This window comes from Lathamus discolor, chromosome 15 (assembly GCF_037157495.1).
Source record: "Lathamus discolor isolate bLatDis1 chromosome 15, bLatDis1.hap1, whole genome shotgun sequence".
In the NCBI taxonomy this organism is placed as follows: Eukaryota; Metazoa; Chordata; class Aves; order Psittaciformes; family Psittacidae; genus Lathamus; species Lathamus discolor.
This window is the reverse complement of record NC_088898.1, coordinates 11533729-11602988: the sequence shown is the minus strand read 5'-3', so window position 1 is coordinate 11602988 and position 69260 is coordinate 11533729. Positions and strand designations below refer to the sequence as shown.

At 48.1% G+C, this 69260-nt stretch overlaps 3 protein-coding genes and 1 long non-coding RNA gene across 7 annotated transcripts; 1 reads left to right on the top strand and 3 right to left on the bottom strand.

The window, feature by feature from the left end:
• Positions 1-1524: 1524 nt before the first annotated feature.
• MAN1B1 (mannosidase alpha class 1B member 1) lies at positions 1525-20037 on the bottom strand. Of its 2 annotated transcripts, none has more exons than XM_065695941.1 (13): positions 19811-20037; positions 17684-17792; positions 16579-16715; positions 15640-15800; positions 13526-13635; positions 12590-12775; positions 10301-10449; positions 9497-9685; positions 8212-8402; positions 6683-6803; positions 5499-5696; positions 5001-5132; positions 1525-4112 (listed from the first exon to the last, which is right to left on the bottom strand). In XM_065695941.1, exons 1-13 carry the CDS (start codon positions 19943-19945, stop codon positions 3909-3911), a joined length of 2022 nt encoding a protein of 673 aa, XP_065552013.1. In that variant the 5' UTR covers positions 19946-20037; the 3' UTR covers positions 1525-3908. The 2 variants fall into 2 exon arrangements, with proteins under 2 accessions (XP_065552013.1, XP_065552014.1); XM_065695942.1 differs by having other exon boundaries at positions 12662-12775.
• Positions 20038-22540: 2503 nt separating this feature from the next.
• On the bottom strand, positions 22541-47982 carry UAP1L1 (UDP-N-acetylglucosamine pyrophosphorylase 1 like 1). Of its 2 annotated transcripts, XM_065695542.1 has the most exons (9): positions 47663-47982; positions 33411-33615; positions 31693-31868; positions 30336-30508; positions 29345-29538; positions 28417-28557; positions 26775-26960; positions 25952-26018; positions 22541-24952 (listed from the first exon to the last, which is right to left on the bottom strand). In XM_065695542.1, exons 1-9 carry the CDS (start codon positions 47937-47939, stop codon positions 24866-24868), a joined length of 1506 nt encoding a protein of 501 aa, XP_065551614.1. In that variant the 5' UTR covers positions 47940-47982; the 3' UTR covers positions 22541-24865. The 2 variants fall into 2 exon arrangements, with proteins under 2 accessions (XP_065551614.1, XP_065551615.1); XM_065695543.1 differs by lacking the exon at positions 28417-28557.
• A 4487-nt stretch (positions 47983-52469) lies between these two features.
• On the top strand, positions 52470-64910 carry SAPCD2 (suppressor APC domain containing 2). 2 transcript variants are annotated; one of them, XM_065695605.1, is made up of 6 exons: positions 52470-52909; positions 57795-57928; positions 61617-61763; positions 61912-62013; positions 62559-62672; positions 63048-64910. In XM_065695605.1, the coding sequence occupies exons 1-6, from the start codon at positions 52510-52512 to the stop codon at positions 63174-63176; spliced, it is 1026 nt and encodes a 341-aa protein (XP_065551677.1). In that variant the 5' UTR covers positions 52470-52509; the 3' UTR covers positions 63177-64910. The 2 variants fall into 2 exon arrangements, with proteins under 2 accessions (XP_065551677.1, XP_065551678.1); XM_065695606.1 differs by lacking the exon at positions 61912-62013.
• Positions 61365-68823, bottom strand: LOC136022402 (uncharacterized). Its single transcript, XR_010616155.1, has 3 exons — positions 68757-68823; positions 68361-68587; positions 61365-61739 (listed from the first exon to the last, which is right to left on the bottom strand). It is a non-coding gene; the product is annotated as an uncharacterized LOC136022402 (long non-coding RNA).
• Between the last annotated feature and the right edge of the window lie 437 nt (positions 68824-69260).

Below are 69260 nucleotides of genomic sequence, written 5' to 3'. Positions count from 1 at the left end.
AACTGGCTGCCTCAGTTGATCCATTTGCAATGATTTTATGACTTAGTGGAGGAGCCTCCCAGATCCCCAGAGGTTTACATTACTTACACTGGCACTCACAGCATTGCCTCAGCTTCTGTTCCACTGCTCAAACACAAGGCTTTGTGTGCAGGATTTGCACTGTTGGGTCCTCTCGGCCATCACAGTGTGACTGTTCTGAGCTACAGTGACAGTCACCGGTATTTCACAATATTTGGGTGCTAACAAAATGCCTTTTTGCGTACAACCTGTTTATCTCTTCCCTCTTCTTACAAAAGACCAAAGGTTCTGCTCCCATCAGCACTGCGGAGTGCACGGGGAGGGAAGAGCAGGAATGGATGAAGTCCATTTATCAGATCTTTCAGACATGTACAAATGAAAGACAATGTAGGGACGACTTAAGTTAGTCAAACTCCGGTCCCCAAAGGAAAACGCTTTGTTAGTGGAACCACATCCTCACTAATCAGAATCCCAGACTGGCTTGTGTTGAAGACACCTTAAAGCTCACCCAGTTCCAACCCCCTGCCATAGGCAGGGACACCTTCCACTAGAGCAGGAGGTTGCTCCAAGCCCCTGTGTCCAACCTGGCCGTGGCTCTGCCAGGTTATGGTTAAGATAAAGCCACATGTAACACAGAAGGGTTCACATCAGCCAGTGCCATGGACCTTGCAAAACTGCCAGTTTCTAAAACCTGCAGTAAGACTTCAGTCCTCAGAAAGTGCATAGATCAGATGCTAACTGTGGCCCCATCCATCTACTGGATTTTCTTTGCGCAAGGTCTGTATTGTTTCCTGAGCTGTGCCTTAAAGCCCAGAACGTGAGTTCTCAGAGTCCCACAGCTGTGCAGCACAACATGGCTGTGCTTGTACCCATTTCTGTTTCTCAGTGAAAGCATAAGTGAACAGTATAGCTGGGTGGAGCAGGGTTATTGTGTATAGGTTTATTTTAATTAGGAAAGGCACTCAAGCTCTTGAAGAGAAACCACAGCAGCTCGTTGTGCAAAATGACAGAATGACTAGCTGAAGTGATTTCTGCAACATTCACCTTAAGCACAAGGAGCATACCAGCACACTGAAACACCAACAGGGATTACTGAGCCAAAGCCTGAATTGCAGGGGCCGAGAACCACAGAGTCCTCAAAAGAAAATCTTTCAAAGATATGCAAAGCTTCTGTAGTGCTGGGGGAGCAGAGAGTGGAATTGAGATGGGCTGTGAAGCTCAGCAACTAATCTGACACAGAATATTATGTTAAGGAAGTAGAAGTAAATAAGCAATTAAAATTACCTTTGCAAAAGAACAGGAAGAAGCACATGGACTTTTATCAGATTATTTAGGTTTCTGCCATTTCACATGTGATACAGGAGCCTTGAACAATCTTAACTTCAGATTTAAAGGATTTAAAGGACAAGGACAGTAAAGCCACTTTGCAAAGAGGTTCAGTATCCCATGAAGAATAAGGTAGAAAGACAGTAGTTGAACAAACAGGCTCAGCTAAAAGACAAGAAGTGTTTGGGGAAGTGATGATTTATTCTTCTCTCCTTCAACTCATTCAGAATGAATTATTACTCTCAAACCAATCAGAAGGTGAAAAAAACCTAACATATAACACAAACTCACACAGTCCCATTTGCAGAGTTGACTCCATTAAGACTAGTATAAGACTTCAACAACTGAAGGGTTTTGGTGAGCATTTGTACATACTCCACTTTCTAAGACATCTGTTTCCTCAGTAGCGCTGCCCTAAAGGTGAAACACCAAACTCTGCAAGTTTTACAATCCACAGCAACGTCATTGAGTCTTAGTTCAGTACTAGCTCCAATGGAAGGCACAGGCCAAGCAGCACCAGTCAGCAGGGCCTGGACAGTCTCACTGAGCAGGGGGTTTAACTTTACTATTTTTTTAATCTTCAGTTTTGAGGCTCCAGCTTTTAGCCAAAACTCAGCTCAGAACCACAAACCTGCTCCACAAACAGAAACACTGAAGGTGTTCCTCCCATCTTTCAACAGCATTTTCCTTCTTCACTATTACAAAGGAAAACAAAAGTTTTAGGAGCAAATCACTTATGAGAACAAAGGCTACAGCTACTGGATTCCAGTGCACATGTGAGAAATTGATTTCCAGGGTTACTGGTGGCATGTGAACTGGAGCAACATTAACATTCTGCACACACTTGTCATGTCTTGCAAATTCCAAGGTCCCTCTGACAACACAAAAAGGTGCATTTAAATAATTTGTAGCATTTCTTCATTTCCATAAGCCATCATTAGTACATGGAATGATATTCTTTAAAAGACTTAAACAGTGGTCCCAAGAGTAACTTCTGACACCAGCAAACAGAACTGATAAGCATAAAACAAATAAAAATGTGTCTTACTTTACAAATCAAAGGTTACAAATACTACCAAATACACAGAAAACCAACCATTACAGTCAGATTTCATTAGCTTCTGTAGCAGCCCTAGATTTAGAGGGAATGTACCTCACCACCACAACCTGCGTTCCTCATGCTTCTCCCATTAAAGTGAGCAGAAAGGACATTTTGATGACAGCAACCTTGAAAATAAATAAGCATATATCTGAGACCTTATCTGTGAATACAGGACTGTCCAAGTAGCTACAAAACCTACAGGAAAAGCACTACAGAAAGCTGATTTCCAAAGTGTAAAACCTATTTGCACATATAAAAATGAAAGATCCCAGGGCTCCCATAAGATTCTTAAAAAAATGGATCTGCTTTGTCTTCAAGCAACTGAACAGATTTCACGGATTCTATTGGGACCAGGAATTGTTGTAATACACTCGGACTGTCTGCTTTCAATACTACTTCTGAAAAAAACTTCTACCCAAATACTCCCAAGGAAAAAAAAAAAAAACCAACCAAAAAAACCTTGAGAATTTCTCCACAGTCCAAAAATGATGAATAACATGAACTCTGCTGTACACTTGTAAGCTTGTTTTTTGTCAAACACCTTACAATGCAATATCTGAACAGGAAGGGACAGAAGAAAGCTGACTTAGAATTATACCTAATGTGCTCAACAAGCTTTCCCAGTGCCCAACCTCAGAAAGCAGCTTTCAGTCAGAATACCTGAGTCTAACTGATGCAAATAATATATAAAACGCACATGTAGTTTCACTTCTGTTTCACATTATCTCCTTCATTCCTGCAGATAAGTTAAAAAACTGCAATAGCTCTACAAAATTATATACCACTTTGAACCAAAGCAGCAGCAAATTCTCTTCCATCATTCATTTCAGCCAAAGTGCTCTATAAAACTAAGATGCTGTCCAACAGATGCTTTGCTGCTGCTTCCTCCAACATGACGCAGCATAGCTGGGGAGGTTGGAATGAAGATCAGAGTATCAGTAGCAATACTGACAGCTTTGCTCCTGGGACAATGTCACAGTTCTTGGTTTATCCCACTTAGCACCTTAAAAACTGTATATTCGCATGAAGAAACAGTGCTGTAACCGAGTGTTTCAGTGAATCCAGAGCAAACCAGACACATGTAGGCTTATTCCTTCTCTTCAGGAACAAGCCTGTGCTGTCAGACAACTCGCTGTATTCCCAGTATTTAATGAGTATTTAGTAAGACTGATGCAAGTTGAGTTCTGGTTCACTAGAGCCCCATTTCATGGTCCATTATTCTGTGAACCACATCATTAATACCAGGAAAACAAGCTTAGTATGGCACAGCTTATCCATCCAAGAACCAGAGATTACATTTAAGACTGACATGACTTCTTCAAACCAGAGATGCTTTCCTAAAGGTTTTGTTTGTTTGATTTAAGCCAAAAAAGGTGCAATATAGCATCTCTCCTCAAACCCTGAATAGTAAAGTGACTTGAAGATAAAAATGCCACCACTGGAAGGTCTACTGACACCCAGTCTATGCTGGCACCCAGATAGGGAGTGGATGAGCTTCTGTGTTAAATACATATTTGTCAAGGTTAATTAAGTCTATGTCATCTGAAAACAGAAGAAACATGTATTTGAGCGTTTCCCCAAGGAAGAAGCTTTCCATCTTATCTCGTGGCTCTGGATTACTGGGATTCTGGACGTTATTAATGGAAGTATAACCACCTGTAGGAACCTGTGCACAAAAAAAAAAAAAAAAAAAAACAGAAATGTATATTTTGACAATCTAAATTATTTTCATTTCTTAATATCCAGATGCACTTGGAGAATATAAGCGCTAAGAAACAGATCAGCATGTTTTTCATTCAATGCTTGTTTTTCATTTGCATGTAAAACTTCAGTTATGGAAAAAATTCTCTACATTTTAAAAGAAACCACGAGGTTAAAATGAAACAAAATGTCTATTTATGCTTCATTTAAAGAGGCAGCAAAAGGAACATGCCCTTGAAGCTTCTGGACAAATGTACAGGAAGTAACTAGAGCAATTTCTGCATCAGAATTGGCCAAAGTACCATGCGTATTTCTCTTAAGTACAGACCATAGATACCACTGGCATCTAGGCCACACTTTTACAGCATGTAAGAGTGCTTATATCTCCACAAGACTGTAGTCAGAATGAATACAAAAATCCCTCTATTAAGGAATTAATACCATTTTGTGGCAAACTTTTTTTTGGGGGGGGGGGGCGGCAGGGTGGTGGCAATTTCAACCAAATGCTTTTTCAATACAGCCAGGTTCTCCTCAGCTTCTTAATTCCAAAAAAAGATCACAGTAGAGGTTCTAACAGTTTCCAAGAGGACACAGAGACACTTTGGTAGTCTGCATGCAGCTTCTGCATTTTGCTTTTTAATCAATGTAATGCTAGTTCTATCCCTGAATGTACTAAGTAGTGTATCTCAAACAGTAAGGCATTTCATGAACTGAGTTTTTCTGAGTGTTGTTACTAATTTCCCTGCAGGTTTTTAATGACTGTTTAAAGATAACAGGTTACCACAGTTCTTGTTAGAGAGCAAGTGAGCAAACACAGTGCTGACAGAACAAGGTCATTATAAGCTGACCTTACCCGTGTGTATTTATTGAAGTTCTGCAAGATTTCCCAGCCCCAGTCTTGGTATTTCTTATCACCGGTGAATCTGTACATATAAAAAAGGCTTTCCACAGTTTCTGGTCGCAGTAAGTTGTGCCTGTCTGCAGGCTGCCAGAGGAAAGAAAAAAGGCAATAATTCAGACATGGAATTTCCTCAAGGGGGGCTGAACTAGATGACCTCCAGAAGTCCATTCCAACCCTAACAATTCTGTGATTCTGTGATGTATCCAGGAAGAAAAATAGTGATTCCCATATCCATCTACTCCAAAGAGTGTATTATGCATACCTCAGCTTCTAAATATACTACAGGGGTAATTAAAGGCAAAGGCTAGGGTGCATCCAGAAAGCAAGGCAGCAAAAGAACAAGCTGCTCTACACCAAAGCACATCCCCCATACACAGGTGGGAGTTTCAGCCACAGAATAGAGACACAGAAGAACCACTGAAGTACAGTTCCAGCCAGCTATCTGTTCACCTTGATTTCCACATCTTTGTGGCCCTTTTGTGCATGAAGATTGAAGTGTACAATCTCCGGACTGAGGCCTGTCTCCACTTGAGCATACATCTGGTAACAGGTTTCTATAAGGGCTTCAGCCAACTTCATATGATCTGCAGTCAGTCCATTGTGAGCTCCCAATGCCAAAGTACCAGGCAAAAAGCAAACTAAGTGATCCTGCAAGACAAGACAACCTTTACTGAGTAAAAAAAAAAAAAAAAAAAAAAAGAATACACAACAAACAGGTATTTGTGTGTGTCTTTTTTTTTTTACCCCCTTCATTATCTTCTTCAAAACACAACTTCAGGCACCAAGAACGTGAAGGTAACCTTTTAACACACTGACGCAATGTAGCACAAGGCAGGAAGCACTATTCCAAAGACATCAATAATTTGGAAGAAGTACAAGACTGTTTTTATGTTTCTGGACAGAAGGTCTCAGGTCAGCGTAAGGGGGAAGAGAGTGTCTTTTGGTTTATGAGAAGTACATATCTTACACAAACTGATGAAGCAAAATCACCTACAGGTTATTCAGTAGAGACACCTAAAGGGACATTGTGAAGGACAAACTGACCTTTTGCATTTAATTTTAAACTTAGAGATGGGAGTCAGAAAACACAGCTTTGGGGAAGGGCAAGAGGTCAGCTGAAGATTTTCCTCATTCTGAAATAGTCACCTTAGCATTACTGTAAGAGAGACAACACCTCCCAGAAATCATCAGTCAGATCCACTGATAAAACCAGGAAACACTGATAAGCTTTCAAGCATACCTCCATCTGAAAGCTTGCCTCCTTCTTTCAACTTTGTTATTTGGGATAATGAAAAGCTATTACTTCTCACACATTTAGAGCACCAAAGGTGCAAGAGCACCACTGTTCTAGAGAGACTGGAATGCTACTAGCTCCCATCCCCACAACCAGCTCTCCTAGACTCTTTCTTACAGCCAGCTGAATGTCACACATTCCAGGCACCTCGAACAAAACATCTTCATCTCAGTTACTCAGCACTGCCATCACACTGGCTATATATGTGTCTATCTAGGGAGGAGGGAAGGGGGAAAGACAGCACAGAAGCTTTCCGTTTGCCTGTCCCCATGTTGATTTTTTTTTTGGTAGTGGTTTTTGTTTTCTTCTATTGCTTTTCAAATGCAGCTGTACTTCTCACCATCTTGGCACTGAAATGGCCATGAGCAAGTTCTCCTACAAAAGTAAGCTTCTTCGGTTGCGATCTCTGAAGAAGATGCTGTTTCACTCCTTCTATGGCTCTCATATAGTCTTCCAACAGCCTGTGAATTAAAATAATTCACAGTTGGCTCACATATACCCAGTCAGAACATATTTAGTCACAAATAATGTTCAGCACAATCCTTTCAGAGACTCTTATTTCAGTCTAAATAACAATATTTGACCAAATGTGAAAACTGACCTAAAAGACCTTCAAAGTCACCACCAACTGGCTATTAATTAGGTATGACTACCATCTAGCAATATTTGGTTTACTTTTCAAGTAAACCCTAAATTTCAATACCAAAGAAAACAGACCTCCAACTATGTTTCTAGGCAATAACCAAACCTTATTTCATGAAGGCTTAGAAGTACAGTAATTGAAGTAAGAGAAAAATCTCAGCTGGTAAGGAGCTCTTGGAGGCCTCTACTTCAACACTGCTCTGAAGCAGATCCAATTAGATCAGATTGCCTGAGATTTAATCATAGCACTTTGTTAGTTTCTCCATCCAGAAATGCAATAGTATCTCCATCCAAAGGTGGACATTCAATGATTTTGAGCAATCTTTCCCAATATTTGACTACTATCATTGTGAAACATTGTTTCGCAGTATTTCATTAGAATTTCCCTTGTTTCAGGGTACTTTTATGTAGAAAAAAACACCTGCTCAATAATTCCATAACGAGATTCACAAAATGTGATCATTCATGGTCCCATGGTCTGTTTACAGTGAGGTATGGCTCGGGAATAGCAGTGATCAAGTTTTCTTTGTAGAGATGCACCTGTTCAGATATAAAGAAATGCCTCACAGAGACATGATGTCACTGCATGAAATCCATCAATGTGAACAAGCCCAACATAATTAGCTTAGAAGCAAAAAAATCCAAGCAGTTTTTGTCTATCTTGTTTTGGAGGAAACCTCCTTTTCCAATACCTCTAATTCCTCTGCTCCTTGCAAACATTTTCTTTTATTTATCCAGTGCAGATAAAAGAAACGTAAGAGACCTAAAGCAAAGTTTACACAAACATCAAACTTCAGACTTCTCTTTTTCTGAAGGGAAGTTTTTCCTTATGGATTATATCTCCCACCTCAACCATCTTGTAAGACTCACCTTTCCCTGACAGACCAAGGGGAAACACACGGCTGGTGAAATTAAGTACCATCAGTACTTCAGAAGTGTCTGATTATTCTTTGCAAAGACTTAATTCTCCTCCATGTAAAACTCCTCACATCTAATGTGAAGAAAAATTTTCTGAGAAGGAGAAGTTCTGAGACTAAGCCTAACTCTCACCAAGCTACCACAGGTTCCTCTTGATTGCTTAGCTTGCTTTTAAAAACAAGGAAAACAAGGATATTTTCAGTTGACTGTTGGGCACATACATTATTTTTCTTTAAGTAGCAAACTATGACAGAAAGTTTTACAGCTCACACAATTCTCACACCAATATGAGAAGCAGAAAGAACTTACTCATTTTCTTTTTTCCCACCCTGAATCCACTGCTTGAGCAAATACTCATAGTAGCTGTCAGCTCTGGCTCCCAGAGTATAGACATCCAAGTGAGTGAACTGCCCGCTGTTTGTGTTTATGAACATAGGCACTAGTCCATCATTTTTCCCTGAGAGGGTGTGAACATGCTTCATCACCTCATCTACAGCTTTCTAAAAGACAAACAGAAAATCTGAATTACAGGAATAAATGATGCACAAAATTGTGGCTTGTACTTCAGGCCAGTAACAAACCTTTAACTATTCTTCCTCAAATTACCATCAGGGACCTTAAGTTCAGCTTATGCAATATATTACATACAGGATTTTATGCAATATATTATATACAGGATTTAAAACTTTCTGGCTTTCAAATCACGAAGTTCTGGGTACATTTAAGTACTCTGAAATAATTAAACTATTTCCTTTCCATCAAGTAAGCCCACTTGAAAGCCAGTACTATGGCAAAGGACTGTGATGTGACTTACTCGTATTTGCAAAACAGAAGTCCAGATAAAGTAATAACTACATGAAACAAACAATAGCTAAAGTTTCCTTAAATAACTGCAGTCTTCAAAACTTGAGCTGTGGATAGAGTTTAAAACAATAAAACAACTTGACCAAACAAAAGAAGAGTGGAAAATATCATTTTCTCTGGAATTATTTTTATTTCAACTAATTTTTCATCATACTTGACCTGCTGTCAGACCCTTACCTAGTGAAACACATTTGACTTCTTTGGATAGCAACACTACGGTTTTGTTCTTTGTATTTAGATAATGACATCAAGAAATGGCTCACAGGACTCTAACAACTTAAAAAAGGAATTTTCATAGTCCCCTACTCAGGGGAACCTAATTTCTCAAAATCTGACAACCTAGTGTTAAACAAAAATGTCAATGAGAAAAAACTGGGGGGCTGGGAGAGGGGGAGGATGGCATCTGCTCTCATTTTGTTGTGGTCTGAGTTTGCTGTTTGTTTTGCTGTTGTTGTTTCGGGTTTTGTTGTTGGTTGTTGGTTGGTGTTTTGTTGGGTTTTTTTGTAAATCAAAATCTGTTTCTGATGAAAAAAAATTCACCTCCACTACTCCTTTTTTTATATTTAAGACAATAATTGGAAATTCACTGATTCTCTTCCTTCCCTCATCTAGCGTTTCACAGCTCTTTTATCACTTACAGACTACAGAGACCATGTGTATTGATGGAGAGTCAGTGGTGGAGCTATAGAGTGGTGGAAAAACAGAAAAACATCAACTGATTCTTCCATACCTGGAATTTCTGATCACCAGTGAGACGAGAGAGCTCCCTAAACTCCAGCTGAATACTGGTCACCTCTGCCACAGTGCTGTCAGATGTCCAGCGAGGTGGATGTGCAGTGCCCCGGCCAATGTTGACATCAGAATATGGTATCTTGGAGGGGGTCTTGAATGCTGGCATAAGCCTGTTCCCAATGTCTTTCTAAAGAAAACCCAAAAAACCAGGACAAAACAACAAATGAACAAATACACACACACCCCTTTAGATTTGCTTCCACCAAGCAGAGCAAAAAAGAGAGAACAGCAGCTTAGTTTTATATGGTAGAAGAAAGCCAAGAATTAAAAAGGGTTATGGATTTCTTCATAATAATGACTACAGACTTTCTACCTTGTTTCTACCATGCCTCATCTGAGTCTGCAATCCCTATGCAATGTGATGTAATTTTGAAGTCATCGACTTCACCTAGGCAGTCTAAAGACGTGACTGATGCTCTTAAGACACGTAGAAAAGGTGACAAATGACAACTATCACTCTTTGCCATTTATTTCTTTTTGTGTTTTATGAACTTTATTATGCCCAGCTCTTCATCAACAGAAGAACAGGCATATAATAATACCTGATACAGCACAGATCAGAAGTTATCCAGAGAGCAAAAAGAAGCACAGGCTTAAAGGAATAATGGTAAATCCCTTCCCCACCACTTTAAAAATGAAACTGTCAAAAAAGAGCAACATTTAGCTTTTTGATGAATACTCCCTCAACTCTGTCCAATGTGGAATACATAATCCAGTTCCACTTGTAAAACTAGTCACTCACAGCTTTTTCCAGGAAGAGGCTATCTCCGGAGAGATGATAGGTGCTCAGCAAGCCCCCCAGGATACGAATGGTGCTCTCAAAAAGGTTCACATCCACATTTTTATCAAATACTAAATTGTTTGCTACCCATTTTCTTGCTTCTTCAAACTCTGCAAAGTATAAAAGTAGTTCAGTTATGAACCTCTGGCATGTTCCAGAAACTAGACTAGAGGTATTAGTACTCCACATATCCATGACAGTTACTTATATCTATCTAGAGTGATCACCATTTTAGATGGAAAACTAAAATGAAGAGCACATGCTGGAAGGAGTTTGACTACCACTGGCTTAATTCTTACTCAGTATACAAGACAGATGCAAAGACAGAAATACCTAGGAAAATAGAGTTCCTAGTAGTTTAAAAAAAGAAGAAATTGAGGACTTATTAAAATAGTCCAGAAATTGACATCGTCCAAGTCTGTCCATTTGACTTGTCAAGAGAATTCGTTATACTTCCACAACAGCCTTATGAACTTTTTAATTAAATCTTTTTAAACAAAAGCTGTTACCTACCAAGGCAACAGGTAACATTTTCATTTAAGAGCCCTTACTGCCTTTAGTCTAGCCATGTCCTGGAGAGCCTGCCTCCTGCTTCAGCACTTAACCCCTACAATCCCAACAGTCTGCAGAAAGAGAAAGAGTTGTTTACCATGCTACGAATTCAAAAAGGAATGTAAAAAAGACAAAACAACCCATTTTAGACTCAACAGTCAGTTCAGCAGCAGCACCACTCAGTGATTATTGCACTGGGGCTAACTCCATCGTGCAGATGAGTTGGCTCACGCCTTGTAACTGTGAAGACTAAGCTATCTCAAACTCTCACACATTCCAGGAACTCCTACTCGTGAGCAGCTGCAGAAGAATCATCAGCTTCCCAGAAATGGAAAGCATTCCACAGGAGCTTAACTCTAAAGCAAAAAGATGCCTCTGTGTCCCCATGAGAAAAAATGTCTTGGATGTTGGGTAAATACTAGATGTTAGTCCACTGAGAACCACAGCAGAAACTCTGCTGTCAGATGCCAGCACTATCCAGTAGCACAACAGAAAATGTAAGTTCCTCTTTCACAAAAGCATCAGCATTTACCAGCTTGTAAGAAAGATTAACTTTCATCTATATAGCATTTGTTGTTCAGAAGAATCCCAGGAGCTCTCTAAGACAATCAGAAGAACTCATTTTCAACACAGCTAAATTACTAATAATTTATTTTAAAAGCTCTATGCAGTTAATCATTAGCTTTTTATGAGGAAAAACAAATAGCAGCACACTGTCAGCGTGGTGAAACTTTAAGATAGGCTGCTCAGGACTACAGCTGCAGATACATAATACGGAGTTTTCATTTGATTTAATATTTTACACAAACTTCAAAGTTAGGAGAGACAGAACCATGAAAATTTTGTCTTATTATTGCCCCCTTGTGAGCAGCTCTGTTCTTCCTATGCTGACATAAGAAACTGCATTATCAATACAAGCTGACAGAGGTGGCCATCTACCAAGGTTAAATAATGCACTTCCAGAAATTTTTAAATTACCACTAAAAAAAAACCCCTGCACTACATTAAATCAACCAAGCAAAGAAAAAAACCCAACCAACCAACAACAAAACCCCCCTCTGAACTACTGATTAAGCAACTTTTTTGCAAAAGAATTGCAGCACCTTTTACTAAGTTTTTAAAATAGGTTTGAAAGTCTTCTAACACAACCACTTCCAGAATAAGTGTGAAAAAACCACAGAGACGAGAACAGTTCTGGAAGGAGGTACTGAACACTCCCCTTTTCCATCCTTTGATTCCTTACAGAAACAACTTTCTTAAATCCAGGCATGAAATACTGATATTAGGTGTGATAAAACACAACCTAGGAGCTTACAGAGCTACTCAAGACTAAAGGGCACAAGGACAGCACTAGGGTCTTAGCAGAGAAGCAAAAAATCATGAGGCTTATTAGTATGTTCCTCAGTTTCTAGCAGATATACCCACTGTTGAAATGGAACAGTGAAATACTTTCTTTTCTGGCTCAAAATGCTATTCCAAGAAAAATGGTGTCCTATAATATAGTTGTTGGGGGGAGGGAATTTATTTTTATACTTACTGTTTTTCTGTTTATGTGTGTATTTACCCTCACAGAAAAACTGAATTCATTGGCCACACATAATAAATGTTCCCCTCAGAACTCGGAACTGTACTACCTGAACAGAAAATATGGAATTCTTTTGGAGGGAAAAATATGGAGGAGGAAAAAAAAATAGTTACCCTCTTTTAAGCCTAAAATCCACATGGTATCCAAGGCGTCTATTAAGGTAAGCCCAAGTCCAAACCACTCACTGTAGGACTTGGACAAAGGCTTCAGTTCATCATGGCCCCAGGCAAATTCCTTATATCCTTTCCATGCATGGCGGAATGCTTCTATCACAGCCATCTGACGGTCATTTATGGGCACTGCAAAAGGAAAATGGCACCTTGCTCAAGACTTCTGCAGGGGAGTCATGCAGCTATACTGGACACCATTTTGCTGCATTCTACCCAAAATAAACTTTCTTCCAAACTCAATGATCGGTGTAATGGAAAAGCTATCCTCATGTTATTCTTTCCAGTACTGAGTGGGAAACATCAAGCAGTATAACTAACCCTTTACATCTTCTGCTAGCAAGAGTCAAATATATAACAGGCTGCATTTATCATATCAGAACTTCCCTGCCTGAACCCAGAAAGCAGAACAACAGGCTCTTTACTCCATAGGACAGCAAGTGCAAAACCAGCTTCTACAGCCTTGTGTTGAGCACTAAAAATAGTTACAGTTTGATTCAGGGAGGAAGTCACTTTCCCTGTATTTGAAGAAAAAAAAGGAAACCACTGCTGAAAAAGGAAGCTGTCCCCTTCAAGCTCTCTCTCTTCAGAATATCTTTCCCTGGGTAAAAGATGGGAATGTCTGCCTCCTTCCAGAGGCTATGTTTCAAAGATTTGTCACTAAAATTATTTTCAGATTCTGAAGGTGAGTGGGAGTGAAGACTGTAATGGTGGAATGAGGACACTGAAAGGCTTGGCTGTTTGAGGTAAATCACCTCTCCTACACTTTTTGTTTCCTTTAATTAAAATAAATAAATACAGCAGATTTGTGTGGGGAAGAACTGCACAACTTCAACCATAAAAGTGAACAGATATAAAGGTATAATTAACTGTGCTGTTTACCTGGTTCCTTCTGGTCTTCAGGTTCCATAGATGAAGGTTTCTCTGATTCCTTTTTTTTACTAGAAGGAGGTTCAGTGCTTTGGTCAGGTTCTATCACTGCTCCTCTCCAACTGCAAATCCAAGAGATTGTAATTAAGACTTAATCTGATCCCAGAAAAGTCATGCAAATGAATGGGACTTATTTCTGCATTTCCTTTTTCTCACAATACTTTGATAAAATAGGAGTTGGATTTTGTATCATGAATAAAAATAACTATGTTGTCTACTAGAAAAATTTTCAGTTCAAAGAAAGAAATTTGCACCAGAGAAATTTTACTGGATTAAGAAATCTTACAAGCTCTTGGAATTTCATTAAATATCTTGGCAATGAATAAAGTACTTCTAAAAAGAATTAAAACACTTGAGAATGGTGTATTAAAAGCACAAACACTAAATGGTACCACACAAATAATCATCATCAAAAAATCACGAATAAGCACAAAGGACAAGCCACTTAAAACACCTGCTTTACTACCAAGGGGTTCACAGCTGTCCCTACCACCATAGATGCATGTATCAGTTCTTACAGGGTTATATTAAGAATCTCCTGAAGGAAAAGTCTTTCAGAATTGACTTCAAGCCAAGTCAAATTTGTATCAAGATGAAACGATCTCAACCTTGCTGTTTAATATACAGGTGTGTTGCCTTTGAGTTCATAATATGCCTCCTAAGGGAGCCAGGCTTATAGAACCTCTGAAGTCTGTTGCTTACAGTCAGCACACCTTATGACTTACATAAATCATATCATTTCATTTCTCACTTTCATCATTTAAATTTGTAACTAGTCTTCACTATGCTTTCATTGCTCTCCTAAGTTTTCTTGTTGCCTGCCATTTAACTCTATGAGCTTAGCTCATAAGCTTCTGCTTATGCTGTAGGAATAAAGCAAAGTCATTCTGGGAGGTTTCAGATACCAGCAGCCAAAATGCTGATGTAGGCATGGTTCTAATGCTATGATCAGCTCAGCTGTGCCAGTGCTGAAAAGGACACAAATATAATAAAAAACCAAGCCTAGTGTTCCAAATCTTAAGAAATTCTGCTGAACATGTAATAATCTTTTCTATATCCAAGATACATCCCTTCAGTTATTCCCAAATCAAAAGATTTAGAACAATAATATCTTCAGGAATAATTTTGTATAAATATAATATGGCATCATAGACCCTCTGTAAAAGATATTACTGTATATGCATAAGGGGTCTTTGAACTTAATCTTTTGTAAGAAAGGAGTAAGCCTACATGTACAGCTACATGCATACAACTACATACACACACGTACAGCTTCTGCCAGTTGAACTTCGGCTTAAGCCCAAGTGTTTAGTGGCATCATACCCATAAGTAGCACTGGCACTGGTGTAATTGCTTAAGTCTGGCCCAGGACACAGACACCTGTGAGTACTAATGGACTGATAGTGGTTCATTAATATTTACAACAAAACAAATGGCGGAAACCTACAGTCACTGAGAATTCTCCCAAGCATTAGGAATATCCAAGTGCATTAGAAATACAGTCTTGTAGAGCTCCAAATCTTCTGCACCTCTGGGGTTCAAACAGTAAAACCAGAAAAGCTGCATGTTCATCAAAATTACATATATCAGCCTAGCAGTATCAACAGCTGTCAGGCCAGACCTGAGAACAAATATACCATAGAATCACTGACTCACAGACTGGTTTGGGTAGGAAGGGACATTAAAGCTCATCCAGTTCCAACCCCCTGCCACAGGCAGGGACACCTTCCACTACAGCAGCTTGCTCCAAGCCCTGGTCTTGAACACTGACAGTGATGGGGCAGGCACAGCTTCTCAGGGCAGCCACAGCTTCTCTGGGCAGCCTGTGCCAGCACCTCAGCACCCTCACAGGGAAGAACTTCTTACTGAGATCTTATCACAGTCTCCCCTCTTTCAGCCTAAAGCTATTCCCACTTGTCCTGTTACTACCCTTGTAAAAAGGCCCTCTCCAGGAAAGAAATCAACTCCAGGCAACAAAGAGCTCCTACAATTTTCACTCCAATAGCCAATGGATCTGGGTGGGGGTGAGGAGGGAGAGCACTGTAGCCTGCTGGAAACATTTCTACCTGATAACAGATTTCTCTGTTTTCTCTTCTTTATTGGCCTGAATCAGCTCTTCTACAACCCTGCTGCTGCCATGTCGGGTATTCAGCCTCACATCCTTCCATGCTGGCTTGATTTGGAGATTGGAAGGACCACGCCGAACATGGGGAGGTTTTGGCGGCTTCTGACAAAATGGAAAAAAAAAAAATTTTGCTTGTTACGTTACAGAGATGGTGAAATTTCAAACACAAATCAACAGCATTCCAGTGTTAAACATAACTTCAGATAAATCTGATTTTAATATAGTATCAGCATGCACCTGAACAGAAGGTACATTAAAGACCTTGGGGGTTTGTTTGTTCTAAACTTGTGGTAAAATTATCCAGTTAAGTTTACACTGATAATTTATTTTTAAACTACCTCTACTGCTATGCTCTACATTAGCCATGAGTCCTCTACTCCACTAATCCACAGTTAGTTCATGCCTACTTCCCATCGCACCCCCCCCCAAAATGTAACCCTCCAAAACCTGTAACATCTGTTCTATTTGCTGCTATTTTTCAGGCGACCAGAAAAGCTGTCCTAGTTCAGTGTGACACTGTATCCTATGTCTCATATTCAGGCACAACTCTGTTTAGGCTCCTCACTGACATCCAAGTCCAAACAAATTAATCATAGCAGGAAAGAAAAGCCTCAAGTAAGAGGTCACTGTGACCTGAAGTCCTGGCTTTCCTACATATATCAGTGATTAAGAAATAGTATACTGAACACTTAAATATAAAAAGGTAAAGCCAAGAAATACTATACCAAAGGCCTTCCTGAATGGAGAGCATTACACTCAGAACAGACTTTTATTGCAAATTGTAACTTGTTTCTCTTCAACAGCCGTTGGAACCAAGCACTATTTACAGCTTTCACAAACTCTTTGGCAGCTTTATAAAACTCATTTCTTCTCATAGTACCTGTGGTGAAAGCTCTGGGTAGTCTCCAAGGTTGGCATCTGCTTTCTGGGGTGCTGGTAGAACAGCTGGATTTGCCAGCTTTAATCCAGGAATTTCTGGTTCTGAATTCTGATTGTCCGACAATTTGCTTGTTATACCTAAACACACAAAACTGCTCAGCACAAGGAATCGACAGTTTAGGCTCTGGCCAGAAATGCACAACAGCTTTCTGCATTCACATACTACATGCACATCCAAAAAGTCTTTCCATTCACAAAACACTGAATGACACACACTAATTGTTTGGTACAAAGTGTCTGCTGATATTAACACTCTCCCTAACATACAAGGGGGATGCTAAAAGACACATGCTTTTTAGTAACTGCTGTTGGTTTAGCTTCTCAATACAGGCAGTAAGAGAGTATCAAAGGTACTTTGATTGTACCTTTGTATTGTAGAAAAGCTTGGAATTTCTGATCTGACGTACAATCAAAGCCAAGAGAGGATTATCTTGGCCGTACAAAGATGCTGGGGAGGGACTCTTCATTAGGGATTGTAGTGATCAGACACGGGGTAATGAGTTCAAACTTAAACAGGGGAAGTTTAAGTTAGATATAAGGAAGAAGGTCTTTACTGTAAGGGTAGTGAAGGCCTGGAATGGACTGCGCAAGGAAGCTGTGAATGTTCCATCCCTGGCAGTGTTCTAGGACAGGTTGGACAGAGCCTTGGGTGACATGGCGAGGTGTCCCTGCCCATGGCAGGGGGGTTAGAACTAGATGATCTTAAGGTCCTTTCCAACCCAAACCATTCTATGATTCTATGATCTTATTCTACTGTTTAGATTTGGGTTACCAATATCTACACACAAAACATAAAAAAACCCACCCTCATCCTCCAAATCTTCACCAACTAAAACAAGATGTTACTCTAGTCAAGATAAACCATGAAAGGGCAGCTGAAGAGTATTTCTGATTAAGTAGAAACCAGTCATCCAACCATAAAATCCTGCTATTTAATTGATACAGCCAGTCATTGTCAATAAAAATAAAAACTAGTGATAAGAACTACAACAATCTTTTAAATAGAGCACAGCATTCCGTAATTCCAAGCTATACAGGACACCTACTTTTCCATGGTTCCCCCATGCTTGTGTATGAAATGAAGCCACAGACTGCCAAGAAGGCAAACAGGAAGAGGATTACACTCCGCTGCAGTCGAGACAGCTGCTTCCATTTCTTTAGGAGAGAAAATAAGTAAGAGGAAGAATATTTAATATGGCATAAAGATCCTACTCAGTCAAAAATAAACACAAAACTGAGTAGGTTTAATTTCACCCTCTACTTCCAACTGCGGACATCCATTGCTTATTTTCTTTGATGGTAAGAGAAAACAAAAATATAACATGCTAGCATACAGCACAGCAGGTTCAGAGAAACATCAGAGCCACTTGCTGAAAGAACTTCAGAGACTGCCAAACGTTGAGACTCCCAGAGAGCATCACCCAGTCTGCTGAGTTCCACTGCAATCTCCACTGCCTGACCTGTGCATCTGCCCAGGTGTCATGGGAAACAAGCCAAAAGCCTCTTTCCTCCCTCTGGCTGCAGAACACACGTGCAAAATAAGAAACGGGAGAAAGTGGTACAAAACCTAAAAACATTACTGCGGCAAAGAAGAAAGACTCACAACAGGCTAAGTACCAATCGCAGGACAGGCAGACTACCAGGCCTCCTGCCTCTGACAGACACAAAAGGAACTGTCAAAGACGCAACATGAAAATTAAATAAACCAACAGAAAAACTGACAAGACAAAACCACAATGTTTTCAAGTTTAGTCCTGGGCAAAAATGTGTTTTCAAAACTGAAGTATATACAACAAAATCACTAAAAGTCAGACAGCAAATGCTACATTAGCCTAATAGAAAAGTTTCTTCCATTTAGAGAAAGAGAGCAGTCAGAATTAATGGTTAACTGCTAAATTACCATTTTGTTAGTTTTCTAACAGTTTTATCAATGTTCCCCAGAGAAGCATTTTGCCTGTAATTACTGGTTCTGGCATACAGAGAGTGTGATTCAGTCCAACACTACACTTGGGAACAACCTGCAGTTCCCTACAAACCACTGTACACCCCACAGCACTTCCCACAGTCCTCAGTGAAGAACTGTCCATGTACTCACATTGCCAAGCCCCACAACTCACATTTCCTGATGTCCTCCCACAGTGCCAGCAGTACAGTAACCCTGTAAACACTGCCCTAGGCACCCATCAGCAAGATGCTGATCCCACTCCTGCACCTTCATCTCCATCTGCATGGCAAACCATACTATCATCTCCCAGTTGCAGAAGGATGCTTGAAACCCAGCAGCCCTATTTCTTCAGGGCAGGATATGAAAAGAGGCATTGACTGTGGTGTCTTGGGGTGGGTAGGAATGAGGCAAAAATACATGAGGGTATTTACCACCATCTTACTTTTTTTGCCAACAAGGAATAAGGATAAAAGGAAGGGTTCTCTTGTCCTTTTTACTCATATTTTCCCACCCTGCCTCTCCAGCCTAAGACTCCCACTGTGGTAAAGCTGCCTGCCCAACTCTCACCCCCAAGTGGCAAGAAGGTCACTTCCATACAGCTTTGCTGGAGCTTTGCTCCTCACACTCAAGTCTTCTCGCAGAAAGCACAACCCTTCCCTTTATTCTCCCAGGGCAGAGGACAGGGCTTCAAGCCCCAAAACAGGTTGGGGCAAGGGCACCAAGACCACATCTCCCCACTCCGCCCGCGCCCGGAGACTACAGTGTTGCCTCTCAAATGCCCACTAGCAGACGGCAGGGCTCCCCTCAAGCACACACCGTGTCCACCCGCCAGCTCTGTTGCAAAAACTTAAGCTGTGACTTCGAGCACCCTCACTCAACCTGTGCCCCACAAACCCCAGCCAGGCAGGGAGCTGCCACCCAGCACTACCGAGAGCAGGGCCCTCGCCACGGGCCCGCCCTCCCCAAAGACCAGGGCACCCCCATCGTCAAGCGCCCACAGCCCCGGCCCCATAAACAACTCAGAACGGGGAGGGCGGGGCCAAGCCAGGACCCTCCGCACACAGCCCAGCGGCAGGGGCACTCCTGACCGTCCGCCCCGCACCCCCACCAGCCCAACTCGGCTTCCCCATTGCTCCCCCCTGCATCCAGCCGGGGGTGCCCACCACCTCCCTGCGGCCCCCCCCCGCGCCAGGCCGGGCCCCTCTCACGACGCGGGCCCCGCCCTCACCCGCCAGCAGGAGCGCCGCCTCCAGGCCTTGCTGTTGTTGTAGCCGCCGGCCCCCACCGCCGCCTCCGCCGGGCTGAGGGTGACGGAAATGAAGTCCCGGCGAGGCGGAGCGGCGGCGGCAGCAGCCGAGTACATGGCGGCGCCTCAGGGCCCGCAGCCTGCCCGCCCACCGCCCCGCGCGCCGGCCGCCATCGCCGCGCCTCCTCCCGGCCGCTTCCGGGCTCCGCTCTAGGCCGGGAGCACTTCCGGGATTCTATGGCGGCGGCAGGCGTGGGGAAGGGGAAGCTGGAGCCTGGCTGATGCCAGCTCCGATGGAGCCACCGGATACCCTGGCACGGGCACCGCTTTCGGGCGGAGGGCAAGGGCTGTCTGGGGCTGAGTGTCTCTTGCTCTTTCCGCTTGCTGTCCCTCACTTCACCTGTCTCACTGTGAGGGCCCTGCCCAGCAACACTTCAGCTGCCTGGGCAGGAAATGGGATGGAAGGAGAGGCTGGGAGCCGCTCGCTTTTCCTCTGTGTTGTGAGACTATAATGTACAGACCAGTCACAGAAATACTGGCATGAAAGAAACATAAACTGAAATGTGCATGTGGAAGGTCTTCAGGGAAAACATTCTGACCAGAGAAGGGCCTCCACACTCCCCTCATCACAGAATCCCAGAACCGTTAGAGTTGAAGAGACCTCTAGAGATCAGGCAGTGCAACCCCCTGCCAGGGCAGGGCCACCCAGGGCAGGTCACACAGGAACGTGTCCATGGTGGGTTTGGGACGGCTCCAGAGAGGAGGCTCCACAACCCCCCTGGGCAGCCTGTGCCAGGACTCTGACACCCTCAAAGGAAAGTTCTTCCTCATGTCGAGGTGACACTTGTGTATTAGTTTATGGCCATTGCTCCTCATCCTGTCACTGGGCACCACTGGAAAGAGTCTGGCACCATCCTGCTGGCACCCACCTTTGAGACACTGATCTGCACTGATGGGTTCCCCTCAGCCTACTCTTCTCTAGGCTAAACAGCCCCAGCTCCCGCAATCTCTTATCATCGGAGAGATGAGAAGACCCTGATGAGAACTCCTGATCATCCTTGTTGGTCTCTGCTGGACCCTCTCCAGTAGCATCTTAACTGGTCATGCTCAGGAAGGGGTAGCCCCCACCCACCTTGGGGAACCATGCTCAGGTAAGGCCACAGCTCCAGACACTGCACCCTGAGAAGAGGATCAGCTCTGTTCCACAGCATTGCTCCTCCTGCCAGCCTGCCAGGGAAGTGAGCACAGCAAAGGAAAACCCCAAACAACTACTGATTCTGAAAAGACAGAGAAGAGCTGTCTAATGTCATTATCACTCACCAGTGAGAACCCCAGAGACATGCTTTACAGCTGGCATCCCTCATCCCTTGCATCACACACACAGAGTCCTGGGCAGACAACACAGGCCTGAGAGTAGACAGCTGAAATCTGTGAAAGGATGCATGTGAGCGGGTGAAAATCAACTTAAGCAGTTGTGTAAACAACCCTTCCATAAGATCCTGCACTGAATTTTGGTGTTCAGCAGGGTCCCCTTGTCCACGCAACTCCTTCCGTCCCTACAGACCCCCAGCTGTCAATCCCTGTGCAAATAGTTCTCTGCATCTTCACCAGAGAGGAGGAGGGATGTTACCAGTGGGTGTAGAGGAATAGGGAGGAGTACTCTTTAGTGATGTACACATTGAGAGCCACAACATGACTGGTTTTGTAATAATGATTACTTCTAGATCGGGTTTGTAGTCCAACAGGAAAAGTAAAGAACTGAAGCAGTGGCTTTAAGTGCTGTCACTGTATTCACCTTCAGCTGTGTCTCACTATTTAATTAACATGCATCATATAAGCCTTTACATTTGGAATCTACCTCCACAACAGATTTACAGGAAAAATGAAAATTTGGGGTTCTTTTCTGAGCACTTCATGATCCAGAAAAACCCAAGCAAGCAATTCTGACAGATGCAAACACTGCATAGACAAGTAGAGGAACAATTTAACAAAAGCCTGAAGCATGCATTTATTTTTAGTGTTTGTTTTCCTATCACAGGAAACTACTAGTTCATGTAGCTTAAAAACATATTAAAACCCCAGCAGCCTTCACGGGTGTGCCAAGAGAGAAAGATGGAGCAAAATAGGTAAGGAAGACAGAATATCTACTTCTGACTCTTGCTGGGTTCAGCACTAAGCCCCCAAAAGAGGATGATCTGTCATTCGTGAAAAAAATACCAACTTCCACCAAAGATTGTTCTATAAATAAAGCTCAGTTTTAAAAGTGCTGTCACTGGGAAGCCAAGCAAAAGCTGCGTTACAGTGAGTGCTCATAACCTACAGAGCAGCTGTGAAAGCCTGACTCAGATTCAGATTGCTCAATTCTACTTTAAAGAAAGGAAAAGCACAGACCAGCCACAATGAAACTCTCTCTCCTCAGTATTCTGTGTTTAAAAGCTTGAAAAAAAACCCCACCAAACAAACAGCAATGCAGTCAAGAAAAATCTTCTCTTTCCTGATGAAAATAATACATCCACAATGTCAAACCCCATCAGGAGTTACCCTCTGCTGAGTCCCACATCCCCCTGTACCTCTGCAGCAGGGGCACTCCAGCCAGGCCATCAGTGACACGCAGTGTCCTGCAGCCGTGCTGACAGCACCCATGACGTATAGGAACAAAGACAACAAGTGTATTTTCTTCATGGACAAGAAACATAGACAGACACATAGAAATCACAGTAACAACTTTATTACAAAAATGCTTAGGTGTTCAAAAGTTTCTGGAGTACTAAGGGACCTCCCTTTGTTTCCGGTACTTTTTTCATTTCACAATACATACTAGAATTATTTTGCTACATACAGGACAGATACTATTTTTTTTTTTTTAAGTTCTCTCAAAATTTTTTCTATGTTCCAGTTTAAAATGTGAGGAGTTATAGAAGAACACCCCAACAGACAAGGCATTCAGCATTCTTATTCAGCTTCCCCTCAAAAACAACCTCTGAAAGCAGTCAACAGCTCAGTGTACAGATGATTAAAGCCCACAGGAACTGAAGTCTGAAAAGAAAGCACTTTAGAAAGAACAATAGGAATATGCTTTCTTCATAGCACAGTGCACCTTAAAAGGAGCATGTGCCTAAATCAATAAGCAATACTCACAAAGATGCAACACAATTTGTTTGCAGATTGTCCTGGTTTCGGCTGGCATAGAGTCTACTAGGAAGAGAATTAACTCTATCCCAGCCAAAACCAGAGCACAAATATAAAACTTGACTGACAGGAATGGAATGACCCATAGAAACACTGTGAAGAAAAATACAGAATTGAGCATCACAGGCAAATGCTTAATTTATACTAAAAATGGGAATTATGGATGCACGGCAAACAGAGGTAATCAAAACTGTCATGAGCTGGTCTGCACATGCAAAAGGCTCATTACTTCTGTGCATATACAACTTATACCTGAAAACTGCCATTGATATTTAGATGCTTTCTTTGGCTAACATTAGCCTAATTACAAACTGTATTTACTCTCAAAGCCATTTTTATACTTCTCCAACATTCTGAATACAGCTTCATATCAGGAATCACACATAAGTTTTTTAAAAGCCACATAAGTTATTTAAAAGATTTATGCTTAATAAAACAGCATCAGCAATTCCTCAATAGAAGCAGATGCATGAAATAACAACATTCCAAATGAGGCATCTTCCTCCCCACCTTCCTTTAAACCTGATTTAGAGAATAAGTATAAAGTGCTCTTCAAGCAAAGGCCACCCAACAGTACACCTGAAGCACCCTCATGAGGGTGAAACCACTTTGGTGTGTTTTGTGCTTGCCTGGCACAAGCTTGCCAGGGCAGTGCCAAAGGCTGAAGAGGAGCAATCATTTGTGGCTCACAGGCACCCTGGGATCCCTTGGCCAGGACTGAGTTCACATGCTACATGCGTTCTGACTATTAGTGTCCTTAATTAGATGACACTTATCTCTGCATTATGGTTAGTAATGTATTTAAAAGGAAGGCATCTAAAGGATGTCCAGAAACTGTAGAAGGAGAAGCTGGTGTTTTACTGTGTGCAGTGGTCATACAGGGATTGAGTCTTTTTCATTTGTTTGTTTTGGTTGAGCATTAAATTCTACCATCAGGATTTGTGACTCTTGTTACTTTCAGATACTTTAAAAGAGTCCCTTTGAGGGATATGGAACACATTAAACAGAAAAATGGAAAGTAAAATAACCATTTGCTACAGACAGGAAGAGGATTGCTGTTGGAAAAAAAATATCTTTTTTTCTTTTCAATAAAAAAACCTACAGCTGTAAAGAGCAATCAGTCAAAGCTTCATATTTCCACATGTTTTCTTGGAACGGCACCAGCAAACCTAGATATGCATACTTCTTTGATCTACTTTGGAGTCCAAACCTCAAGCAACAGTTATGCGCAGCAGCATCCCTACCACTGCAGACTCTGAGCGACCTGGTTAGAGGATGCAATTGCTCTACTGGATCTTTGAACCAGCACAGCATTAGAGGAAAGATGGATCTTTGGAAAGAAAGGCTTCAGTATGCAAAGTCATTCCATACTTTTCAGTATGGGGCCTCAAACTTATTCTTCACATGTGCACACAAATTAAAGAAAAAAAAGAGTATCAGAAATCACCAACCTCAACCAGCACAAACAAAAAATCCCTAACAAGGCACTGAAGTGATTTAATCTTCTTGAATGCAAAGCTGATTTATTAGACCCTGCCTGTCTCTTTGACATATTTGTATGCACAGCAAATAAAAAATGTGTTTGGTACCCAGAAGATATTAATAATATTCATTCACACCCAAGTCTACAAAACAGACTGAGGTAAAAGGCACAGCCTTTGAAGTTACCAAACAGAACTGGTGAGCACACGTGTGTGCAGACACAATTGCTGTAATGATTTGGCATCAATCAATACTGCAAAGCAATGTTTTTTATAATGCACTTCATAGCTGATATTTTAGTAATGTCAGTTCTTACAATGGATCTGACAGACAGCATCTGATTTGAGAGAAAAGCCTCCCTCCTTTTCAAGAATTTCCTAGCATTTCTGCTTTGTTTTCATCAAGTACAAAGGGAGATTGGAAGTCTCTGTTCTTCATGTACGCCTCCAGACCCTGAGAACATGTGAAAACAGTACTGTTAGGTTGTAAATGCATCAGACTGGTTATCTGCACTAGTTTTAAGTCTCTGTAATATCCTAAAAGAAAAACTGACTAGCCAAAGTGAAAAGAACACTGGAAGGACAAACTACAGCAACAGTTTCCCCCGTGAATGGCAAAATGTTTCAGCCCCATGCCTGGGTTTCATAAAGGAGAGGCACCAATAAGCCGTAAAACAATGGATCTCAAAAACAAGTTTCCTGGGGAGGGGCAGGCAGGGGAAGATGTATCCTTAACTCACATTAGAATAATATTAGCAAAGAAAAGTCAACTTAAATTGCCTTGTTTTCATTTTGTTCTTACAATGCATCAATTGCGACAAGTTCACTACCTGCACACAGAAACCCAGCAAAGATTTAGTTTTATGAATGCCCTTCTTCACAGCGTCCACATATCCTCCTGCAATTCACTATTTCTCAACCTGCCTGTCCAACACAGGGAAGCTCATCTTGCTACTAAATGGAAGCAGCTTTTCCAGGCCAGGTTATTTGCAGAGGGATAACTTGAGAAATCTAAGATGTGGTTTCTCTAAATCAAATGCACATATCACACTTCTCACTCAGTGCTCACTCACTGTGAGAGAGACATAGACCAGCACACACTGAATACAGTGACCCCATGAATTTTGTAATTTGGATATTCTGTGATTTTCATTCAGAAGATCTCAAAGTACTCATAAGTCTGGATGAAATTTTGCAGTCTTGTTGCAAATCTCATTTTACAGATGGCTAAAACTGAGCATGAACAAAGTGCTGAAGAATAAATCACAGTGGAACCAGGAATGTAACACTGTTGTGGTTTAAGTGCTGAACCCAGGACAAGCACAAAGCCCAAAACCTAGTTCCCTTGGTCTTACCATTTCTCAGCAAGCCCAGGCTAAAGAAATCCCCCATGGAATGAAATCAGGTGCATAGCTGCATGCTTAAAAACACCTCCATAGACTATTATTCTCACCTCTCCAAAGTAAGACACTAATGGAGATATCTCACACACAGCCGGAGCATCTTCAGTTCCTGAGAGACTAAAGAAGAGAACACAGGATTAACTTCTTGCTATACTTAGAAACCAGTGCATCTTCTTAGAAAGCTCATCCAGAATAGGATATCCAGAAGGATAAGACATCTATTATATTCACATGCACCAGACATTATCCAAACACAAAGTGTGAAAGTAAAAGGGAATTAGCAGGTCCCAAATATTTCTCACCAAAACAACATCACTTTTATTGGAGTGCTTTTCAAGTAAAACAAACAGCTTGTGGGTTTATTAAACTATGAGCTGATGAAATAATAGCCCCACAGAGCAAAAGCAGCTCCCATTTAGAATGATGCAGGAAGTATCTGAATTGGTAATTGCTGTAATAGCTGATCCTTAAGCCCTCCTGAAAATCTTGCTGGGCTGTATTCAGAAAAGCTGGTGAAGCTACAGATTACAATTCCTTGGCCTGGCTAAACCAGAATGATGAAAAGGTTGCCCCTACCTAAGGAGCTGCTGTAGGAGGAGCCAACTCATGACCCCAGCGGCACGAATCTCTGCCAGACACAAAGCCCTAAGCACTGTGCATTACTGTCTGGAGCACTCACAATCAGTAATGGAGCAGAAGCTGTAATGGACATTACTCTGCATGTTCAGAAACGACAAGCTGAACAAGAATCATGCTGAGTCACCCTGGAGTCAAACCTATGCCTGCCTTTGTAGAGCACAGTACATGCCATTAGCTAGCTGGCATGGCTGAGCAACCACAGGCAGGGAAGCTGCAGATCACAGAGGTTCCTACCTGAGTTTCTCTGGTATCCTGCAACCATTCTCATCCAGAAATCTGGCCCCAGCCTTGAGAGCCCAGAGGTAATGCTGGGCCAGGAGGGCTTGCCGTGCAGTGGTGGGAGTGTCTTTGTCAGCTGTGTCTGCATTTTTTAGTGGTGAGAACTCTTCTTCTCTCAAAACTTCAAATGCCACAAAATTCCTACCAGCAAAGGGGAGAAAACAATGATAATGTAAAAACAAGCTAGCCATCAGCCCTGCCGATGCAACAACTTTCATGGTGAAAGGCTCATACACATTTTAGGAAGCAGCAATGTATGCAGCCTGGGACAGTCAAGCTGAGAAAAGCCCACCTCCCAGTCTGAGCAGCAAAGTTGCATGATGGCAAAATACAAGAAGCAGCTCAGTGTCTGGGAACATAAGAGCAGCCTCACAACAGCTAGGCACAGGTAAGAAATAAAACAACAGTTCTGCAGAGATCCCACAGAAAGCTCTCCAGGCTCTGGGAGGCTCATGGACAAAAATTCTCAGCCAAGAGCACAAGAAGATGGAGAGAGAAATGATGCCTGATGCATAGACGCAGCCCTGGACACTTCAGAGCACCGCACCCCTGCTGCAAGAAATCACCACTCCACTTGTGATCTGTAGGCAAGGATCAACTCAGGACACCAGTTCCCAGGGATGAATGAGCACTGTCAGAGGATTCACACTGAATGTTAAGTGCAGCCATTTACCAGAAATGGGAATGCAAATTAAAGCAATCCTGTGGCAGCATCCATGTGCATTTCATGTGTGAAAAGCAGCTGCCAAGCTTTTTCAGTATTATGACAAAAGCACAAGGAATTGCTTATTACAAGTAAGTCCTTTCAATGCTTAGGACTTGGCACTGCTTCCATCACACTGGTTTTGGCTTTGGTGTGTGACACTTTATTGAACACATGTCAGGAAACAGAGACTGATTCAACCCTTGAGCTCTCTATCCTAAAGTAAATCGTCTGAAGAGAAAAATACTGCCCCCAAAGAAAGGTAATTTAGTTTGCATGAGGTCTTTTTCTACCAGAAAACAGAATCCTTACTGCTGAATTCCAGACCTCTGAAAACAGTTTTTGTAAGAACACTTATGCTAAATTCCTAAATTATTAAAATCCCACATTGTTTAAACACAAAGTACCCCTGACTGCACCAACACCAGGGCAGAGCACTCTCAGCGCGAGGCAAGTCAACACTGACAATTCCACAGCAACAGTAACTTGGCCCCACAGTGCTGAAACGACCTGTTTTCTTTCTGAGCACTAAGGGTGTGAGCACCTAACCAGAGCTGCAGTTGCCATGGAAGCCAGAATCCTAAAAGACCCAATTTTTGCAGTCTCAGCATGGGCTTGTACTAAACGTTGGCTTTGTGCTCAATTTCCTTTTTTATTCTTTCTTTAACAGGGCTAGCAGAGGCTAGACCAGCCTCCACATCCTCAGTGGAATGAACATGGACCCTCTTGGAGCCAGTAGCATGACTGTGGTGCTGGAGCTTGATGTAGATCCAACAGCCTTTCTAAGGAGCCACCCACAAGCATACACTCCCTGGCAACGCCCATTACAACCTACAGTCATTCAAACGAACATTGAGGAGAGAGAAGAAAATTTAAATCATGTCTGCCACTAACTTAGAGAACTGGAACACATCAAATACAAACTTCTCCAGCTTTATCCCGTTCGGTTTTAGTGGTTTTACCAGATTTCCCTCCTCGTCAATGTAGGGCACTTTCTTTATAGCAACATGATGCTTCAGCTGCGGCTCATATTTCCTGCAACAGGAGAAGGAACAAGTTCATTTACTTTGTGCCCACTTAGGAAAAAGTAGTACACATCTGGGAAGGAGCTGCCTTATTAGAGCTCCGGGTCACCTCTCAGCTGCTGTGGGTGTTGCTCTCTCCAAACTGATCCAAGCCACATCCAGGAAATACTAAGCAGACCAGCCCAGCCAACAGGACTCCCTGTACCAGTGGGACATGACAGGGTAAAGCAAGAGGAGAAGGAGGACCTAGCATGGAGCTGAAATTGTTACTTGACCAGAATGACAACAGAGCACAGTAGATCCCACATACAAGGGTGGATCAAGCTTTTCAGGAAGGTCGTACAGCTGCTCACTGAATGCCCAGCATCACATCTCGATCTCCCAACACCAAGAAGCACAGTCCTCCCCCCCAGCTTCACCCTCTCCCCCAACCTCTTGTTATCCCAAGGGAGGGTATGGGTGATATTGTCACTGAAAATCCTCAGTGTAAGGCTTCATCACTGACCATGCTGCAGCCTACATGGCTGCTCAACCTTGCAGGCCCAGGAAGGTCATGCACTGGTATATCTCTGTTGATCTAGCTACAGCAAAGCATGCCACTTCTTCACTGGGTAAGGCCTGAAGAGCATACTGGGGCTGTCAGAAAGGGGATATAGCTATTTTGAACTGTATGGAGAAGAGAGGAGGTGAAGAGCAGAGCAGGAGGCACCCATAACAAAAGTTAGAGTGGGAAATGAGAACACTGCTGGAGGCACTTCTGGGCTGCATAGCTGCCTAGCAGGTCTGCTGGAACTTACTGGGCCACTGTTTCCAGGAACTCAACCGTGAAGAAGTGGTTACAGATATTGCCAGTGTTGTACATCAGTCCCCCACTGGGACTCTGCCGCTGCGCGGTCTCCAAGCTGATCTCACTGTACTCCACCACTTGGTAGACCCCATCCACACAGCACACCACCCCAACAGGCTCTGTGGGGTAGGCCTTCTCCACCACCTGTAGCCACAAGATAGAGGGCTATGACAAGGAAGAAGAAAATCCCAGCACTATTTCAACTCCAAATAACACACAATCCTATAGGACTGTTTTCCACGGATCCTCTGGCACCTCAGGAACAGAGGCACAAAAGTGCTGGTGTTCAGAGTAGCCTGGAGGCACATTTTGCCCAATGACTGGGCGTAAAACCCAGTACTGCTCAGAAGACAACCTAGTTAAAAGAAATTGAGATACTGTGGGACACTTTTTCTTATCAAAGACTGGGAGCTGGCATTAAATGGAAAATATTTGCAGCTATTAGCCTTCAGTGTTAATGATTAAAGTAGTATGTATCTTTCCTCAGGCATCTGCTGCTTTAGGGTGACAAAATTCAGGCTGGTTTGGCTTTTCTGATCTTCCACAGCAGAGCATAAGGAATGCCTTCATTAGTCTTAAAGGTGTATCTATAAATCACAACCCAGTACAATATAGCTTCTAGATAGGACAAGTGCCTTTGCAGAAAGGGCAGGGCATAAGCAGGAAGCAATTCCAGTTTGTAATTCCCTGTGTTACAGTTACAGACCCTGCTCTGCTGGAAGTTTATTTCCCACTGTACTCTGGGAAGAGCAGAGGACACCAACACATAGGGATTCTGAATGCAATGCAGGCAGTGAGCAGCTCCTCTAACAGCTTGGAGCAAGCTGCTGTTAGAGGTGTGAACACCTCAGTTCACCTAAGCGCACCCAGCCAGCAGCTTCCAGGCATAGTTAGACCTTAATTCCCCATGGGACGATGTCCCAGTGTTAGCACCGCTTCACCTTTGCACCGCAATCTGCCCCTTTGGAAACACAGAAGCCTATGAAGACTGGATCTGCCATTTTCACGAGGATATTGTCCACACAGTATACATGGACGTACTGGATTCCACGCTGCTTCATGTCATCCAAAATCTTATTATCCACCAAAGCACGGTATAAGCCACCATTGCCATCTATGACACAAAAGAAAAGAGAAAGACCTGGTTAATTAGTGCCTTTGTAAGGGTTTTGGAGCTAAAAGAGCTATTTAACAGCAGAGCAGGGAATGCTCTCTGGCCAAGAGTGAGTGCTACCAGGTTTTATCACCAGCTTTGCCACACAGTTCAGGCAACTCTCCCCTGCACACCCCAGCTCGCTCACTGGCAGTGGGACCATGGGGACCAGCCTCACAAAGAAGCCTTATTACACTTTATGAAGCCTTATAAGATCCTCAGAGAGAAAACACTAAAAGGCAAAACATTATATGGAGGGTGGGAAAAGCCTGTTACGTTCATTATCTTCCAGTGCATACCATACTATATTTTTAATCATATTAAAAACTCAGATTGAAGAAAAAGACCAGAATAAATCTTATTCTCTTTTTATCTTTCCCCAACAACTTCCCAATGCCTTTTTAAAGGGCTTGAACTGCAGCTGCACAAGATACCTACACATTTGCTCCTCAGAGATCACCCTTTCAAAGTTCTTCCTTTGACACTCCTGTCAGATCTAGAAAACCACTCTGCAGCCACAAAACTCCATCGCTGCAACATGGCCACAGCCAGGCTGTCTCCACTGAGTCTCTTACCATGTCCAGGTTAAGAGGAGAACTTTACTAAGTGAGACACTGCAATTGTTTTGGCAAGTTTATCTTTTTTACCCATTTCCAGCTATCAGCCTTGAACAGGAGCCTGGCTCCCGGCAGCTTCACCGCTGGGAGGCAGCACCTCAGGGACCTCATGCTGGTTGCAACTTGCTCTTGACCTGTAGCTGCACCACTCCTCATCTTGCCAATGCTGCCAGACTTTCAAAAAAAACTGCTGTGGGTGAATCTCTGGGAAGAACAGAACAGAGACTGCTGCACTTTTGATCACCAGCCTGAAACACTGACCTGAGCCCTCCCACACTAATCAGAAGCACTAACACTGACCCAGTTGGAGCTGCTCTAGTGGAAGGTGTCCCTGCCCATGGCACGAGTTGGAACTGGAAAAGCTTTAAGGTCCCTTCCAACCCAAACCATTCTGTGATTCTATGATTCTATGACCTCCAAAGACTGCTCCATGTGCCAAGGCTGGTAGCAATTATCAACATGATGGCTGGTAGCAATTATCAACACATATTACATTACTGTACCATGTAAGAGGAAACAGTGGGGTACCTGGAGCCATGGCAATTTTCCCCTTCTCCTCCAAGATGGCCTTCCCATCAAACGTGACAGCGGGCAACATTCTCTGTTCAAACATGACCACGTTGGATCTATCCAGATTGAAGTAGTTGTGTTCTACAAAGAATTCCTCTGTCGGCCCCAGCGTGAACTCACTTGTCATGATGTACCTGGGCAGAAATGGGTGCTGAGTAATGAGCAAGAAAAGCATAAGCAAAAGACAAAACTACAAATGGAACAGAAAAAGGAGGAAGCCCAAGAGTGTTAAATGAGAGATGCTACACTGTCCTGCGATACACAACTGAGCAGGAGAGCTCTCCTCCAGAACTCATCCCACAGGGACACTGCACCGGGTCTTGTGCATGATTCTACCCACAGGCTTAGCTCCAGCCAGGACAGAATGTTCCCTACATGTGAATAACATCTGGATGAGCTGGAAAACAAGACAAAGGACAGTACAACAACCTCGTTCACCCCAGAATACAGCTGATGTTAAGTGCCTAAAGAAACACTGAACAGCATGAAGCACTCAGAATGAGCTGCAAGTCCTCAGCTGCTCAGCCTGCCAGTGCCTCTTCTGTGCCAAGGCCAACAGCAGCATTTTCAAATGCTGGCTGCAGGAATTGTTTTTTCTTAGCTTTCTTTATTTCCTCCTTTCCTTCCAACTCCATGTTGCTGCTGTTTTTCCCTCCAGTACCTTCCTTTTTCAATAGTAGCTAAGAGCCATCTTCATCATATACCTGTCAAGCACTTCAACTATTGGCAGAGGTATACAGCGTCCTCTGCCAGCAGGCCAGGGGAATCAGTCCCCTGCACAGGAGAGGCTGGACCTCATACACACCCCGATGTACATCTTTGCAGCACAGCATAGCTTCTGGTGTGCTGTTGTAGCCAACTGCCTGCTCAGCCCAGGGAGAGGAACTGTAAACATCAGCAGATGTTGCATCTTGCAAATAATCCATCCTGGGTTCCACCAGCACCAGGGACGGTGCATTTGCAGCTCAGGTCATAAGGGTATCTCTCCAGAACCCAACAAAGATCACCCTGCAGAGAACATTCCTGGAAGCCTGCAGTAGCACCTTCTTCTCTCTTGCCCTCCACATCCTATAGGGAATTCATATTTTGCACCATGCACAGAGCTCGTTTCTTTTGAAGCCTTTTGAAGGTTTTTGAAAGCAACCAGAAGAGACAGATGACAGCCAGCTGTAAACAACAACAGCAGGAGGTGGCCTGGAAATGGAGCATGACAAGTATTTACTACTGTGAGAGGAAGCCTTTTTTGCTGTTGCAGAAATTGCGGGCAAGAAGGTCTTAGAAGGTGAACTCCAGAATCTCTCCCTCCATGCAGTAACCTGAGAAGGCACAGCACAAGTGGATAACAACTGTTGGGAGGCATCCAGAAGAGGCCCTGAAAAGTGCTCTGCAGAGTGTTGTCAGGGACTGTGCTTAAAAAGACAACATGGTACAGCAGTGAGGGTAGTGGTCAGTGGTCCAAGGACAGTGCTCGGCCCCTCAGATCTGCAGACACAGACCTGCTACTTCTCATCCTCGTGCACCCTCCTCCAGCTCCTGGCATCACAAATCTTGCCAACTAAAGGCTCTCCCTTGATAAGTCTCTCTACAGCCCCCAGCAAAATGCTTCTAGAAAACCACACAGGCAGGACTGCAACACAGATGCCTGCAGAGTAGGTCTCTGGTTTCAGGTCACCTACCAGGGTATGGCACATTTGCAGTGGTGTCTCTGGCCAGCAAGCTGTTCCACTTTGTGGATTCTTTCTGCTTGGATCTGATACAAGGTCTTGCCACTGGGCAATCCCACGTTGTACATGCCCTTGGGATAGCTCACTCCCAGGCGAGTTCCTTGTCCTCCAGCCAGAAGGAGCACTGCCACCTTGTTCTGCGAGATCTGATGCAAGCCTGAACAGGAGAAAGAAGCCCAAGGGAACATGAGAATCACAAAAGCAATCAACACCCCACAGTCTTCTGAGCCTTTCTGCAGAGATCAGGCAGCAGCCAGAAGCTGCCAGTCCGATGCCTACTGCTGGTGGTTCAGAGAGAAACAGGATGCTGCACACAATGAAAACATTCATTTCACCTCTCTGATGCAGCAATTGCCTCACCTAAAGCAGCAAATTATGTAACAACTGGAAACAGCCATGAGATACAGCTCAGGAGGTTCAAACTGGAAACTACAATTAAAAACTCTTTTACTAGGAAGGTGATGCTTGATAAAGCTATAGCTGACCTGACTTAGAGCTGGATATGGTCCTGTTCCAAACAGGGGCTGGACTAGCAACCTCCAAAGGTCCCAGATCACCAACATTTTTACATACCAAAGAAGCAAGGTCTTACTTCAATGAAGCATGAGCATTTCTAGAATCTGCCTTGACCAACTCTCTGTACTTGTGCTCCAGCTCCTGTACAGCTGCAGACAGGACCAGTAACACAGCCAAGCCTGCAGAAACCACAACTCCCATGATCTAATGAAAAGACAGTATCACTTCTCCCAACAAACCAGGAAAGTCCAGAATTTGGGGAAGAACCAGAGCATATAATAAACCCACAGCTCATCCACAGTCTTTGTTCCCTGTCTTCTCTCAAGCCAGCAGTCAGTAATGACTGACAACCATGAGAAAGATTTTTCCTTAGGCAACACTCTGTGTTCCTCCAGGAATGCAATGAGCTCTGGGACTGCCTAGATTAAAAGTCCCAAGTTCTGTTGCTGTACAGGAGCTATCGGAGCCTTCCGCAACCTAACACAAGTCCAGCATACATCACTGAGCCTGCCACTGCTCCCTGCAGCCCCAGACAGCCAGTACTTCCCCCCATCCTCTGAGGAGAGGACTAACACCCAGCTTTAAACGCACTGGGGACTAAAAAAATCCTGACTTGGACTGAAGATACTGAATTTCAGAAAAACAGGATTGGTTTTAAGCTCATCTTTAAATAACTGGCTGTTTGAATGAGCAATAGAGGGAAAATATCAACTGTTGTTCTAACAACCTGGCTGGGTTTTAACTCTGTTCAAAATCTAACTTGCGACAATAAAACCGGACATAAGTCATCCATGACACTGCAGGAACACTAATGACCTCTCCATGCTTACAAGTTGCAGTCCCACCACAGGAGCAACATCATGTTTCTGCCGAAACAAACCTCTTCTGACGAGGCTGGAGATGACAGCTTGGGCACACTGAGAAGGGTCTCGACAGCTCTTTGCTGCAGAGCGAGCTTTGACTGCACAGGACCCCGTAAGTGTTTGTTCAAAGCCACCTCTAGAGATCTGCATTCCACCCTCCCACTCCAAGCGGGATCAGATGAGCTCGCTAGAGGGAAACTGTATGAAGGTGGAAGTCTTGGGGTTTCAATGTTTCAGGAGGGCCTTGGGTAAGAGGTGAAGCTTGAATAGGTTTAAACTTAAGATTTACAAGGCACAGACAATGGTACTGGTCAGCCGTGCAGTGAAGCAAATAAAATAAGCCTAATTTTATGCAACAAACCACAAGGAACTAACAGCTCCTTTGCATCTTTATTGAACTTCCTATCACAAAGCCTTAAAACACATAGCAGGGGATCGAAGGTTGTAGTACATCACCACTACCTGCTCCAGGCCCCAGCACATGGTTTGCTATCATGTGCTCAGCAGGCTGTTTGCCAGCACACAGCATGATCCTGGGAGAAGGGAAGGATCCTGGCAAAAGGCCGCAGGTTCAAGGATGGTGACTGTCCCTCCAGTACAAGCTGGCACAGAGGCAGCCAACTTGTGCAGGACACAAGCCCAGCACGGTGCAGCCCAGGGGCACACAAACTTGGGTAAAACCTTCCAACCAGCCTGTCCTCCTCCCCTCCTTTCTCCTCCCCATGCAGACAGATTCAGCAAAGCAGCAGCCAGCTCAGCACCAGACCAGCCAGGGACACTCAGCTCCCAGCTGGCCCTTGAGTCCACATCCCTGCCAGGACATCACCTCGTCTTGTGCCCGTGCCTTGAAGCAACAGCAGTGGGATGGAGCAGGGAGGAACTACAGGCCAGTGGGGGGACAGCAGTGATAACAAAACTACCAATGGGACAGGAAAGGAAAGTCACTGCGGTTAGAAACCACAGCCAAACTCTCAGGTCACTCTGTTGTGGTAGCCACCCCTGTCCTGGGACAGGGCAGGGAGAAGACAGTTGCAGCTATAGCTGAAGCAGTGTTACCACAAGCAAGGATGTGGTTACACAGATCCTGCCCATTCCCTTTCTAGGAAAAGGGGTAACAACTGCCATGGTCCTGCTGAGCTCAAACAGCATGGGGAGCTGGTTCACCACCCCACAAGGCAGTGCCACTCTGTTGACAAACCTATCCCTGAGGAAGCTTAATCTTGGCCTCTCCACAGCGATGATAAGCCTCTCATAAAGCAAGATAAATAGCAGTGTCTGAGCAAAGAAAAGCCCTTAGCTATGAGCACTGGCAAGAGCATACTTGCTGTCATGCCCACAGCCAAGGACAACACTGAGTGAGTCACTCTCCAGTGATTCCCAACCACATTCCAGTTAGGAAGCTCAAAATGTCCGTTCTCAGAAGTCTTCCACAGAGGGCTGAGAGGATGGAATCTGCCCAAGGGTGATTTGACATCTCATACTCGCCTCCCAGAGGAGCTTCTACTGCAGGGACCAAAATCTCAACTTAAGCAGAATGAACTCAAGTCCAAAGCAATATCACTGATAGCGTGAACTGTGTCATTCTCTTTTTCTCTTCCCAAAATCCAGCTGATTGACAGGGCCATATTCCTGGGAGATGCCAGCCCCAGCAAAGAGACTCTCCTTCCCGTAATTTATGACATTTCCAGTATTTATGGTGCATCCCTACAACTACTGGCGAGTTTTTCCTGATTTCAGGCTACCATGAAGATGAATATCCCCCCAAACCTGAGTAAGTAGGTCTGCTCTGACTTCCCAACTGTAAAACTACTAATATTCACATATAAAGTTCATAGCAACTGACACATCTTGCTGCACATCAGTCCTGCAGTAAATGGAAATATTTATCCCTCTTCAAAACCCATCCATTTTATTTTCTGCAGTGCATGAAATACCAACAGCTCAACCAAACAAGAAAGGGAAGATGTTTTGGCTGTTGAGATACCCTCTAATGCTGCAGCAAGTCTTAACTCTGCATAGAAAGTAAAAAACAAAGATAGATTTTGCAGGAAGAACAGACTGAATTCTCCCGCTGAAGAAGCACATCAGCCTGGTTATAGGAGCAGTCAGCAAAAGAATAATAAAGCAAAAATCCCAAAACATTAATTCGGATAACCAGAACAGCTCCTCAAGCCTCTGATAGAATGAGAGCTCCACTGCAGCCCTTGCCTAAGACTTAAGATTCTGTTAATAAAACATTTACAGAACATAAAAGGTCTGTGCTTGATTTACACCATCACCCCTGAGGCTGCCTGGAAAATGTGTTTGCTTAATGTTTGTGTTTAAGGTATGAGCAAATCTGACCACGCTGAGTTTTATTGTCTCAGAGACAAGAACAATGACATCTATTTTTTTTAATGATCAAAAAATATTCTGGTGTTCCCAAGATTGTCACCACAGAAATGTGGTGGAATGATTCACATGATTGGAGTGCTGCAGTGGATGGCTACAGGCCCTTCAAAAGGGACAGGCAAGGAAAAAGAGGTGGTGGGGTTGCACTGTATGTCAGGGAGTGCCTTCAATTCAATGTTGTGAGTGAGAAGGCTGTGTGTTTGGGGGTGAAGATCAGGGGGAAGGCCAACTAAGCTGATATCCTGGTAGAATGTTATAGACCTATATAACTATATAGGTCTACAATAGTTATAGACCACCTAGCCAGGATGAAGCTACAGATGAAATGTTCTACAAACAACTGGGACAAGTTTCATGATTACTTGCCCTTGTTCTCATGGCGGACTTCAACCTACCAGATGTCTGCTGGAATTACAACACAGGAGAGAAGAAACATTCCTGGAGGTTCATGGAGGGTGTGGAAGATAACTCCCTAACTCAGCTGGTGAGTAAGCCAACTAGGGGAGATGCCTGGTTAGATCTGCTGTTGGCAAACAGAGGACTGGTGGGTGATGTGATGGTTGGAGGCTGTCTTGGGCAAAGCAATCAAGAAATGATTGAATTTTCAATCCTTGGAGAAATCAGGAAGAAGGTCAGCAAAACCTGCACCTCAGACTTCCAGAGAGCTGCCTTTGGCCTGTTTAGGATGCTGGTTGGCACAATACCTTGGAAAACATTACTGAAGGATAAAGGGGTCCAAGAAGGCTGGACACTCTTCAAGAACTAAATCCTTAAGGTGCAGGATCAGGCAGTCCCTATGTGCCAAAAATAAAACTGGTGGGGAAGAGACCAGCCTGGCAGAACAGGGAGACAGTGCTGGAACTCAAGAAAAGAAAGAGTTTATCACCTGTAGAAGAAGGGACAGTTACCCCATGAAAAGTACAGGATGTTGTTAGGTTCTGTAGAGAAAAAGGTAGAAAGGCAAAGGCACAGATGGAACTAAAACTGGCCACTGCCATAAAAGATAATAGAAAAATACTTTTACAAATGTATTAGAGTAAAAGGAGGGCCAAGGAGAACCTCCATCCTCTGCTGGATACTAGGAGAAACCTAGGGGCTGAGGACAAGGGAAAGGCTGAGGTACTTAATGCTGCCTCTGCCTCAGTCTTTAACAGTCACACTATCCCCAGGGTAGTCAGTTCCCTGAGCTGGATGGCAGAAATGGGGAGCTAATTGAAGTCCCCATAATCCAGGAAGAAATGGCTAGAGACCTCCTCCTCCACTTAGGCATACACAAGTCTATGGGGCCAGATGGGTTCCATCCAAGAGTGCTGAAGTAGCTGGCGGAGGAGCTCACTAAGCCACTCTCCATCATCTATCCACAGTCCTAGGTTAGTGTAGTGGGCAGGTCCCACAGGACTGGAGGTTGGCCGATATGACACCTCCACAGAAAGTGGTGGCCTTGGCAGTGCTGGGAATGGTTGGACTGGATGAGCTTAAAGGTATTTTCCAATCCAGCTGATTATATGATTCTGTGACTAAATTTTGGGTAGCCTGGTCCTTTTAACCACCACTTTTTATCACAAAAAAGAGGGAACAGGAAAGGAGGAGACATCCTTTCAGCTTTTAAGTCTTTGCAAAGGACACACTGCAGGTGAGAGCTGCTGGGAACGTGGACACCCGTGGACAGAGCTCAGATAAGCTCAGTTCAGGGGTTACCCTGACCTCACACTGGGGGCTGTGTCACTGGTCAGGGCTGCTCACCCTGCTCCCATCCAGCTCCATACCACAGGCAGCTCACTGGGAAAAAAGAGCCTTTAGGGGCCTGCATCCCCACAGAGACCCCCAATCCCCACAAAGCCTGTGCCACTGACGCCAGCTCCAGTAGGAAATGCTATGCCAGGGCACATGGACACTCCGAGATGAGGCCATGTTCAGAGGGACACATGGCACAAAGTCTCAATCCCAAGTGCCTTCCTCTGGGAAATAAAACCAAGGTCTGAATCCCATTGCCAGCATTAAACTGGATCATAAAAATATATCAAAAGGAAACAGAAGGACAGCATGTCCCCTCCTGGTAGAGATTAAGAAATACTGCCTGCAGAGCTGGTGTGGCTCAGGGCCACCAGACCCCAGGGCAAGCTGATTTGTACACATGGCCAAACATCCCAAACACACCAGACCTTCTGGACTCTTGCAAGCATTGCAGTGCTGCAGTTCTGCATCCAGCTCTGGGGCCTCCAACATAAAAGGAATGTGGGGCTGTTGCAGCAAGTCCAGAGGAGGCCACAGAGATGCTGCGAGGGCTGGAGCAGCTCTGCTCTGGAGCCAGGCTGAGAGAGTGTCGTGGTTTAAACCCAACCACAAAGCTCGTTCACTCACTCCCCCCCGCCTTTTTTTTCTCCCCCTTTCTTTCCTTCCCACCCCCTCCCCCCCCCCCCCCCCGACCCTCCCTGCTCCTGGAGGGATGGGGAGGAGAATTGAGAGAATGTAACTCCCACGGGTTGAGATAAGAACAACCCAGTAACTAAGGTATAACACAAATCACTACTGCTACCACCAATGATAATAATGATAAGAGAAAATAACAAGAGAAGAGAATACGATACCACTGCCGAACGAGTTCGACCCCCCCAAAGAGAGACCGTGCCCTTCCGGGTAATTCCCAGTTACCTCCCTGGGCATGACGTGCTGTGGTATGGAATACCTCTTTGGCTAGCGTGGGTCAGGTGTCCTGTCTCTGATTCCTCCCGGCCTCCCCTCGTCCCCAGCAGAGCATGAGACTCACAAAGTCCTTGGCCAGAATAAACATTACTTAGCAACAATTAAAAACAATCGGTATTATCAGCTCTCTGCCCAGGCTGGAAGTCAAAACACAGAGCTTGCACCACCTACTAAGAAGGAGAAAAACGGCTACTGGTAAACCCAGGACAGTATCCACCCCTTATTCCATACCATTCATGTCATGCTCAGATCCCACATTTTCAATATACCATCTCTCTTACACATATATATATATATATACATATATATTCACATACACACACAGACAAAGAAAAAGAAATAATTTCTTAGTGCATGGACCAATCCCTGTAATGCCAACGAGTCCATTCGGTCCATGACGTCAGGTTCCATGCCTTGTAACAGTCTTTCAGGGCAGGAAAGGCTGTGTGCAGTGTTGGATCACTGCCTGCTGATGCTGATTGTTCCTTCACTGCAGAACTCGTCTGGTTCTATCAAAATTCATTCTCTGTTGGGATGATGGTTGGAGGGAAGTCAGGGCCAGTCGCTGGTGACCTGAAGACATCTAATTGATGGGCTATAAAAGTATTACACAGCAGGCAACAGCATACAATTAAGTTCATTGGCTGTTTTCCCCTAAAATCAAATCCCTTTGAGGTATACACTGGACTTCCCCATCTTCCCGCATTACCCATCAAGTATATCCGGGTCCCTGAGGAAAGGCAATCCCACGAGTGGGTTTGCCTTTACCTGAAGCAGGAATAACCCAGACTGTCTTCCCCAGCAAATTCTTCATGTGCACCACAGGAACTTTGTCCCCCTCTACAATATGTAAAGGTTCTGACTGGGCTGGGCCAGCTCTGTTGGCCGATCCTCTGGTGTTGACCAACCAGGTGGCCTTTGGTAAGTGTGTATCCCAATGCTTGAAAGTTCCCCCACCCATTGCTCTCAGTGTGGTTTTTAACAGCCCATTGTACCGTTCGATTTTCCCAGAGGCTGGTGCATGGTAAGGGATGTGATATACCCACTCAATGCCATGCTCTTTGGCACAAGTGTCTATAAGGTTATTCTGGAAATGAGTCCCATTGTCTGACTCAATTCTCTCTGGGGTGCCGGGTCGCCACAAAATCTGTTTCTCAAGGCCCAGGATAGTGTTCCGGGCAGTGGCGTGGGGCACGGTGTATGTTTCCAGCCATCCAGTGGTTGCTTCCACCATAGTAAGCACATGGCGCCTGCCTTGGCAGGTTGGTGGGAGTGTGATATAGTCAATCTGCCAAGCCTCCCCATATTTGTACTTCAGCCATCGTCCTCCATACCAAAGAGGCTTTAACCGTTTGGCTTGTTTAATTGCAGCACATGTTTCACACTCATGAATAACCTGGGCAATAGTGTCCATTGTTAAGTCCACCACTCGGTCACAGGCCCATCTATATGTTGCATCTCTGCCCTGGTGGGCATGTCATGGGCCCACCGGCCCAAAAATAATTCACCTTTATGTTGCCAATCTAAGTCCATCAGAGCCACTTCAATCCTAGCAGCTTTATCCACTTGTTGGTCGTTCTGGTGTTCCTCAGTGGCCCGACTCTTGGGTACATGTGCATCTCCATGGTGTACCTTCACCAGGTTCTGCACCCGGGCAGCAATACCTTGCCACAGTGCAGCAGCCCAGATGGGTTTACCTCTGTGTTGCCAGTTGCTTCGCTTCCATTGCTGCAACCACCCCCACAGGGCATTTGCCACCATCCATGAGTCAGTGTAGAGATAAAGTTCTGGCCACTTTTCTCGTTCAGCAATGTCCAGGGCCAGCTGGATGTCTTTCACCTCAGCAAACTGACTCGATTTGCCCTCTCCTTCAGCAGTTTCTGCAACTTGTCGCCGAGGACTCCATACGGCTGCCTTCCATCTCCAATGCTTTCCCACAATACGGCAGGACCCATCAGTAAACAAGGCATACTGGTTTTCACTTTCTGACAGTTTGTTATATGGTGGAGCCTCTTCAGCACACATCACCTCCTCCTCTGGTGACATTCCAAAATCTTTGCCCTCTGGCCAGTCCATGATGACTTCTAGAACGCCTGGACGACTGGGATTTCCTGTTCGAGCTTGTTGTGTAATTAGTGCAGCTCATTTACTCCATGTAGCATCAGTTGCATGATGTGTAGAGGAGACCCTGCCTTTGAACATCCAGCCCAGTACAGGCAACCAGGGTGCCAGGAGGAGCTGTGCTTCAGTGCCAATCACTTCTGAAGCAGCTCGAACCCCTTCATAGGCTGCCAGTATCTCTTTCTCAGTTGGGGTATAGCTGACCTCAGATCCTTTGTACCCACGACTCCAAAAGCCGAGGGGTCGACCTCGAGTCTCCCCTGGAGCTTTCTGCCAGAGGCTCCAGGTAGGCCCATTCTCCCCAGCTGCGGTGTACAGTACATTTTTTTACATCTGGCCTGGTCCAGACTGGTCCAAGGGCTACTGCATGGACTATCTCACGTTTAATTTGCTCAAAGGCTTGTTGTTGCTCAGGACCCCCTTTAAAATCATTCTTTTTCCGGGTCACATGATAGAGAGGGCTTACAATTGAACTGTAATTTGGGATGTGCATTCTCCAGAACCCCACAGCACCCAAGAAAGCTTGTGTTTCTTTCTTATTAGTTGGTGGAGACATTGCTGTTATCTTGTTGATCACATCTGTGGGGATCTGTCTACGTCCATCTTGCCACTTTATTCCCAAAAATTGATTCTCTTGTGCAAGTCCCTTGACCTTACTCCGTTTTATGGCAAAACCGGCTTTCAGCAGGATTTGGATTATTTTCCTCCCTTTCTCAAAGACTTCTTCTGTTGTATCGCCCCACACAATAATGTCATCAATGTATTGCAGGTATTCTGGAGCTTGCCCCTGTTCCAGTGCAGTCTGGATCAGTCCATGGCAAATGGTAGGGCTGTGTTTCCACCTCTGCGGCAGTCGGTTCCAAGTGAACTGGACACCCCTCCAAAAAAAAGCAAACTGTGTCCTGCACTCTGCTGCCAAAGGAATTGAGAAAAATGCACTGGCAATATCAATCGTGGCATAGCACTTGGCTGCCTTTGACTCTAATTCATACTGAAGTTCTAGCCTGTCCGGTACGGCAGCACTCAATGGCGGTGTGACTTCATTCAGGCCACGATAGTCTACTGTTAGTCTCCAGTCTCTGTTAGACTTTCGCACTGGCCATATGGGGCTGTTAAAGGGTGAGCGGGTCCTGCTGATCACTCCCTGACTCTCCAGTCTATGAATCAGCTGGTGGATAGGAATCAGGGAGTCTCGGTTGGTGCGATGTTGCCGCCGGTGCACTGTTGTGGTTGCGATTGGCACTTGTTGTTCTTCGACTTTCAGCAACCCCACAACAGAAGGAACCTCTGAGAGACCAGGCAAGGTGGATAGCTTCTCAATTTCCTCTGTCTCCAAAGCAGCAATACCAAAAGCCCATCGGTACCCTTTTGGGTCTCTGAAGTACCCTCTCCTGAGGTAGTCTATGCCGAGGATGCATGGAGCCTCTGGACCAGTCACAATGGGGTGCTTTTGCCATTTCTTCCCAGTCAGGCTGATTTCAGCCTCCAGTACAGTCAACTCTTGGGATCCTCCTGTCATTCCAGAAATATAGATGGGTTCCACCCCTTGACAGCTTGACGGCATCAGGGTACACTGTGCACTGGTATCTACTAGAGCCTTATACTTCTGTGGGACTGACGTGCCAGGCCATCTGATCCACACAGTCCAGTAAATCTGATTATCCCCTACCTCCACCTGGCTGGAGGCAGGGCCCCTCTAATAGTCATCACAACTTTGAACACTTAAGTCACATTGAAAGGGATTATTCTTCATTATCGCAGGAGCTGGAGTAAAGTCAGCTCTTCCACTCCATCTGGGGACCTGCTCACCAGAGACTGAAGCCGCAGCTCTCATGGGATGATGAGTCTTGGCCCTTGCTCCCCTCTTCAATTCACTCACTCATTCCTCCAAAGCTGAAGTAGGTTTTCCATCCCACTTCGTCATGTCTTCTCCGTGATCCTGCAGGTAAAACCATAGGGTGGCCCACATGGGTCGTGTACATTCGACTTCATCTGGGTCTACGGGTATATCCCTGTTATTTGTCTTGATGTGATAGATCATCTCTACGATGGCTGATTCCCTCAGAGACTGGATGCCTTTGTCTAAAGTAGTCCACTTGGCCGAACGACTCATAACATCGTCCTTGTATGGAAACCTTTCTTTCACAGCTGCCTCCAAAGACTGAGGGACTTTTTCTCTCTTGCAATTGCTTTGTCAATTCCCCGTTCTCTAGCAAGTGATCCCAGCTGCTTGGCTTCACTACCTTCTAGTTCGTGACCATCGGCCCCATTGTCCCAGCATCGGAGCAACCAGGTGATGATGTGCTCCCCTGGTTGACGGGTAAAATCTTTTCGCATATTCCATAGCTCGGTTGAGGTCCAAGGTCGAGAAGTCGCCTCTTCTTCTTCTTCGTCATGTGACGATGACTCCTGCTCAAATGCTGGACCAGGTGGTGAATACATTGTTTCTTCATCTTGATTCAGCCTTCTTGCCTCTTTATTGCTTTTTCTCTTGCTTACAGGGGCAACCAATATTGGTACGAATTGGTCCTCTGGTTTAGCTGCAGTGATTATCACTGTGGTTTGAGTAGCAGCTGTACTTGTCGCTGGGGGTGGTGTAGCTGCTGTGCTTGGAGCTGGAGTAGCTGCGCTGACTGTTGCTTTGCCCTCAGATGCAGGGGCATTCTTTTCCTTTTGAAGGTGCTGGATAGTGTTGAACAAGGCCCTGTAAGCATAGGCCAAGCCTCAGCACGTTGCCATGATTCGTCCATCTCTGGTATGGCCAGGCTGACCACACACCTCATTTAAGTGTTTTTCTAATTCTTCTGGATTTTGCACTTGTTGGGTGGTGAAATTCCAAAGTACTGGAGGAGCCCACTGACCTAGATACTTGCCCAAGCCACACACTTGAAAAACACCAACACAGCAAATACCGGCTCTACGTAATGTACAGCATTTTGAAACTGCAAGATCAAGAGGAACAGCTTTGAGAGCCAATAAATCAGCATTGTGATGAGTGACTATTAATCCGGTCAGATCTGTCGCTATCTCAACCCTTTGGGCCCCATGTTGGGTGCCAAAAAGAACTGTCGTGGTTTAAACCCAACCACAAAGCTCGTTCACTCAATCCCCCCCCCCCCTTTTTTTTTCTCTTTCTTTCCTTCCCTCCCCTACCTCCCGACCCTCTGCGCTCCTGGAGGGATGGGGAGGAGAATTGAGAGAATGTAACTCCCACGGTTGAGATAAGAACAGCCCAGTAACTAAGGTATAACACAAATCACTGCTGCTACCACCAATGATAATAATGATAAACATAAAATTAATGATAAAATAAAATTAAAAACAATCGGTGTTATCAGCTCTCTGCCCAGGCTGAAAGTCAAAACACAGAGCTTGCACCAGTTACTAAGAAGGAGCAAAACGGCTCCTGGTAAACCCAGGACAGAGAACTGGGCTGGTTCAGCCTGGAGAAGAAAAGGCTCCGGGGAGAGGTTTCCTTTCCCCGATGCAGACAGGCAGAGGGCAGATACGCCGGCTCCTCACTGGCCCAGCAGGCTAGAAGATCAAGGAACCAGTTTGTTAAAACTGTTAATTTAACTGTGCAGCCCTGACCTAGACCCCTGTGCCTCTGGGATTCAGGGGTCCTCTTCCTCCTCACAGCAATACCCTCAAGAGAGAGGCTACAAGCACCATCCCAGCAGGTTCCCTGCCAAATCCCAGTGGTTACAGCTGGGCAGCTGCTGTGGTACCGGCTGGGTGCTGACACCCTCCTCGGCTGGGCTGCAGATGTAAGCATGGCTGGTGGATCCCTGGTTGGACCAACCACAGTGCGGCCCTCAGGTTTCCTCTCACTCTGTCCATCCCTGCTCAGCCCCATCAGTGGAGTCTGACGTGGCAGAGAAGCTCCCTGTGACCCTGCCACTTCTGTTTCTGCTTTTGCTTGGAAATTTTTACTCCCCTGCCCACACAACCCCACATCTTCACTGGAAGTTTTAGGTTAAGGCAGGTGCTTGCCACAATTCAGCAAGAGTCTCTCTGACAACAGCTGTTTTCTTCAGGTTTCCTTTTCTAATGAGGATTATTTTTTAACAGTACTGTTTTACTTCCCAAGGAAGGAGAGGAGACACATCTGAACCTTTGTAAACAAATAAAACTGAACACACACAGGACATCCATGTAAAACATGTGGTCCCCTCTCTGTGGAGGGGAGCACAGCTCACATCAAGCCACCACCTCCCGCATCAAGCCCATCTTTCATATGCCTATGGGGTGACCAGGGAAAGCCACCAGCGTGTACCAGGCTCAAAAAAAACTGGTTGCTGGGCTTTCCAGGCTTCTTCCACACCACCCATCTGCTTTGCTCTCACATTCCATTGCCCTTCTGCACCACACATAGCACAGCCTGAACAAGGCTCCACACTTACATAAGACCTGCCTCTGCATCCATCAGTGGTCTGAAAGATTGTGTGTAGCTCCCTATTCCAGCAGCAACACAGTCCCCATTACAGGGACTTCACTTCTTAAGCCCTGAAGCCCCAAACACAAAAGGGAGGTGGAGCTGTTGGAGAAGTCCAAAGGAGGCCACGGAGATGCTCTGAGGGCTGAAGCAGCTCTGCTCTGGAGCCAGGCTGAGAGAGCTGAGCTGGGTCAACCTGGACAAGAGAAGGCTTCTTAAGGGTCTAAAGGGCCTTAAGCAGCTCCAGTACCTAAAGGGGCTCCAGGAAACCTTGAGAGAGGCTTTGGACAAGGGCCTGTAGGGACAGGCCAAGGGGAATGGCTTTAACCTGCCAGAGGGGAGACTGAGATGAGCTCTTAGGCAGAAGCTCTTCCCTGGGAGGGTGCTGAGGCGCTGGCACAGGGTGCCCAGAGAAGCTGTGGCTGCCCCATCCCTGGCAGTGCTCAAGGCCAGGTTGGACACAGGGGCTTGGAGCAAGCTGCTCCAGTGGAAGGGGTCCCTGCCCGTGGCAGGGGTAGGAGCTGGAGGAGCTTTGAGGTCCCTTCAACCCAAACCATTCCAGGATTTATTCTATGATTACATCCATCCGCGGGGCACGGCGTTACCCCCGCTCCTGCCAACCACGTGCTCTCCAGCCTCAGCCTCTATATTTAACAGCTAACAGCGGAAATTCAATGTCACAGCCCTAAAGTGCCTCCTCAGCCCCAGCCGTGCACCGGGATGCGGCTGCCGGTGCTTGGGGCCCGGTGGCACTGCCATAAGCCCACATCTTCCCCCACCGCCCTCCCCACTGTCACTCTTGGCCCCACTCGCCCCCCCCGCCTGACCCCGGTCCCAGCACAGCGCGGTGCTGAGGCCCCCGGTCTGCGCCCGCGCCAGGCTCTGCCGGACGCGCCAGCACGGAGCCCCCAGCTCCGCGCCAGCGCCGGGTTCGTCCCGTTCGGGCGGGGCCAGGCCGCGCTCTGCTAGGATTTTAGGGCAAAACTCGGTATTTCTGGCACCGCAGGGCGGACGTGCCGCCCTCGGGTACCCTTCGGAGCGGCGCTGGCACAGACGCCCTGTGCCCTTCGCCCCGGCTAAGCTGAAGGGCTTGGACCGGGGGGACGCTCCAAGGGCCCGGGCCCAGGGCCAAGCTTAGGTCCCTCTCCGGGACCGCGGTCCCGCTCCCCGCTCACCTTCCGCTTCCCAACGCTCCAGCACGGCGGGGCCGCTGCGACGGGCGCTGCCCAGCAGCCGGGCGGGGAGCGGCTCCATCCGGCCGTCCAGGCGCTCCGGGGGCCCCCGCTGGCGGGCCCCGGCCGCCGCCGCCATCCGGCAGTGCTCTCCCAGCCCCGGCGGCACCGCGGCCAGCAGTGCCGCGCGCTGCGCCGGGCCCAGCTCGGCCCAGAACCGCAGCAGGTGGCTCTGCCCGCAGCGCGCCAGCCGGTCCCGCACCTCCTCGGGCGGCCCCATGCAACCGGTCCCCACCCGCCAGATGGAGCGAGTACCGGCGGGCGCAGGCAGAGCGGCGGGACCGCCCCGTCACGGCCCCGCCCCGCAGAGCAGCTCCCACCTCCCCGGGCCCCTTTGGGGACCGCGGCCTGCTCTGCCGTCTGCTGTCCTGGGTCCTGCTCCTCCGGGGAGATGTTCTCTGCAGGCGTGCGTCCAGCTCTGGGAACGTGGAGCTCCTGGAGCGAGGCCAGAGGAGGCCACGAAGATGCTGCGAGCGCCGGAGCAGCTCTGCTCTGGGTGAAGAAAGTTGAAGGCATGGAATTCCAGACTGCTTGGGTTGAAGTGACCTTAAAGCTCATGAAGTTCCAACCCCTGCCAAGGGCAGGGACCCCTTCCACTGGAGCAGCTTGCTCCAAGCCCCTGTGTCCAACCTGGCCTTGAGCACTGCCAGGGATGGGGCAGCCACAGCTTCTCTGGGCACCCTGTGCCAGCGCCTCAGCACCCTCACAGGGAAGAGCTCCTGCCTGAGAGCTCATCTCAGTCTCCCCTCGGGCAGGCTAAAGCCATTCCCCTTGGCCTATCACTACTGTAAGAGTCCAGTCACCCCCCGGTACAGGTTTGTCCTGCTGCACAGTCCCCTGGGCTGATTCCACAACCAACTGCACCCATGTGGGTAGAAATTTTCTTCTGTAAAGCACTGCAAATAGCAGCAGGTGGGATCAAATATACAAGGCAGGACAACCTGAGGAAACATGAAAGAGGTACAAAACTCAAACATGCGGGTGGAACAGGAAAGAAATTCATCCTTAAAGAAGTTCCAGCACCCTGAAAGTAGATAGACAGCAAACCCTGCTCTATCAGGTGTAAGAAATTCCACCAGGAGAGAGGCAGAGCTGCCTGTGTTTAGGGCCCTGCATCCGTCTTCCATATGTAAGGATCCATGGGTGTGTTCCCCAAAGAAATGCATTTTTACAATCGCTCCCTGAGTAAGATGAAGGGCTGGGTGGGTTTTGGCTGTGGCAGGACTGTTCCTAAACACTGCCCTGAGCCGCTTCTGCAAGATTTCTTCAGCAGCAGCAGAGTGAGACTTACAATAGGACAGAGCAATTGCTGATAGATTCTAACCGGAGGCCTTGCAGCACCGCATCTGTCACACTTTGTTTTAAACCCCAGATGATTCCCTCTACTTAAACACATTGTGTGAGATCCCATCAGCAGAAGGGCAGGAAGGTGACCCTCGACACAAGTGACTGACATTTCCTGCCAACACAAGTCCTTGCTTCACGGATCAGGCATGTTGCAGCTTGAGCAAACAGAACCCCCACCCTCTGGACAGCTGATTTCAGCTTCTCCCAGCCCTCGTGACAGCCTGTAAGCCACCGGGCAGCCACCACACTTCCTGCTTGAGGCCTTTTGCAGGGAAAATCAGTCGGGAGGAAAGAAAAGCAACTTTGTGAGAAGCAGCTGGCCCCCTCCAGAGCAAAGAGAGCAGGTCCTCAGCAGGCCCCGCAAGCAGCAAGATGGAAAATGAGACATCAGTGCAGAGCTGGGAAGATCAAACAAGATAGCCGCCTTCCAAGGGAAGATCAGCTGTGTCTCCCCAGCCACATGGCCCTTGCCACTTTCAGCCTCTGCCCAAAGGTTTTCTGGGTACAGATGTTTTCCTGAGTTAACACTTTGGTACCCTACTGGAAGTGATTCCCAGCACTCCTCGGCCCTGGGGCTGAAAGAAGAGGTTAACAGCAATTGTGCTGAATGAATTGGATAGTTGTGGGGAGCAGCAGAACTTGGCATCTGGACTGCTGTGTGCACAGCTCCTAGTCAGGTCTTAACCAAGCCCTGACCAGCTGTTCCTGGGTATGGTCTGGTAACCTACACTGCCTGGAGACCAGCTCATTTTGGATGCAGCACTGTTGAGGCTGTCAGTACAATACATAGAGGAGGGCTGTGCTGTGCTGGCTGGTCCACCTGTCAGGCAGCAGCAAGCATGCAGAGAGCACACAGACATGCAGCTGGTTCCCCATCAGACCTTGCTCTCCCCCAGAAGAAAGCAGCAGCAGAGGCTCACAACATAGAACCCCAAACTAGTCTGAGTGGGAAGGGACCTTAAAGCTCCTTCAGTTCCAACCCCCTGCCACGGGCAGGGACCCCTTCCACTGGAGCAGCTTGCTCCAAGCCCCTGTGTCCAACCTGGCCTTGAACACTGCCAGGGATGGGGCAGCCACAGCTTCTCTGGGCACCCTGTGCCAGCGCCTCAGCACCCTCCCAGGGAAGAGCTTCTGCCTAAGAGCTCAGCTCAGTCTCCCCTTGTGCAGGTTAAAGCCATTCCCCTTGTCCTGTCTTTACAGGCCCTTGTAAACATCTGCTTTAACATGGTCAGCCTCATGGCTGCAGTCACTGTGTGTCTTGTGCAGTGAAGCTTCACATGTGAACCCCTACATGCTCCTGTAGTCAGCATGGGGCTTCATCTACTGCCACAGTCACCCAGCATCACCTGTAGGTGGCCAGTGTCATGTAGGAAGGTGCCCCAGTCTCCACCACCTGGTCCTCCAGCGCTCTGCGTGGGTTTTGGTGTGGCTCCTGTTAACTCCCCTCCCAGGGGTGGGAAGGCTGGTTGGTGGACACACTGGCCTGCCACCAGCCTTCCCAGGAACATCAGAAATTCCATGCCCTCCCAGAGAGGGGCAGTGGTACACTGAGTGCCACCACACTGGAGCTGTGAGTGTGCCTGCAGGCCAGCAGGGAGGCAAGTTTGAATGGCAGTTGGTGCTTCCCAGTAGCTTGGAGGAAGAACTGAATGACTATGTTGTTTAGATTAAAACCAAACTCAACACAAAGATGGCTGTTGAGCAGAAGAGTCTGGGCTGGCCCCAAAATAAACTATTCAGGGTGGGGGGGAAAGGCCTTTTCCAAGAATTTTCAATATCTCCTAAACCTTGTTCACCTGCCCACACCAAGGATGAGAGCCTGTCCCATAACAGCCTTTCCAGGACACTTTGCTATGAAAAGCAGGTTAAGACCAGGGCTGCACTGGGCGGTTGCTCCCTGTTGCTGGAGCAGAAAGCGCCTCATGGAGGAGTGAGAGTATTTGGTCTGAAATACTTTGTCAATGCAGGAATTGGTTTTGGTGTCTCAGGATTGCTTTCCTGGTGGGTCCTGGTGGGACCTGCCAGGCAGGGAAATTGAACAAGAGACATTAAGGTCATATTGAATTCCTGGCTGTTCCAGCAAGTCCAGATGTGTGAGGAACCTGAATAAAAACTCATTTTCCTGCAGATTTATCTTTTGCTGAGCAGAACAGCCCATGTGCTGATGCTACCAGAGCTGAGCAGGATCACATTCACTGCCTTGTTTCTGGAGCAGAAAGGGGAGGGCTGATGCACCGGTTCCTTCTCCCTGTATCCTGAGCAGGTGTGAACCTGTTCAGTCAGACACGACTATACCAAGCAGAGATCTCAAAACAGGTAGGGCAGGTCCTCGAAATTTATGGAAATAAATGGTTTTAAGACAAGCAGGCGAGGGGAGACTGAGATGAGCTCTTAGGCAGAAGCTCTTCCCTGTGAGGGTGCTGAGGCGCTGGCACAGGGTGCCCAGAGAAGCTGTGGCTGCCCCATCCCTGGCGGTGCTCAAGGCCAGGTTGGACAGGGCTTGGAGCAAGCTGCTCCAGTGGAAGGGGTCCCTGCCTGTGGCAGCAAATTGGAACTTCATGAGCTTTAAGGTGCCTTCAACCCAAACCAGCCTGAGACTCTGTGATTCTGTGTAAGGTGTTCAGGTATCTCTGCTTAAGACGAGAGCTGCTTTCCTTTCTGCAAGGTTACAGTGTCTTTGAGGTGCAAACCCCCAGAAAGCTCAGGAGGGACCTCATCACTCTCTGCAACTATGTGAAAGAAGGATGGAGCCAGGAGGGGCTGGGCTCTGCTCCCAAGGAACAAATAATAGGACAAGAGGAAACGGCCTCAAACTGCGCCAGGGGAGGTTTAGGCTGGAGCTGAGGAACAATTCCTTCCCCAAAGGGTGCTCAGGCATTGGAAGAGTCTGCCCAGGGCAGGGCTGCAGGCACCGGCCCTGCAAGTGTTCACACCCCGTGGAGACGAGGCCTCAGTGCCATGGGTCAGTGGTGGCCTTGGCAGGACTGGGCATGGTTGGACTGGGTGAGCTTAAAGGGCTTTTCCAGCCTCGTTGATTCTGTGATTCTATTTATTGCCGCCGGCAGCAGAAGCAGTAGCTGCAGTCGGGACCGGACAGTGGTACCCGGAGCTCTGCCGGTCAGCGGGAGCAGTGATGCGGTTCTGCCGGGCGAGGCAAGGGGGTTTGATCTGGGCTGAGTGCCAGGCAGAGGTTACTGCCGGGGGGTCCCGGAACCGCGCCGGGATGGGGGGGCGGGGCCTCCCCAACTTAGACCCTCTCCCCTATGGAGGAGAGTGGGGCGGGCACCGCGCGGAAGTCAAAACCTTCGTCCTCTCCCTCAGCCAATGGCCAGCACGACCGGCCGCCACCAGCCAATGAGAACGCGGGACCTAACGCCACCAACCAATAGGAGCGCGGGGGCCGGAGAGGCGAGTAACGCTCGAGAGCTGCAGCAGCAGCGGTGATGGCTCAGGAGCGCGGAGACCGGTCGCTCCCTGCCGGCACCGAGGGTCTTCCCCGGGCGTTCTTGCAGAGCCTGCGCACCCTCTTCGATATCCTGGATGACCGGCGGCGCGGCTACGTGCACCTACGGGAGATCGAGTCCCGCTGGCGGGGAGCAGAAGCCCGAGAGTTGCCCGCCGGGGTGATGGAGGGGCTGCGGCGGGCGGCACCGGCCAGCGGGTACCTCACCTTCGAGAGGTTCGTCCTGGGGCTGCGCGCTACCCTGCCCGGGGCTGACCCCCCGGCGGAGAGCGGCAGGCGGCGGAGCGGGGAGAAGCCGCCGAGCCCGCCCTGTGCCGAGGAGCGGCGCAGGAAGAGCAACGGGCAGCGGGAGCCAGGGCACGGCCAGCACCGCGGCCGAGGTGAGCGGGGGCCGGGCGGGCTGGCTGTGACACTGAAGCTGCTGCGGGGCCTGAGCATCGCCTCGAACCCGCGGGCCGGGTGCCGAACTCGTCAGAAGTTACCGATGATTCTGACCGGGGCTCCAGTGCCGTTCCGCCTGCCTCGGGTTCGCGCTTCCTTCCCTTCGCACCCCTCCTCGCGCGGGCCTGTTTATAGCAGTGACAGGAAGAATTAAGGGCTTTATCATAACGTGTTCGCACTTGTCGCTGGCGTAGAGGCTGTCGGTGACCTTTTGGTGCTGCCAGTGGTCATCTCGGAGTGTAGCCTGCGTCAGCAGGAGCCCCAGTCCCAAAGCAGCTGTGAGCTTGAGTGGGTGCTGTGCCGTGCCCTCAGTGGGTTCACCATTTCATCTGTGTTTTGGACCAAAAATATCGGAAAGCCTGATCCAGCTTTTTTGTTTGGATAATACCACAGCACTGATTATAAGAGTAAATAATTAAGTGGTAACTAAATGGGAAAGCAGCATCAGAGAGATCATAGAATCACAGAATGGTTTGAGTTGGAAGGGACTTTAAAAAGTCCTCTAGTCCAGCACCCCTGCAGTGAGCAGGGATGTCTTCAACTACATCAGGTTTCTCAGAACCACATCCAGCCTGGAATGTCTCCAGGGATGGGGCATCTACCACCTCTCTGGGCAACCTGTGCCAGTGTTTCACCATTCATTCTTTCATTATAATGAATTTCTTCCTCGCACCTAGCCTGAATCTCCCAATTTTAAACCCATGGCCCCTCATCCTGTCGTAACAGGCCCTGCTAGAAAGTCTCCCCCATCTTTCTTATAGGCCCCTTTGAAGTATAAAAAAGCCACGATAAGGTCTCCCGTTACTGTGCTTTGCTGTCCCCCAGTGGTGTCCGGGTGGCCAGGCTCTGCAGAGCTCACCTGAGGTCCCTGTGAACTCTTGGAGTCCCTGTGCTGGGTCTGCCACCCGCAGTGGGACCCTGACCCTGGCAAGGGGCAGGTGATTTCACTGGCATCTCGGTTTGTTGCTAGTCAACAGGCGATGTAATCGGGAAACCAGGCTTCTGGGTTTATCTGATGTAGGTAATAATTCTTTATCTAAATAGAATAATGGAATCCCAAACTGGTTTGTGTTGGAAGGAACCTTAAAGCTCATGAAGTTCCAACCCCTGCCACGGGCAGGGACACCTTCCACTAGAGCAGCTTGCTCCAAGCCCCTGTGTCCAACCTGGCCTTGAGCACTGCCAGGGATGGGGCAGCCACAGCTTCTCTGGGCACCATGTGCCAGCACCTCAGCACCCTCACAGGGAAGAGCTTCTGCCTAAGAGCTCATCTCAGTCTCTCTCATCTCATCTCAGCTGTCAGGTTAAAGCCTTTGTCCTGTCCCTACATGCCCATGATCTGTGAAGTGCTTTGAGATCTACAGACATGAAGGTCTCTGTGAGGAGCTAGTGTTTGTTATTTCAACACTGGAGTGCAATGACTGCCTCAACCTTGGGAAAGTTAGGCTGATTTGCCTTCGCTTCTCACCTGTTCCCTCCCAGTCCTTTATTCTGCTGGGTGGAGAAGAAACTTTTAACTGTGGCTGAGGTTCTCTGCTTTCCATTTTGCCTCCAGACTAATCACTGGGGCTTCATCTAGGGCAATATTATTAAGCAGGTTGCTTCTCCTGTTGTCAACAGAGTAAATCTGGAAAAACCTGAACAAAAATCCTGCTTCGTAAATAAACAGCAAATGGAAAGCTCTGCCCTTGAAAGGAATGAGCAGGTGATTACAGCAACTTCATGGTTGCTGAGGATCTTTCCACTATAAGCTGATGTTACACTGATGTCTGGAGCCTGCAGGTAGGGTTTGTGCCACAGCCTTTGCTGCCAGCTTCCTGCAGCACAGGGCCCTATTCTGGCAAAAGGCTGGAATCTCACTTTGATTCAGCAGCTTAGCAAACATCATAACTCAGTTATTCTTTTTCTTTTAGCTCCAGATCCTGCACAGCTGGCCAGTGCTCCCTCCTACTGTCAAGGGTTTCCCAAGGTGTGGATGAATGGGTAGATGTTCTCCTCACCAGGCTGTGAGGTTGAGTGCTGCTATGTCAGGACACAGCTCTTGCTGTGGAGAAATGTGCTGGGAGCTGCCTGTGGATCCAGGAAGACCTGTCTCTGTTAAGGTTATATCATTTGGGGTTGAGGCTGCTCTGAGCCTTCAGCTGCCTGAGGTAGTTTCTGTAAGAACCAAACCAAGGGCAGCGAGATGGTGGGTCAGTGCTCATCAACTACACAGTCTGAAGAAAGTCTCCCAGTCTGCATTTTGGGGGAAGGGAGTGCTCACAGGATGCCACCCCAGCTCTGCTTTCTGGTCCAGGGACATCTGCCTGCATCAGAGGTGATTTGGATGGACTCATGGCAAGATGACAGAGGTTGGGGCTGTCATCAGCCCAGCAGTGCTGGGGCAGCCCATCAACCACTACTGGCCACCAGCCATGGTCTCTGGGAAGCCAACAGCATCTGCTGGGATGGTGAGGCTGATACTGGAGAAGCTGCTGGGCAGGAAAGTCGCTATGATGGCTTCCCTACTACTGGTGGCCTGTCACAGCAGCATCTAAGTGTCTTGGTGTTGGGGTCTGTACTGTTGTGGTTCCATTGTGAGCTGAGAACTGAGGAAGTTCAGATACAGATTAGGATGTGCCTTGCCCAGGACGTCTGTGGTGGCCTGGGCACTGCTGCCTCCTGCCTACACAGCGCTGGCCCTGGCTGCTGGGGTGGCCTGGCTCTGTCAGCTGCTGGGGGTGTTGGTGGCCCCTGCAGGCAGGAGGGGATGGTTTGCAGGGAGCAGTTACTGTCCGTTGCCAAGGATAGGTATGTAAATGTGTAAATGATCATGAGGTGTCTGCTTGGTCCTGGGCACTTGCTTTGGCTGGAGAATGCTGGGCCTGTGCCCTGCAGTGGCACAGAGGCCGTATCTCGTGGCAGAATCTCATCCACCTCTGGTGAGCTGGAACTGCTCTTTGCCAAAGATGAAATTATCTCAGCTCATTAGCAGGGGCCTGGTTTAGCCACTACATTGTCAGCTCAGGTACACAGAGCTCAGTTGTTTGACCAGGGACCACCTTCTTATTGCAGGTTCAGCTCAGCTCAACCTGACGCTTCCAATTAACAGCCATGAAAACCTTTTTAACATGTTTCCCAAAGTTGTTCCTAGCTTTGCTTCAGGGTTTCTGCCTGTTGAAGCTAGCTCTAGTTTTGGGGCTGTTCCTCAGCTTCCCAAACAGGATGTGCTACAGGTCTGCTAGGAGAGCATGTGTATTTGCACTGGTCTTGCCAGGTAGATATGGGCATATGAAACCAAAAAAACAGATGAATGGGTGACAGCAAAGACTTTGTGTTTATTGACATGCTGGAGACCTGTCTATGACTGTGCTCTTGCTGGTAGGAGAAGCAGGATGCCATGGTGAACCAGAGAAGGATTTTTCCCATGCCACAGTAGCTTCTTTCCTCAGTGATACAACATGACAGGCTGAGAAGGGTGCTTGTGTAGCATGGCCTGTTGCTGCCAAAGCGAGGGTCCAGCTCCTCTTGCTGAAACTGGCAGTACAGGCAGCCCCAGTATGGTGCAGCTCTCCTAGACCTCATTGCCTTCAAGTTGAAGGAGAGTGGTTCCTGTGCCCAATGCTGTCCTTTCCTGCTCCGTATCCCTCTTTCATTGTGTCCGTGTGCTTGGCCGAGGAGCCTTGTGGAGCTGTGGGTGCCAGCCCAGAGAATGCTACTTGCCCTGTCCTGGCACCTGCTGCCCTTTGTGCCTGTGCTGCAGGGAACACACTGGACCTGTGCCTGGCAGTGCTAGTGCCGAGCCTGCATGTGGGAGAAGATGTGGCAATGGGTAAGGGTATCTGGGAGATAAGTGGGCAGCAGTCCTGAGGAGGAGGTGTGTTCCCTGGCTGTCTCTGCCTGCTGTTGCTTGCCTGCTCCCTGCTGCTGCTTGCCTGCTCCCTGCTGCTCTTGTGCCATGGCCAGGCTGGGAAAGAGACTCTCAAGGAGAGGTGTCTGCAGCAGCAAGGGCTGGATACAGGACAGGGTCTGCAGGGAGCTGGCGCAGAGGGAGATGGAGCGCTCGCTGCCCAGGCATGTCGAGATGGTGCTGGCTGCTCTGTGGCTGCCCTGGTGCTGCAGTCTGGGGTGGTGCTTGGCCAGAGCCAGGCTCTGAGCTGGCCTTGGCCATGCTGCAGGGCTTTGTTCCTGGTGAGTTCTCCAGGGTGGTTGGTGTGGGGCTTGTACTGACTCTGCTGCAGGTGCCCAGCCAATACCTGCTTGGGCAAACAGGCAACATGGGCAGGAGGTGGCTGATCTAGCCTGAAACGTGCCAGTATGAACTTAACCTGCAGAAAGGTCATGCCTGGGTTTGCACCAGTGTCATGTGTTTATAAGAGATCAGTCTTTTGCAGGGTGGGATGCTGGGATTTGAATAATGTTTTGGAAAACCTACAGCCTGATTTACTCATGGTTAGGCCACAGGCACGGGGTTTGGGGAGAGAATGTCTGCATGGCCAAGCCCATCACCAAGCAGGAGATGCCTTCAGGAGTCAGATTCCAGGCAGAGCCTATGCCACTGAGTGGGAGCCAGGGGTCTCATGAGGACAGGACAAGGGTAGCCTGTGTCACTAATGGTTTAATTGCCTGTGCTGGAACTGAAACAGCATTGCCTGGAAGCTGTCTGCTTTTTGCAGATGACCAAGGTGTGTTGCCAACCTGGCACAGCCAAATAAGTTGTTGCTGATGCCTGCTCTGCCTGCAAGCAGGCACCTGGTCTGGTGCTTTGCTCAGCTGCTCCCTGCCATGTCTGCAAGACCATGCTGCAGATAGCAGCTGGTGGCCTTATGCTTTCCTTTGTTATAGGTGGTGATGCTAAAGCCGCTGGGCAGCCACAGGGAGACAGTGGCCATCCAGGGGCTGGGGATGCTCGGAGGCATCAGAGGGGACGTGCAGAACGTCGGAGACACACCATCACCAACGGCGTGGACTTCAGCACGGTAAGGGGGCAGTCCTGCCATGGGCTCCACTGAAGGGGACCTTGGTCATACCATAGAATCCCAGACTGGTTCGGGTTGAAGGGACCTTAAAGCTCATTCATTTCTAACCCCTGCCACGGGCAGGGACCCCTTCCACTGGAGCAGCTTGCTCCAAGCGCCTGTGTCCAACCTGGCCTTGAGCACTGCCAGGGATGGAGCAGCCACAGTTTCTCTGGGTACCCTGTGCCAGCGCCTTAGCACCCTTACAGACCTTGGGGAAGTCCTGGTCCCTGTGGAAAGGTGGGTCATGGGGTCCCTCATCACTGCCACCAGCTCTGGGCTGTGGCTCCCCACTGCCTAATCCTGCATATGTGAACTGTGGGATGTTGGGCAGATCCTGATATTCTGCGTACAAAGCTCTGTTGATGTACGTGGAGGTCCTGCTGTTAGTTCTGAGGTGCTTTCCATCCTGAATTGTGCCAGACAGGGCAGAAGCATGTGTTCTCCTGCCTTCTCCTGGAGTGAGGTCAGCCTGTGGAGCCAGCATTTGACTGCACAGGTGCCTTCCAGTGAGCAAAATCCTGGGAAGGGAAAGGCAAACGTGTAGGTGTAGGAGCAGGTGGATCTCTGGGCCCCTCAAGCACTCAGTGCAGGTCAGGTATGCTCTGTGCTGGCAAGTGGTGGTGCTGGGCTGGGTCTCCCACCACTTGTGCTCTGAAGGCTGGGGCTCAAGCATGCTGGTTCTCATGGCTTCTGAGAGGTTTTTTGCCAGTAATGCAGAAAAATCAGCATTGAATTTAGCTGGGCAGCCCAGGATGGACGGATCTGCCTTCCTCTCCATGCGTGTGTGGAGAATCCCTGTATGAAGGGATCTGCACTGCTCTGAAATGGCATGGAGGAGCTGCCTGGGCATGTTGTCCACAAGCTCAAGCTAATTTTTCCTGGGATGAGAGCCAGGACCCAGGAGAGCCATCCCTGCAGGATGAGTGAGTGACTGGTGGGATGAGCTCTTGCTGGTGCCAGAGCTGCTGCTGTCACCTCTGTGCTTCCATTCCTTGCACCCTCGTGTCACCCTGAGCCCAGTGGGGCTGAGCAGTGGCTTGGGCAGCATTGATTACAGCCTGGCCTGGCCGTGGGGGACATAACATGCCTGAGGAGGAAGGGCTTGAGCACACTCATGGTTTGTTGGGCCTGCTGCCATGCAAAGGTTTGGGGTGCTCTTGGGCTGAGGAGGTCCCTAATGAGAGGTCCTGGCAAGGAGTTATGTAGGGGTGTGTGTGTGTCTGGGATGGGACTCTTTGGTTCTCTGGGTTTTGGTGGCTGGAAGTTGCTGTTTTGGATAGTGGAAGGTCCCTCCTTTCCCTGGCAAGGCTTTTCCCTGCGAGTACAGCTCCAGGCTGGAGCCCATCACTGCCATGAGCTCTGGCTTGCCTGTTTTCCCAGGCTGTTGGGGGAAGAGTAGGAAGGAGTCCCTCTGCCTTTCTTCCCTTCCTCCCCATGCTGGAGGATGTTGGGCCCCAGAAGATACAAGGCTCTCAGCTGTGACTAGACTGATTTGTCTAGTGCCTAATGGGGTTTGGGAATACTGGTGTCCATCCAGCACTCTTAGGTGCACCAGGGTTGGTTCATCCCAAGCAGCAGCAGCAGAGGCATGGGGCTGTACTGCAGCCCAGGACCCTTTGCACCACCACTGCTGGTGTCTGCTTAGCTGCTGTTCTTAGCCAGTCCATCATTGATCGGCCTCATTTCGCCATGGCCACAGGGGTGGCTGGATGAGATGTTCTGCCTGAGGCTGAGCGCTTTCATTTGTTTGCAGCCCAGGGTACAGCACTGTCCCCTTCCCTCCTACCCTAGGCAGCAGCAGCCAAGTGCAGCGCTCTGTTTTCCTCCTGCCTCAGAAGCTGCCACTGCCCCAGAGCTTCCCATCCTTAGAGAGATGCCCTCTGTCCCTGGTGATGTTTCACTGCTCTGTGGGATGCCACCTTTTCCTCCAGTCTCTGAGCTGTCCAGCAAGTCTGGTGGGACTGTAGCAGGCCAAGTGGTGCCTGCCTGCAGCCCAAGCTGGGTGAGAGTCCTTGCCACATACAGCACCTTCTTCATGCCCCTCAGCAACAGCCTGCATAGCACCAAGGCTCTGCACTTCTTCCTCTGGGTATGACCCCTTTGGTCAATCTGTCCATCCAGGTGAGAGGGAGGCTGGTGTGGGGCACTTGAGGGGCTTCAGGTCTGGCAGTGGGGATGGGAAGTACTAGTGATCTGAGGAAGGTCTTGGTGTGGTCTCACATGTCTCCAGGGTAGCGATTTTTTTACAAGGGCCTGTAGGGACAGGCCAAGGGGAATGGCTTGAACCTGCCAGAGGGGAGACTGAGATGAGCTCTTAGGCAGAAGCTCTTCCCTGTGAGGGTGCTGAGGCGCTGGCACAGGGTGCCCAGAGAAGCTGTGGCTGCCCCATCCCTGGCAGTGCTCAAGGCCAGGTTGGACACAGGGGCTTGGAGCAAGCTGCTCTAGTGGAAGGTGTTGGAACTGGAGGTGTTGGAACTGGAGGAACCCGTGGCAGGGGTTGGAACTGGAGGAGCTTTAAGGTCCCTTCCAGCTCTTCACTATTCTATGTTTCTATGATCTGTTCAGGGCCACTTCTGAGCTGAATCACCCGTCTCAAGATGCTGTCCGAAGCAGCAGCAGAGATTCCTGAGCATCCAGGAGCTTCTGGATGATCAAAGTCCCACTGGTGCTGGAGGAGGTTCTCCTGGAGCCCAGCCTGTGCTGTGGGCAATGGAAGCCAGGCTGTGTTCATGGAGACGGGGGGGCAGGGGCCAGTGGAACAGGGCACCATTGCTCAGGGGAAGGGGAGCAGGAGTCCTGGGCTCACTGGGTGATGGTTGATGAAAGGGTTGCTGCACCAGTTGCTCTGTTTCCCATTATGTCCCTTCTTGTCCCACCACCTGCAGTCGCTGGTGGCAGCGCAGTGCTGAGGGGCAGCAGAAGAAGGTGGCAGTGGAGCAGGGTCCCTGCATCCCCTGGGGCACAGACACCTGCTCCAGCTCTGCTCTTGGTGGAGGAGCTGGGCTGCCTGTCCTACAGCAGCCTTGGCTGCAGGCTTTGCCTGCTCTGCAGGTCCCAGGGGCTTGTCTGTGGACAGGAGCCCCAGACACCTAAGTAGCAGCAATCTGGGTGTATAAAAAACCCCGCATCCCTCTCCAGGTGATGCTTGTGCTTGAACCTGAAAGACCAGCAGAGGCACTCAGCAGAAAGGCATGCTGTGCTCTGCTCAGAGGTGCCTGGGGGGGTAGAGTGCAGCTTCCAGTCTGCACATCTAGCTTGGCTCTTTACTGCTCACCCAAAGCCGGGTGTGTTTGTGCTGCTGGCTGAGGTTCACAGTGGTGGGAAGTGGCTGTAGGCCCTGCTCTTGTGTCACTGGATGAATATGAGGTGGAGAAACTTGCTTCATCAGTGGGGGGAGCAAGAGGGTAGAGATGCCCTGATTGTCATTCACCTGCCTCAGTTGTTCTCCCAAACCAGAGAACTCTTCTTCTGAAGCAGCATCAGGTAGCAGCCATCAGCCCACTCCTCTGTGGTCTTTCATGGGGAAAGGAGCTGAGACTCCTGTCTGTATCATCATCCCTCTGTGACTCATGAAGAAACTAGCTCCTGGGGCTTGACAAGACCTTGGTGGGAACAGGGTGACACATCTGCATCCTCTGTCATGCAGCTGAAGCACATGAAGGAGCTGGAACAAGAGAAGGATTTCCTGCTGCAGGGTCTGGAGCTGGTCGAGTGTGCTTGGGAGTGGTACCACCAGCACATCCAGTTAATGCAGGAACGCCAGAGGCTTCTGGGGAAGAACAAAACCAGTGTGGTGAGTATGGGACTTGTTCTTGAGGCGCCCACTTGCTAGGGAGGGTTTGGGGCTGCTATGTGGGTTTGGAGAAGTGGGCTGGGACTTGGCTGGACCTGGAGCCAGCTCCATAGTAACCCCCAGCCTCTTCTTCCTCCCCATCTCCCAGGACTTTCCCCCTGAGGGCAGCCAAAGCCACTTGGGGCGCCTGGTCCCCAAGCTGCAGGAGGTGCACCGCTGCCTGGGTGACCTCCTGTCCACCGCTGGCAAGGTGAGAGCACCACATCAGCACCTTGTGGATGTTTGCGTGAGCTTGGGGCCCCTCCTGTGTGATGGGTCCCAAGCTCATGTCCCTTTTGTCCTTGTCCTCCCAAGATCCTTGTCATCCCCTGCTGTGGTGGCTGGGCTGACATCGGGGCTGCCAGAGTTCTCCTGAGCTCTGGGAAGGTGACTTGGCTCTGTGGGCAAGAGGAGGGATGGGGATGGCCCAGAGGACAGCACAGCCAGGCCCCAGCTGGGCTGAGGATGCTCAAGGCATACGGTGGGGCTAAAGCAAATCCAAAAAAAGGTGTAGACATTGTCAAGTGAATAAGGAAACAATCCTGCTGAGCTAGCTGTCCCACTGGGCTCCTGGCAGAAATGCTTCCCATGTCTGCCTGCCTGCCTGAGATCCTGTGCTGGGATCTTAATCTTGTGCTGGGCTTCTCTCAGTTCCCTGTGTGCCACAGAAACAGGTTCTGGCTTTGGAGAAGGGATAGGGTGGGCCTCTGGGAAGGAGGCTCAATGTCTCATCCCTTCCCTTCATCTTTTCTGCAGCCAGCAAACCCCTCCTCAGCTCTGAGCAGGCTGGTCCCTGTGGTGTCCCCAGCCTCAGCAGGCTCCCAGCAAGCCATCAACATGCTGAAGGAGCAAAACCGGCTTCTCACCAAGGTGAGGGTTGAGAAAAGGAAGAAGATTCCATGGAGGGGGGCTGAGAGAGGAGGGGGGAATGAGATGGGGTGATAGAAGGAATACAAGGCAGTGGAAAGTGTTCCTTCAGTTTGGCCATCTCAGAGAAGGGCATGTGGGCTGCACATGGAGACCCTCTGTCATGCACCTGTGTCCAGCTGTTTGCTGGGTGAAGGTCCATGGGCAGGGATGGAATAAATGGAGGTCACAGGGAGTGCAGATTCTGCAGCCATTGTCTGTGAGCACGGCTGCTGCAGAAGTCAAGGCCGTGCTCACTGCTGGGGTTCACATCCCAGCACCTGCAGCACAGCAGATGGTGGTCTCCTACTGAGCAGCATTTTCCTCTGTCCCATGCAGGAGGTGACTGACAAGAGCGAGCGCATCACCCAGTTGGAGCAGGAGAAATCTGCCCTGATCAAGCAGCTCTTTGAGGCTCATGCCCGCAATAACCATGAGACAAACCAGCTGGACTCCACCTTCATCTAGCACCCAGCTCCCACCTCCCTGGCCTCAAGCTTTCCTAGGGGTTTCATGAGACTTTTGCCCCAAAGCCACAATATCTGTTGCTCCAGGTGTTTTATCCTGAGGTCTGGAACTGCTGGTGGCATCTTTGCAGAAGGAATCCAGGAACCCCTTGGAACTTCATTGGCCCCACCTGGGAGCATCCCTGCACTGCTTTGCTGCTGGGCTTTTCAGCTGTGCTACTCTCAAGCTGCTCCTTTCCCATCTCTAAGGGGACTGCAGAGACCATGCCCCAACCCTGGGTCCCTGATGTGCTGGAGGAAACTGCCACAGCCCATGCTGGGGGAGCTGCTGTGCCCTTGGCCTCACTTGGGCTGAATTTTGGCTGCTGTCCTAAAAAGAGCATGTACTTTCAACACTCCTGCGGGCAACTCCAGGCAAGCCTGGCCGTTGGAGGGAGTGGCCTGACCCCTGCTTGTCCTGCTGTTGGAAGACAAGACTGAAGATCCAGTGGGGCATACCTGGCCCCTCTGCTGCCTGAGTTCTGCCTGCCAGTGACACTGTCCTGGGCCAGAGCAGTGCCTGAGCCGGTGCCCCTCTGGTGCAATCCCTCTTTCCAATTGCAGTAGTGATGCCATAATTGCTGTTTACATATGTGCAGGCTCCTGTAGCTCATGAGCCATAGACTCGAATGAGGTAGCCTGTACGTCTGAGCTGCTGTTCCAGGCTCTTTGCAGATTGAGGCAGACACTTCCACGTCCTTTGATCTGCCTTGACCTGGCAAATGGATTCTTATGACTGCCAGACTTTATTTTTTATTTTTTTTTATGATGACTTCTTAAAAGGAAAGGGGATGTCCTGCAGCAGGAGGATGTGAACACAAGCCTGACTTCTGAGGAGGCTTCAGGATAGGGTTTTGTATTTAACTGAACGATGGAGTGGGGGCTGATGGGCTCTTTCCTTTGCATCTCTCCAAGTGGAGAAATGGCAGCTTTGCCTGTCCTGGTGGTGGATGCTGGATTCCTGGGGTGACATCCTGAGTATGAACTGCACCTTCCTCCAGGTCTCTTGGGAGGGTGGGGGTGGTCTAAGTGTGGGTCCTGTTAGACTGGTGCATTTCAGGATACCTCTTCTTCCTACCCAGCTCAGTGATGATGCTTGAGCTGAATGATGTCTTCCACTGTGGCTTGGTACTTGATATTTATGGTACTTTCATAAGAGATCCTTGTGAATTCCTATGTAGCATAAATCTGGCCCTTCGTAGCTCCAAGACCAGGACCTTTCTCTACAGGACTGTTTCCTGCTCAGACTCTCCTGGCACAATGCTGGAGCATGATGCACTGAGCTGGGCAGAAGGTGCTGGACCTGCCCTGCCCTGAGCACCGTGCAGACCAGTTCCTTTCTTATTTGTGGTTTTTATCTGTCCAGTGCTGTCTGTCCCATTCAGCTCCTCTCTTTGGGGTTGATCTTGACCTGAAGCTCACCGCAAGGCATGGATCCCTGCTCTACCCTTGTGCCTGCTGCTCTGTGCTGGAGTAGGGATCAGCGGAGTGCCAGGGTGAAGGGAGGTGGAGCAAGGCCAGGACTATTTGTGTCCTCTAGCTGTGGGAGTAGGACATCAGTTGTCCTCTGAGCAACTTTTGTGATGCCCCCTCTGGTGTTCAGGGCTTGTTTTGCCTGAGACTTAATTAAATGTGACCCTCTTTATGAGGAAGGTCTCTTGTCCATGGGAGTAATAAAGCACGGTGAACTATTTAATCCTTCTTTGTGCTTGAATCAGCTCATCTGCTGCTGCGAGCCTTGATGTTTTCAAGTATCCTGTCCCACGGGATGTGGGGTGAGCTGAGGTTACACAGTTGCAGCCTGAGGGTCCCTGCTCCAGTCCATGTTCCCATGCCCTTTTCCATCCCCTCTGGGCTTCCCCTGGGGCTGGGGTACCCCAGCGTCTCCTCACCACTATGGGCTGGAGTCACAAAGCCACCCACACCCCTTCCAGTGCTTGTACCTTCACCCAGCTGCTCCTCCAGAAGCTGTGATGGGGGCTTGTGCTCCTCAGGTGGTGCTGGTGTAGTTCACAGCCCTCCCTCGAAGCTGGCCCCTGTGGCTGCCCATGGTGCTCGGCACTGACTCCTTCCTGCAGGGGCAGCCAGAGGGGACCACGCCAGCTCTGTGTGCTGCAGCCATGGCCCTCTGCCTTCTGCTGAGGGTGGCCAACCTCAGGCTCTGGGGGTCAGAGGCACCTTCCCTTGCCCCTCTGGTGAGCTCAGACCCCCTGTGCTCAGGCAACCCCTCAGGGTTGAGCCTCCCAGAGCCAGTATGGGGATGCAGTTAAGTCCTCTGCAGCTGCAGCCTCTTTCAAGTGGTGCTGAGGGTAGCCACAAGTCCCAGACAGGGCAAGGAGGAGGGGGATAATTGCCCTCAGTTCCCATTTGAAGTGTTTGCTTGGATGCAGAGCCTGTGAGAGCTTTCAAATGCAAGAGAGGATCATTGTCTGCACTCAATGCTGCTCTGTGCAGAGCAAGGGCAGCTCTTTCCCTGCTCCATGGCCCAAGGAAACATCCTGGCTGTGGCCTGGCAGTGCTGGCCCTGGGCCCACTCCCTCCAGGACGCTGCTGAGGATCTCAGGAAGCCGAGGGGCTGGCTGGGGCTGGGCCACAAGGCTGACCTCGAGCTGTGCCTCTGGCCTGGCCAGGCTGTTTCTGGGTGCCTGATGGGTCCAGCCTGTGCTTGACCCTCACCTGAGCGTCTGGGCTGTGTTCACTTCAGTGCAGTGTCACTGCACCATGGGGACTGTTACCCACCTTTGCCCTTGCCATATCCCACAGAGCAGAAGGCAGACCCAGTCTATTGCCACCTAGATCTTGGTTCCACCAAGCCTCAGTGGAAAATGCAACTTTTCCATGGCTGCAGTCAGGGAGGACGAATGGGGAGCATGGAATCAGGTAATGCTGCTAAGGTAGGAGGCAGCTCTATCTCTGCCAAGAGGAGAAAGGCTTTGGCAGGCTGGAATCTGGGATACAAGCAGGGCTGTGGCAACAAGGTAAAAGGATGGTCTGGGACAGGAGAACATGAGGGACCAAGGGGATGAGCAAGTGGTATCAGGTGCCAGCTCACAGGTCTGCTATGCAGCAGGCTCCCCTTTAGCCAAGACAGCTCTGCATGACTCAGGGCTCCCATCCTGGTGAGGACCAGCCCCAGGACCCAGGGCCTTCTCCAGGTCATCACATCCTCGGTTCATCTCCCAGGGATTTGCATGGGTTAGAGCAGGACAGTGGGTGTTCAGGACATCGGCTGGCAGCACAGGAGATGCTGCAAACCACCCAGAGCAGTGAGGGCCCATGATGGGCAGAGCAGTTCCTGACCATGCATTATGGAAGAAAAGCAAAAAACATGAAAGGTTCAGGCTGGGGGCTCCAGATGCAGCTGCTCCTGTTGGCATTCGGGATAATTGTTCTGCTGGGAGAGCAGCCCTTCTCTAAGGGGGCAGCTGGGCACAGAGCCCAGCCTCAAAGGGCGTGAGAAGGGCATGAAGCTGGGCAGGAGAAGAGTGAAACTACAAATAGACCTGGGGGACTGGATCCTTCCCAAACATGGCTGAGGACAAGGATAAGATTTATCTGCATTTACTGCTCAGGGTCCCCAGGAGGGACGTGACAGGTTCTGAGCAATCAGATCTAGTGGCAGTTGTCCCTGCTCATTGCAGGGGGGTTGGACTAGATGAGCTCTGAAGGTCCCTTCCAACCCAAACCAGTCTGTGATGCTGTGTGGAGCTGAGGGATGAAGGAACTCTCCAAGTGAGTTGTGCCACAGGCAGCGCCGGGCTCGGTGGGGAAGGGCTGAGCACAGTTGGTGTAAGCAGCAACAGTCCTGTCTTCAGGGTCTTGAGTGGGGTTTTGCATTGCTTCACTTCCACAAAGGCACTGAGCAGCTCTCAAGCCACAGTGGCTTTTCCATCCCTGCTGAAGCTGAACAGCTCCCATGCAGTATTCATCACACAGAAAGAAACAGTCTTTTAGTTCTTATTGACTAAGAAAAAAAACCCAAAAGTCATTGCCTCAGCCCCTGGTTTTGTTTAGGCCAAAATGAATATATTTTGTGTTGTTCTGAGTTCAGTTTGGGCTTTGTAAACACACTTCCTTTTTTTCTTCTGCAGTATTTAGGGCCAGTGGAAACGTAAAAGTAATTTCTAAGTAGCACAGAGCAAAATGGCCCCGACCTTGTACTTCTGGCTGAGTTCTGCCATGCAAATAGCTTCCACTTCTTTGGGATGCTTCCCAAAATCTTCATTAGATCTTAAAATCTTCCAAAACCTTTTATCTTCCTGGCCATCTTGGAGAGAGCTCAGCTGGATGGGTCAGGGTTTCATCATTAAATATTTAATATTGATGGCTTAGGAAGATAATAATTTGGGCTTGTAAGAGACATTGAATCATAGAATCATAGAATAGTTAGGTTTGGAAAGGACCTCAAGATCATCCAGTTCCAAACCCCCTGCCATGGGCAGGGACACCTCACACTAAACCATCCCACCCAAGGCTTCATCCAACCTGGCCTTGAACACTGCCAGGGATGGAGCATTCACAACTTCCTTGGGCAGCCCATTCCAGTGCCTCACCACCCTAACAGGAAAGAACTTCCTCCTTAGATCCAATCTAAACTTCCCCTGTTTAAGTTTTAACCTGTTACCCCTTGTCTTACCACTACAGTCCCTGATGAAGAGTCCCTCCCCAGCATCCATATAGGCCCCCTTCAAATACTGGAAGGCTGCTATGAGATCTCCACGCAGCCTTCTCTTCTCCAGGCTGAACAGCCCCAACTTTCTCAGCCTATCTTCATACGGGAGGTGCTCCAGTCCCCTGATCACCCTCGTGGCCTCCTCTGGACTTATTCCAGCAGTTCTATGTCCTTTTTATGCTGAGGACACCAGAACTGCACACAATGCTCCAGGTGAGGTCTCACGAGAGCAGAGTACAGGGGCAGGATCAGCTCCTTTGACCTCCTGGTCACGCTCCTTTTGATGCAGCCCATCATCCTCGTGGTGATGCTCCTGCCCAAACACCTTCTCACCCGTGGCCATGGGGCTGGTCAGTGCCAATGGCCTCTGGTCTGTGCCAGGCTGCCAGGCTTGTCCCACAGGGATGGATAAGCCCAGAATCCTGGTAACACCCTGGTAACATCCCTGCATCCCGGGCAGGCAAAGGCACTCACCTGATTCTGGTAGGGTTCTTCATGGGGTCTGCAGGGACAGCCTCATCACCAGGGTTGCTGTGCTCTGCACCACCCAGGACACTGATCTCTCAGGTCTCATTTTGCTCCCCTGTCCAAACTCGTGAGGGTTTGTTTTCCAGCCCATTTTTCACATTTTCCTCTCATAAGCAGCCGTTGTGCTGCTGCCAGTTCCCAGAGAGGAATAAATGTCCCCGGGCCTCCAGAGTCTGAAATCCAGGGGAAAAAAAAATTGAAAAGAAAAAGAAAAAAAAAAAAAGAAAGAAAGAAAAAGAACCAACTTCTGCAAACAGTGCTATTCTAAGAGAGCATTTGTTCTTCCCCACGGTCCACAGCCTTTCTCCCTCCTACCATAAAGCTTTCCTCTGCAGCACCTACCCTTGGTGGAGCCTGGTCTTACAAAACCGAAGGAGCTGTGAATCCTTAAGTCCTGCAGACTTCTATTTCATTAAGAAAGGCGAAGCCGCTGGGGCCTTGCGCTGTGAGCAGGGGAGCAGGATCCTACAGGATCCGACTCCTACACAAGCACTTCCGTTGCTGCGTGTCCCACAGTGCCTATGCTGGCATCTGGGAGTGCTGCAGCTCCTACCCATGGCCTGGGGACAGTGGGAACACAAAGCCCACCCACCCGCGCTGCACCGGGACCATCTCTGCATCCTGTAGCTTTTCCAGGGACTTTTCCAGGGATTTTCTCACAGTGGAAACGCAGCTCTTCCCACTCACAGGATCTTTGCATGGCAGGTTCAGGATGTGAGACTGCAGGAAAGGAGGCCAGCAGTGTGGGGAGGGAATTCTCCCCCTCTGCTGCACTCTGGGGAGACCCCCCCTGCAGTCCTGACACAAGAGGGATGTGGGGCTGCTGGAGCGAGGCCAGAGGAGGCC

Bases quoted from the DNA above. Each gene is read 5' to 3' on its own strand.
- SAPCD2 (XM_065695605.1), top strand. From the start codon at position 52,510: ATGGCTCAGGAGCGCGGAGACCGGTCGCTCCCTGCCGGCACCGAGGGT. The intron at 52,910-57,794 runs GTGAGCGGGGGC...CCTTTGTTATAG, and splicing joins CGGCCAGCACCGCGGCCGAG to GTGGTGATGCTAAAGCCGCT. The intron at 62,014-62,558 runs GTGAGAGCACCA...TCTTTTCTGCAG, and splicing joins TCCTGTCCACCGCTGGCAAG to CCAGCAAACCCCTCCTCAGC.
- MAN1B1 (XM_065695941.1), bottom strand. From the start codon at position 19,945: ATGTACTCGGCTGCTGCCGCCGCCGCTCCGCCTCGCCGGGACTTCATT. The intron at 8,403-9,496 runs GTATGGAAGAAT...TTTGTCTTTTAG, and splicing joins CTGGTGATCAGAAATTCCAG to AAAGCTGTAGATGAGGTGAT. The intron at 6,804-8,211 runs GTAAGTTCTTTC...TTTAATTCACAG, and splicing joins GGTGGGAAAAAAGAAAATGA to GCTGTTGGAAGACTATATGA.
- UAP1L1 (XM_065695542.1), bottom strand. From the start codon at position 47,939: ATGGGGCCGCCCGAGGAGGTGCGGGACCGGCTGGCGCGCTGCGGGCAG. The intron at 29,539-30,335 runs GTGAAGCGGTGC...TTGTGGCTACAG, and splicing joins GGGCAGATTGCGGTGCAAAG to GTGGTGGAGAAGGCCTACCC. The intron at 24,953-25,951 runs GTGAGAATAATA...ACATGTTCTCAG, and splicing joins TAGTGTCTTACTTTGGAGAG to GGTCTGGAGGCGTACATGAA.